Source organism: Mesitornis unicolor, unplaced genomic scaffold, assembly GCF_000695765.1.
Source record: "Mesitornis unicolor isolate BGI_N332 unplaced genomic scaffold, ASM69576v1 scaffold3916, whole genome shotgun sequence".
NCBI lineage: Eukaryota > Metazoa > Chordata > Aves > Mesitornithiformes > Mesitornithidae > Mesitornis > Mesitornis unicolor.
Window position 1 is genome coordinate 26,416 of NW_010190099.1, and position 71,676 is coordinate 98,091.

The following is a 71,676-nucleotide window of genomic DNA, read 5'->3' on the forward strand; positions in this document are numbered from 1 at the left end:
ATAGCTGATTTACAGTGAGTCACTGAGCTGCTCGGATGGCAGCCTCCCAAAACAGCCATCTGAAGTAACTTCGCTTTTCTGCACCACATAAAGTGCCAGGCAGTTTTCTTCAAGTCGAGCCATGTAACTCTTCCCTCCTGTTTGGGAGCAGGGGCTGCAGCCCCTGCTCAGGCTTTCCTGCCAAGAGCATAAGCCAGCCCTGTCCAGCAGAGGGAATTGACTTTTCCACTTCTTGGCTATCATCCCTCTGAATGGTGACTCCAGACACAGTTAACTTCATTTATTTTTTTCTCATCAGCTCTTGAAAGTTCCAGTTGCGTCTGCCGATTTCTTCCATGACCTTATGAAAACAGAGCTTTTATAGCTGGGCTTTCTCAGAAGCTCTGTACCAGGGATCCAGCACGCTGACTGCAGCTGTCATTAGCAGCTACTTAGGGTCTGTGTGTGTATGTACGTATTGCATGTCTCATATCCCTCATATCATACACAGCAGTGCCTACAGCAAGACTGCAAGGCACTCGGGTACTCTTGGCTCCACTTCAGTACTTTAAATGAAGAGCTAGGAACCCATAGCTGGATTGCAGAGTTGGAAGAGGAGTGAGAAATGAAGGGAAGAGGTGGAAAAAGGACCTGATGTAGCACCGCAATGGAAAGAAACACTCATTGAGCCTGAGCTTCCTCCACATCTAGCAGGGAGCAGGGAAAGGCAGTGGGTTTGCACCGCTGAGCGACCTTCAGAAAATCAGCCTGGGGACCTGCAAGTGATTTAGAAAACAAATTACTAAAAAAAATGCTAACATAGAGCTGGAGAAAGAAGGGATTTTTTACCTCAATAGACAAAAGAGGAAAGTCAAGAAGTGCCAGATGCTGTAATGGACACAGGCTTTCATAAAGTGGAAGGTTACCCATGGCTTGAGACTGGTCTCCTTCTCCAGACCAGTACTGCACACAAGGATAAGCATTTCTGAGTTAACAGGGTCTGCTATTTTCACTTTGCCAAGATTTGAGCCTAATATGTGTGAGTGTTGAGACACAAGCAATAACTACCGGTACCAGAATTTTAACAACAATTATGAACAAAATAAAGGCAGTGTTATCACCAAGGTGGCCAGTATTGTTGGATTAAAGAGTAAGGCTTGTTCCCAAGTGAGTAATACTGCTTCTTCAGCCCATGGGGGTCTATTTCTGCACCCTAGTGCCCCAGACCAGCTATGTCAGGAGACACCACAGCTCCCTTCCAGTCCACATTGCTGGGGGCTTGCCATGGAAACTGGGACGCGGGCGATTACAGCTGCACTGCGTGGATTGGGGATGGGGCTGGGGTGAGCAATGAACCCAGAAATGGGGCTGGAGCCCAGAGCAAGGTAGAGAGCTGCACTGCTGTGTGGTGAAGGGCCAAACACAGGCTTTCAGGGCCCACACAGACAAATGTAAAGGTCTTGGTATTAATAATCAGTCTTTCTGTAATTAGCATTAAGTATGATCATTTCCAGGACCAGTCCTGTGGAAACCTGGCGGTGCATAAAAGAAAGGTGCAAAGAAGTGAGCTAAAATTTCCATACGCAGCAAGCCATATGCTTTCCATAGGCTTACAGAAAGGGGTGAGAGCTGGACTGAAAAGGTGGACACCGTGCTCTGCAGCAGGCATGATGGAAGAGCTAATGCTGGCATAGCCATCAGTTTAGCTGTTAACAGCATAACCACCACGAAAGGTTAATTCCTGTATAGACTCAACCCTGTCTCACAGGTTTGTGAGGGAGAAAAATCTAGGAGCAAGAGTGGTGAAACACCAAAGATGGAGAAAGGAGGGAGAGGAGACTGAGTGAAGTAGGGAGGGGAAGAGGAGCTGGGGAGCCAAGGGGAAACCCAATACCACAGTCAACCTGGCATTTTGGTAGGTTTGATTGAAACAGCATGGAGAGGTAAAGCAATTAGATGAGGGCCTGTGGAATTGTGGAGACGGACAGACAGAGACCTTCAACTGAAGGAGGAGACCTGCAAGAGAAGGAATTAATTTAGAGGAAGTAGCTGAGAGGCTTAGATACAGAGTAGGCAACAAAAAACCTTGATTTATTTAAACTATTATTCTCTGCTTTTTCTTGTAGGCAAACTTTGTTCAAAATATATCACCTTCCTTAAAATACTTGGTTTGACTCATGCTCCTGCTGCCCATCACCTTCTTGGGCCAGGCTGCACCTTCCCAGTCCCAGTGGCCTAGGAGGCGTTTCCCAATACAGCCTTAGACCCTAATTAGCCTCTTTTGTAGGCACCCAGGTACTTTCTGCGCTTTGCACAAAGCCCAGCGTTTTCCCAGTGGCATGTGGAAATGCATTTCTCTGAGGAAAACTGAGCTGGGAGCTTCCACCGAAAGGTTTAACTTATCTGGCTTTTTTTTTCCCCCATCTGAATCCCTTTGAAGATTACTGCCCTGCACTCCCCCAGTTTGAATGTGCAGCTGCTCACAGCAGATTGCAAGGAGCACTTTATTTCTTGAGTGCTGTGGGAAAACTAGGTTTTAGAGATGCTGGGGGTCATGGTGGGTGCCACTGCGTGAGCCCAGTGACTTGAGGACTGGTGAAGCAAAGCCTGGAAACCCCATCCCGTGGCTGTCAATAGGTGATGTTGATTGATGGGGATGCTTCAGAGGAAGGGCAGATTTTGGGAGGCTATTGCAAAATGATGTGGCCACCTTGAGATGTGTCTGATGGGGGCAGATCCTCAGAGGGGCTGCACAGGCTGGCAGGAAAAGTGAGCAAAGGCAGCAGCGGTGCTATCCATACCTTGTCCTCGATGGCTCACTGCCTCGGTCTTTTCTGCATAGTCACAGCCAGGCAGGGGAACAGAGGAGTTGGGGACGGTGCCACGCCACCCCACACCAGTGGCTTGGGCAGCCCTTTCCATCCATAAAGCTTTTCACTCGTCCTTTAAGCAGGGTTTGCAGCAGGGGGGGATCTTGGCCCATGTAAAGACAGTGTGGATGGTTTGTGCCTCGTCAGCAGTGAGTCCAAGTGCAAGCCATGCGTGATCTGAATATCGTCCAGTGACACCTTGGAAACCCTTATAAAGCTGCCTCTCAACACGTACGTGAAGCAGACACCGGGACCAGGAGACAGAGGCACCTTTTTTACTCCTTGGGAGCACCAGCTGGGGTAAGTGACATCTGGCTGGGGCACCGCCAGGTTGTCGGGCCAAGGGCTCGAGCCCCACAGCTCTCCAAAAGGCACATCTAACTTTTAAGGCTTGCGTGTACAAAGTGGTGTGTGTTGGCTGCAATAAACAACTTAGCAGAGAAGGCAAAGCAAAGCTGTGCAACACTTGATGTGGTGTGGGGGATAACAGCCTAGTGCTGCCTGTAGCTGGTCAAAACACTCCTTTAAAGCAAATGATGGAGAAACGTCATCTAGTGTGGTATTGCCAGGATATGGCCCACCTGATGAACTGTTGAAGGGTTCTATAGGGCAGGATAATTCTTCCAAGTCATTTTTGCCCCACGTTGCATAGCATACAATTAAATAAGGAGATTCGGAAGGGTTAAACCGGCTAAAGGAAGGCAGCAGTCTCACGGAGCTGCACATCCTCTTTGATAAGTAACATCTTTTTTCACCTTTCAGGCATGGGCCTGAGCTGTGCCTTAGGTTGCATCAGGGCTTTACCATTATTTCTGAGAGCTCAGCTTTTGTAGGTTCACTTCTACATGAAAAGTTCTTGAAAAGTGAAGTAGGTAGCAATTTTACAGCAAAGCAATTTTTCCAACAAGTATTAAATGGAATTAAGTGGCAGGGTGGGATGCATGTTGGAGCTTGAGAAACAATTTAAATACAGAGGTACTCACTGGTGTAAGATTCTGATCATTAAATGTCTCGACAATGTGCAATCAAATCCTGCAACACACCAGTGACCTCGTCTGACCGCTCTTGGAGCAGGTCATCATGGGGGGAGATCTCAGCCTCCTCATCTACAACATGAAATGCCCCATGTGCAGCTCCCAGTGTGAATGATTTTGCCACCTTTCTGAACAGCTGCACTTTTGTCATCACGGCCATCTTCCTCCCTCAGGTACCTGCTGCTTGGCAAGATCAGTTGAGTCACTCAGGAGTGAATGATGGAGAAACAGGGTTAAGGCAACGCTTAGCAGTACAAGGTGTGAAATTATCAGTCACAGAAGTCCCAAACAGAAGCGGTGGGGTTGATGTGGAAGGGCTGTTGCAGTGGGAGAGGCGGTGCCCACCTCAGAATAGCCAAGGGGGTAGTCTATGGGATAAACTGCAATATAACCAAGGGGGTCACCTCCAGGACAGCTTATGGGATAGACTGTGACATAGCCTAGGGGACAGCTTACAGGGTAGCCCACAGGATAGCCCTGAAGTGGCAACAGCTCTCTCCTGTGAGACTTCAAGTGCCTGCTCCAAGCTGGCACAGAAAGGATGTGAAGCAAAGGCTTGCACATACCAGAAGAGTCACCTTACTGCTGGCCCTGAGGGCATTAGGAGCACCACCAGCTTTGATCTGAAAGGCCAGCCTGGCTCTAGCTCCCATACTGTCTGCAGGACCTGCTCTTTCAAATCCCCTTGGCACAGTGAACGAGCCCTGCCTGTGTGTTGCAGGGGGCAGCCAAGGTCACACATCACGCCATAGCCCGCAGGACTACATTGGCCTACTCTGCGGGTCAGCTGTGCCTCGCTCAATTTGCAGCAGGGGCCGTGGGGGGGGGGGCAGGGAAGGCAGCACCGACCCCATTACCACCAGCCCAACTCTCCCAGACCACAGCGCAAAAGAGACCAGAAGATGTTTTTGCAGCTCCTCCATCAGAAGCCTCAGAAAACACCGGTAAGTAACGCTGCAGGACGAGCTGTCTCCAGCCTCTGTGCATGCTTGCAGCCCATCAGACGGCCCCTCTCCTGCGAGGGTGGAGGAGCCGCTGCCTCCAAAACTCTCTCCCCTCTGTGAGCGAGCGTCACCCATCACTGCCGCCGCTGCTTCAGCTCCCCACAGGCACAGGCACTGCAGCACAGCACAGACACGCAGCAGATGGCATTTAGCGTTCGCTCAAAAAACCAACCGTTGGGTGCTCTGCTCCCTGCTGGTTTTCGGCTGCGCCTTCCCGTGGAAGGCGACTTTGCCAGGATACTTCACGCTCCCTTAAATAACAAACTCCTTCGCTCTGGGGGTGACAGGGATGGCATTGGGTGAGAGAATGGGTTTTACGCTTTCTTCGTGTTTCTGGAGCTTACAGGGAAAATAAAGCTGCTGCTTTTTTCTTTCTGTCCTGGTAATGATAACAGGAGGGATGTGGAAATTAAGCTGCGGAGTTTGGGCTGAGACGGTCCGAGCTCCGGTACAGGGCACAGCTGGGAGCCTGTCACACCACTTGCAGGGTGCAACCCAGAAGGGTTGGCACTAATGAATAATTCTGTCCTGTTTCAGCATAAAAACAAATGACATCTCCCCACTGTGATGAAGGAGCCTTTCCCCTCTCCCCAGACCCCTGGGGGATAAGTGCCACTTGCTCTTGTGTGTAACAGGAGCTGGTCAGCCCCGGGGCCAGAGCCACAATGCGGATGCCCAGCGGCTTCCAGCCTTATGGCCAAGAGGGGTTGTTGCTATGGGAATCGGGAGGGCACTCACAGGCAGCATCTGGAGCTGTGTCTGTCCCTGTCCCAGGCAGCTGGATCCGGAGGGATGCAAAACTAAAAGGAGGTGGCAGAGAGAGAGAGAGAGAGAGGCACAGCAAAATGCATGCATGTTAGAGGAGGGACCTTCCCAGAATGAGAGTACAGTGGGATACAGAAGAGCGGGGACACCAAACTGTCAGGCAGCGGTGGCTCGGCTTGGTAGAATAAACCTTATTTTCTGCTCTGTTTGACACTGGAAGAAAGTCCAGTGAAAGCCCAGCTATAGCAAGATGGGATCTGCCTCCTCAACTTACCGGCCCAAGTGTATTTACTTGGATATTGATGGAAGAATTCAAAAGGTACTTTTGCTGTTTTTCACAAAGTAGCGTCTCCGGACGCAGCAGCAGCAGCAGCAGCGGGCAGTGTTTGCTGCACGACCTATTTCTGTAGCGCGAGTTAGATGCGGGTTTGCATTCAGCACTGTTGCGGGCTTCAAATCTCGTTTTAAGGGGAAGAGAGGAGGGGGGATCTTGAGCGTCTTCTGCTTTGTACACGGATGCTTATTTAAAGGGGAAGGGGAGGCTGGCAGCAGGGGAGGGCTGGGCGCTGCCAGCTCCCGGTGCCGGATGGGGATCCTTGGCTTAGCTGCCGGGGAGGCTTCCTCTCCCGCAGGAGCATCACGATGTGTTTACAAAGTTTTGCCTGCGGAGAGGTTTTCACCCAAGCAGTGGGAGCCAGGAAGCACGGCGTGCCGAGTTATTTGGGGATTGCCTGCCAGGGGGGGTTTCTATCCACGGGCATTTTCCTGCCGCCACGCCGAACGGCAGGCAAGTGCCCGGCGGCTGTGCGGTGGGGTGTGCTGCTGCATTGCCGGGGGGCTGCAGGGTCCCCACCACCTTTGCCAAGTTGTTCGTAAATGGCGATAAACGTTAATTAAAAATTTCACTTCCATTAGCCTGCCTTGTTTGCTTAACCACGGTTCACAGCACAGGGAAAACTGTGGGAGAAATGTATTCTGGCTAAGAGGGAGAGCTCGCACGCTGTCGAGCTGGCAGTCCCCTGCTTTTAAACAGAAACAATGCCGCTGCCTTTTTGTAAGTCTTTTTTTTCTTCTTTTTTTGTCAGGAATTCTTTGGCCACAAACCAAGTGCCTTTTTTTTTTTTTGTAATACAGAGCTACTGCAAGGCTCAAGAACAAGTAAACTCTGGCTTGCAAAATTGAAATATCTCTCTCTCTCTTGTTTTCCTGCTCTAAATTTTCCTTTCACCCAGCCTCGCCTTTTGTTTCTCCTTTAAAAAGAAAGAGCAAAGATACCCTTCCCCTTCCCTCCCCTTTGCTCTATGAGTGACTGCAGAAACTAGGTAAAGGGAGAGCTGATACTCACAGTCCCATCCCACCACGCACGCCTCCGTCGCCTATGATCCCTCTGCCACTGCCCTGGAGACCCACAGCGACCACCAAAGTCCTCTCCTCAGGAACAAGACCTTGGAGAATCCAAATCTGTGCCAGGTTCCCCAAAGCTCCCCTTCATCCATCTCGCAGTTTGGATGTGATGGTGCTCCCCTGTACCAGCTGAGTACTCTGCTGAGCCGAGGCTTAGTGCGTTGGTTGCCTGGCGGCCCCAGAAGCAAGGCTTGCACGGAGCTCCCCGGCACCTTCACAGTTCAGCACGAAAACGTTTCGGTACTTTGAAAGGGTGGCGAGTGTTTCCGTAGACGTTGGTAAAGCACATTGTTTGTCATCTGTGCTAGTTTAGAAAAATAAAATGGCGTTTCTCAGAACTAGTCTCTGGAGAGCACATTTGATGCTAAAAATGCAGAAAAGGCACAATTGCTTAAGCAAGCAAATGCAAACTCAGGCAGTATTAAGGGGTTGGGGTTTTTTTACTCGATAAATGTTATCTTTCTTTTGTCAGATGTGAAATTCCATCTGTGCATTGTTTGGATGGATTCCTGCAGAAAAAATGCTGTGTAAATGGGGTTCACCCAGGGGTAATCAGGGCATATCTCAGATTCTCGTGCCTCCTCAGTAACAACATCACTAAGAAGAAAAAAAAAAGCCAAAACAATCCGTAATCTTCCAAGGAATGCAGTACTGGAGGCTTCTAAAGGGAACTCGTTAAATCAATGCTAAGGTACTCATCGACCCAGTAATGAGGTATGAGCTTCATTGTAACAGCACTTGTTGAGTTTGAAAGGGCTCAGCTCCAACTTGCAACTGGCTTGCTGGACATGGCAGAGTCATGCAATAGAACTGGGCATCCTACAATAGTGCTAGTTGTGATGGAAATTATTCAGAGGTAATTTGGTGTTTCCATGGCCTCATCTTGAATTTTTACCAGTGCAGCCACAGGGCATACTGCCGACTTTGAGAGAAGCTGTTTTGCCTCAGCACTGGGGTAAATGAAGGGACAAACCAGGCTCAGAGAGCCACATGCTGCACTCCCTGAGGAACCCATGTGTTGCAGATGAGCGCTTGAAAGTGCTCTGTGAGAGGAGCATTGAATTAAGCTAAGTAGGTTTGTGTGTCGGCAGGTCCCGAAGGGCACAGTGAGGAGGGCAAAGGGACGTGGCAATTGCTGGAGGAGGGTTTGCTGGTTTAGAAACTCTCCTCAGGAGTCATTGAAGTAAAGGAGGTACCATCAGCAGGGGTTGAACACAGAACTTGTGCCCAAGGCCAGCACGTCCCAGAGGAAACACTGAGGTCCATACCTGCAAGGCCAGTGCCATGAACACCCAGGAGTCCGGTAGCCTCCTGTGGGAGGGTGGTGGGAGACTGGGAGCAGAGGGGAGCCCAGTCCAGTGCTGCTGTGCATCACTCCTAAATCCCACTGGGTAAACCGAGCCCTCGCCTCCATAACTTCCTCAACTCCTGCCCTTTCCCTTCACTCCCATCCTGCCTGCACCCACAGAGGCTCCCAGTCATTTGTCACAGTTAGATAAATTCGTCTTTCAGAGGTGTGGGCAGGCATGAGATGTTCTTCACCAAAGCTGATCACAGGGACGGGTTTTCTTCCAGTGGGCAGAGTTGACCGAGCATCTCCCCATGCTGGGGCAGCAAGGGCTCTGCTTTGGAACGGATGTGAGATGACCCCCCTGCCCCAGCCCAGCAGATAACAGCCATGGAACCCCACAGGCACTTGAGCTCAAGGTCCCCAAAAGGGGTGGCTTTTGTCTCCACCATGGGAAGGCTTTGGGCTGCTGGTAGCTGTGTCCCAGCCAAGAGGCAAGAGATGGGGGTCTCCCCTGAGGCAGCCACCTGCCCGAGCTGCTGGAGGTAGAGCTGAATGCGAAGCAAGAGGTGGAGGGGACAGCCATGCTGATGGAGAGGGAAGATCAAAGGCTCCACAGTGTCACAGCCGTGCGTTGAACCGGGGCTTTGTGCAAATTGGCTTCAAAGAGGTCACTTGTTCTCAGAGCTGACTGAAAAATGAAGTTACAGCGTAATGCGCTTCCTACCCAGTGCCTACGTAAAGGGGACGCATGCCTGGGGGAAACTCAGTTTATTTATTTTTAAAGGATCCTCTCGCCCAGAGACATGCAGCAGTTCATTACCCGCTTCCCAAACACAAACTCCCTCTGCGCTTCCCACACGTGCCCGGGGCTCAGCGCACCCGTGAAACATGTCCCTGTCCTGACTCTGCCACAGCCTGGTCTGCTGCCAGGCAAAGGAGAAGACAGCGGGACAGGGGAAAGCCATGGCCCTGTTTCATTTAGGATATGGGGATCTTGCAGCACCCCTGTGGTGGTGGCTGGAGTGCTCGTTGTTTCTGGAGTGCCAGTAGATAGCCTCGAGCACCCAAACCCCCAACCAGCCAGTGGAGAAGTGACTTCTGCTGCACCAAACTTAAGCTAGATCTGGAGTCTTATTTTCCTTCATAACGCTATTAACCCTTTGGCTGCGTTTTTAAGAAAAATTCCGATTGAATCTGTTTCAAATTAAAAATCCACCAGCAAGAAAATATTCCCCAGCTCATGCCCAAATATTTTTCCATGAAGAAACTACTGGGGAACATTTTCTTTTGAGCTTTGAGACTTAAATGGTAGCAGAGCAGAACCAGCCAGTGGCCTTATTCCCAGGTGGGTGGCTTCACGGCTCTCATTTTCAAATGTCACAGGGTAGTGGCTTTGCTCACAGAGCTGTAAGGAATTCCTCTGAGAAAAATGCTTAATTCGAGAGGATTTCTGTTTCCAGTGTCTTAATCAACACCATATTTGTAACAAGGATGGAACATCAGCGGGGTACAGAGCCTGAACTAGCTGGATAAAAGAAAAGGACTGCCGCCTTTGTCAAGGATCCCATGAAATCACTCGGGATGGTATTTTCAAGTAAAGAATTTCAGAGTCATTTTGCTGGTTTAGTGAGTCATTCTGTATGCCAAATAGAGAAATGAGCTTCTCTTTTTTTTTTTTAATCCTCAAATAAATGTATTGAGTTCAGCCTTTCAGGGTGTCTCCTGTACTGACCTGTGGAGCAGGACACCGATCCATCTACAGCCATTGCTCCTTTTGGCCCGAGGTCCACAATGAACAGAGCAAGGCTAAGACTGCATTTTGGTGCTGTGGTTATTGCATGGAAACCTCAGCGCATAGGAATAATTTCTGTCATGTGAGCTTTTCTTTTTAATTAGAACAACAGCAACTGTGGTGTAAATGCCTAGACTCTAGCAAACCCAACAGATTTTTCCAAAGCTTACTATGCTATTTTTAACACGCCAAACTGGATTCAGATTAAAACCGAAACACAACAGAAAAATAATGGCGTGATGTTCAAGGCAATTAAATATTTTTGCGTCCCCGTGACTCTTGGCATGGCAGGGCAAGTGTGCTCTGCGGTGCCCTGGACCCCATACCCTGTCTGTTTGGACCAGGGATTTAGGGCAGCACCCTTTCAACTGCCAGCTGCCACAGAGATGTGCAGAGGGAGGGCTGAGAGGACAACTGGGACATGGGCACCTCTGGAGACTGCTCTGCCTGTTCGGTGTTTACAGGCTCTTCCCATCCATGGACAAGCCAATCCCAAAACCTGCTTTAGCACGATGAGGCATAAGTGTGTTTTTGTGGGATCAAGGCCATTTCCTTAGTGCTGGCAGACCTCTGTGGGTGAGGGAGGGTGCAAGGTAGCACAGCCTGAGACTGATCAGTGGTCTTGGCTAACCTTGGCTCTGGGATTTTAGCTGGCCCCAGTGAATTCAAGGTGGCTGCTAGATGTTCTTCTTGTAAAGCAGCAGGGTCCTAAAAGCTCCATCATACTACAGCACATAAACATTTTAAAGAGTAAAAATGGCTTAAAAACAGGCTTTTTAAAAAGTGAGAGAAAATGTCCTACTCGAGGCCTCTCTCTCCCCCCCTACCCTCCTCTTTCCTCCCAAGTAAGGGCTCCTCAGAACATTTTAGGGGGTCAAACAATAATCCCAGCACAGCTTCGCAATCCCGGCATAGCTCCATAACTCTTCTGTACCCATCACCCAGAAAGGCTCATTCACTGCTGTTTATCTTTCTGAAGCCACATGCAGTCTATCATGGTTATCACTGTTTATGCTCTCGTTAGCCAAGGCACAGTGCAAGTTCAATGCTCTCCTGCTAGCATCACCTATGGATTCAGGCAAGCCGACCATAGCAACTTATGCTACTCATATACAACTCCTCTGGTATAAACGAGACAAAACCATTTTGTTTCCAGACCCCTTCTAGTGAACTTACTCCCATAGCTGCCAATAAATCGGCCTTTCACTGGCCTCTCACCATACGTGCTTTTCCTTACTACTGTTAACTAACATTAGCCTCCTAAGAGTCCTATATTATCAAGCGTGTTGTCATGTCATTACATTAAAAACATTAATTGTGGGAGCAGTTTTGAAACAAGCAGCCTAGCTTCACTCACACTGAGTGAGGACATTTAGTGCTAAAGCATCCTTATTATCCAGTTTACGAAACATTTCAAGCCTAATGCATTAATGTGCTACAGGGTTAATTGCACTTAGTACTCCATTAGCAGCAAATGCATGCCCTTTTTATGTTAAGAAAAGCCAGAGTATAGACATTTCTGTTATTTGTCAAAGATTGAAATACTTCTATGTCTGCTGCAGAAAATAAGGAACTTTCAGCTCAGCCTCCCATAGTCAGCCTTGCTGGCTCCTGGTTATATTCTGCCATTAATCATTAGTACTGAAAGACTGAATATTAGCAGTATGTCCCTTACTATAGTCAGTAGGTTGCACAAAGCTCTCTTTAATGTAAACTCACTTCTTCTATGAGCCCAGATAACTCTAAAAAGTAATGAGATCCTTCCTGGCTCGTAATGAAAGAGCCAACCTCTGCCACGCTGTCCTTCTCAGTGGTCGTCCCAGATTGCCCTAGGAGTCACACGTGTGAGTGTATCGTAGACGATTTCTCTTTCCCGAAAAGAGGAAGAAGCTCTTTTCCCATAGGTCTCTGTTCAGGGATGCTATAGGGATGGGAATTGTGACTTACCATATAGCCACGTGCCTTGGGATCCTGATACGTCAGCTCTGTCTGGCAGCTCCTGTTGAAGCATTGCATTTTAGAGTAACGTATATAATTAGGAAAATAGCAGGATTCACCCCACTTAACCGTTAACCGTAGCCATCTAAAAGTTAGTGATGACTGCTCTAAGCGAGTCACGCAGGTTCCCCTGCAGTCATTGGGGAGGTGGGTGGTGTCTCCAGAGGATGATTCATCCCATCTTAAACTGGGTTTCGGAGATGTGTGGGCTGATTTACCCTTCGGAAGCTGTCCTCTTTCTCTGCTGGCAAGAGAGGGAGTCAAGCAGAGCAACATGCATGAGATGCCAAACCGGTAGATGGTTAAAGGTACGTCGGACAAAGCCCACCCATACTTTTCACTTTTGTGTCGTGTTGAAATGAACGTTGTCAAGCCACATCATTGCATGAAGGTAGATTTGAATCAGCAGGACCGCAGAGATCTGGCTGCTGGAAATTAAACATCCACTGCACTCCTCATCCTCTGGCAGAAGGGGTTTTTGAAGAGCTCAGGGGAGCTTTTGTTTTTGCTTGAACTCTCAGCTGCAGGCTCTCATCTTTGCTTCCCCACACATGCCCATGCACTCACACACTTATTTTCTGTCCTTCTCTTACAGGAGCTCCTACTGTATCAAACAGATGGCAATCTGGAATACTGTTTTTAATACTGCCTAGCTTTTGAAGCTTAAATAAATGAAACGTTTTTCCAAATATCAACTGTTAATTAGTACAAAGAATAAAGAATAGACAGATAGTTTGGTTATAGTTGAGCTCGTGCATGGTTCTATCTGAATTCAAAGAGTAAGAAACCTGGAAGATGTTTAGATATGGGATTTTAGTGAAGGCTTTTGTTGGATGTTGGAAACTATGACTGCTGGGTCATTTATCGCTATTTTTTGAGGAAGACATATTTGCTTCCACGTTTAGAAATATGAAGTGTTTCCAGCGATTTCTACAGAGTGGTATCTAAAAGTTCCGGATCCTGCTTCATTTTGATACGGACAACAAAGACCACTGGAGAGACAGGGAAAATCACAATCAAAAATTTCACGTCAGCTTTCTGCCTTAGCAATTCAGAAATCCTCCGTGAAAGCTGCTTTTACAGAAGCAGCAACAATTTTCACAGTCCATGCAAGATACATAACTGAGTTTTACCAGACTCTTCTGACACACTCTCCTCCAATCTCATTAGTGAAAGATTATCATTTTAGATTGTTTCAACTCTGCACCTTCAGCCCTGACTCTGAACATTGCTCACTGAGCTGAACGGAAGACATCACCAAGTGCTAAAAGTCTTGAACACAGCAGGTTGAGACCAGCAAAAGGAAGTAGGACTGGAGACTGAGGGTGCATTGGCTTTAAAAAGATTTCTGCATTATTTATGTAGGAATTTTACTAAGGTAAAAAAAAATATAAAAGACAAATGCAAGTTAAATTCTTCAGAGAAAACCCAATTACCAACAGCAGATCAGAGCAGGATAACATTCCAGACAGGGTTTGCAGTTTACAGAGGGGATTAGCTGTTCTGAGGATCAAATATAGAACAGAAATTGGATTTGTAAGCTGTGTTTTCACCCACCCTATCTGAAAGCAAAATATAATGTGATTAGTTGTAAAATGGTAGGTTGCAGAGTATGCGCACAATGGTCCCTTAGTAATATCACCATCATAGTCCTTAATATTGAACTGCTCCTCTGAGTGGGAAGGCCAGCCAGAGTACTAGGGCTCTTAATCCCTACTCTGTCTGAGATGAGTTTTTAAATCCTTGTCCTTGACCAGAGATGGATGCTGTGGATTAAGAGACAATGTCCCCTCATTTCAGAGGAATAAGTTTCAAAAAATGCAGAACTGTCTCCAGGAAAGAAACCAGTCCCACAGAAGTGAACTCTGGGCCAGGAACCAGGCATCCCCACCAAGTCACGCTGTCCTACTTCACAGTCACTGCATGCTTCATCAAAATATTATTTCCACTCCAAAAAGCCTCAGTTATTATTCATTCTGCTTTTCCCCCTTTTGCTTCGTGTTATTTTCAAGGCAGTCAGACAGCATTCCCCACTTAAATGGCTGCTTCTTGGTCTTGATGGAGACTCACTGAAACAGCCAAGCTAAGCATTCAGAGAAGACTAGTTTTCCTGTCATTTTTTTCTACGCATGGTGGAAGTTTTGCTAACAGTAACAAGGGGAGAAATATGAAATAATGTTGACTCTCAAACAGGAGAAACGAGTTGTTTGCAGGTGCTGCATCACTTTCGAGGAATACGTTCTTTTCCTCCTGGCACATATCCAAGTGCAATGCAATTAACAGGGTTTCTATGTGGGTGACTCTTCATGGCATTTAGTCATCAATCTGCAAGCTGAAGCGGAGGCCTGTGTTTTCCTTTCCCATGCCCACAGTGTATCACCACTGTGAATCTACTTACACATGATTTTGGCTCTGCCTTTGCTTTCAGAAATGGACCTGTCAACTGAGTGTCTTGTGTTGACCGGTCTTGCAGGAGACTCTCATGCCACCAGGCAATATTGGAGCCCGTGTGTCCACTCTTTCTTGTAGGACATGCATCAGGAGCTGCATCCCTGGCTTTCTTGGGCTGTGCTGACCAGCGTGACTATGCACTCTTTTGACCTGTATTATGGGGAAACCTGTCTGTGCCCTATACATGCATGATCTTAGCCCTCTACCACAGCTGTAGAAACTGTTGTGGTCTCCTGTTTGGCCTCTGTTATGCTCCATAGCAAGGTCCTGCTCCTGTCTGAAGCAGTGATTTCTTACGGAGCCAGGCATTAATGCAGGGAGTGAGGTGCTGTGAGAAACGTCACAGCAGTGGCTTGCCATCCAGCCATGGGAACAGGGACCTAAGCAAGACAATGACTGTGGGTCAGAGATTGCTGGGATAGATTTGAAAGGAGATGAAGCCCCTCAGTGCTGACTGTGGGTGTGGATCAGACCCACAAATAGTGCCAGAAAAGTACCATCACAGAGACCCAGGCTGAATAGCAATGGCTTCGGGTCATTTGCCCAAGCAAGGGAATGGGTAAGATGTCCCAAGCAATGGGACTTCATGGGACTGGGTAAGATGCTCACTTCTGCAGCTCGTGCCAGCAGGGCTGCCTATCCTGAGAGCTGCAGGACAATCATCTTCCATGGTCACAGGAGAAACCAAGTGTCCCAGCTGGCTGAAGTATGGTTGCAAGCCCAGTGTCACTGGGTTGCCTTCGTGTTGCTAATGTCCCTGCAATGATAATGGACTTTAGGCAAATAGGATTCCTATACTGTGCCGTAGCCATCAATAGTGCACAGCACTGTCCTCCCATCTCTCCAAAATACACTCCTGTCGTATTGCATCAGCACAGCTGACATGGACTTCATTGGGAGCACAAACCTGCAGGCAATAACAGGAACAATCTCATATTGCTGGAAAATGTCTGAGACTGGCTGCTTTGGTTTAGAACAGAAGGAAGTTGGTCAGAAAAGCTCAGCAGGTTGCAACAGAAGAAACTTTAGTAACATATGCTCTTTAAAAAAAAAAACCCAACAAAAACACAAACACAAACACAGAAAACCAAAAACAAACAGCTAAGGACAACCATCCTGAGATTAGCATCAAAGTGTGGTGGGTGATTCACAAATCCACTTTTAGCAAGCTAAAGTAAAAATGCCAAGTATGGAAAACTAAAAAGCATGTATGGAGATAGCTCATGATGCAGTATCTACAAGTTTTGTTTTGTTTCCCACTCTTTCACTATTACATGGAGTAAAAGGAAGCATTAAAATTCATCCTCAAAGCATTGAAATCTCCTGCTGCTTTCTATGAGTCAGGCTGGCTTTCTTAACTTTAATGTTTTTTAATATTTTTTTTTATTTTTTATTTTTTCATCTCTTACCTGTCCTGGTCAATAATAATTGATTTCCAGAATAAGAAATCTCAGTACGTGAAACAGCACTCCTGGCACATCACAAGCCTTTACCCTCTGTTCAGCTGCAATTAACATCATCTGCTTAGTTACTTCATGTACCAGTGGTTTTACCCTCCAATACTGCCAGCCAATTTTAGCAGCTATCTCTCCAGTAGGGTGCTGTGTTCTGCTAGGAGCAGGGTTTCAGCCCTATCTGAACTTGCTTGGCTATGTTTTATTGCTTCAATTGCTGCTGTATTTTAATAACCAAGGGTCAATCACTGGGCAAAGCAGGCTTTTAAAAGCACACCTGGGCACTGATCCCACCCATTTCCCCAGCAACAGTTCCTAACTGCCTCAGCAATCAAGTGCCTTGTTATTTTATTAAGTAAAGATATTGCCTGATGTGATCTCATCTGGGTCAGAAAAGAGGGAAGGTGGGTGCAGGCACACATATCGGTCACAGCCACCTCTTGAGGTGACCAATACTGCCCTCTTTTCTACCACAAAACCCCTGGCACTTCACTCAAGAGTAAGAGGGCTCCTCTCCACCAGTGGAAACTGAGATCTGAAGCCTTGCTTCAGCATCAGCTCAAGTGTTGGGTGCATTTCACAGCAGGACTCCACCAGGCTGGCCAAATCTTGCAGTTTTTGTCCTGACTCTCCCAATACAGCAGGCTCACAATGTCCAGAGCTGTGAGAAGGCTTTAGCAGCTCCCCATTAGCAGAGAATCCCTACGGCTCTCTCACGGCCTCACCATTGTCAGTGGCAGAGGTCAGGGTCAGCATCACACAACACCTGCAGGTAAGGGATTTCCCCTGGTGTCTGGAAGGCACCTTAGAAAAGGCACATGGGAACCATGTTACCACAGCACTATTAAGATTGAGGAATTAAAGCATTCCAAGTCCAAGATCTCTGCAATGAGGCTGCAGGCTTAATTAGCTCCTGGCACCTATGCCTTTCGGAAGAGTCTTTAATTAGATGATGACATGCTATTTTTTCCAGTGTGGTCTCACCTTGCAGACTACATGGGGCCTGTACGACCAACCAGATCCAGGGAGGTGATGGCAGCCCCCACTGCCTGCAGCTCCTGCTGCCCACAACTCCTGCCTCCTCCTGGCAGCACAAGGCAAGGCAGCAAAACCGAATCGTTGGAAGGCCATCCCAGGTGACATGTTCCTCATTTTTTGGGTCACCAGCCTTAAGGCTGATCCGTGGGTCTGCACATCCCCTGTGCCCACAATAGACAGCAATGGAAATTAGGCCTGAGAATATGGGATGCTACAAGTATCCATGAGGGGTGGAAAATAGCATTTCCAGCAAGGCATCTGCAAGAAGAGACTTTTCACCTTGATCTCCCTGTGCCTCAGACCTTAGCTGCAAAATGTCCCTTTCTTGCTTCTCCTGAGTTTTGCCATTAGATCTCTACAAGGCCCTTTGAGCTTCTGCATCCTGAACCCAGAGGCTCCGTGCCTATTTCTTCTCCAGGAGTGTGAAGGAGCTGAGCTCTAGTGCTGGCCAGGGAAGCTGCTCTGCTCCACACCACCGCTGGCCCCCACAGCCTGCAGCCACCCGTTAACACTAGCAGCCGCCAGAGAAATCAGCCCTACCACTCGCTGTTGTTCCTGGCTTTCAGAAGATGAGCTGGGCCTGACTGCCATGAGGCATTTTATTTCCATGGTGGTTTCAAAGCCTCCGCCACAGTCAATCAAAGGCACACAGAGAGACTCTCTGCCCCTCACCCTGGCTGCAGGAGAGCTTCTCAACTGGGGAGCACCATCGCTCACGTGTCCGGATGGACATGGCAGTCTTGGGGAAATCATGACATGGGATCGTGTCACTGAAGTCTGCATCACAACAGGATCAAGGGGATGATGTGTTCCCAGACCCAGCAGTCAAACAGTCTTATCTGCGTAGGGGCCGCCTGGTGTGTGGAAGGATTGGGTGATGAAGAGGTGTCTGGGAAGGTAACAGTGGCAAATTTTGTAATTCAGGGTCCAGGGTTTGACCTAACAGCAGGAACAATACAGACTGATAGTCGGCAGGAAATTTGACACAGCATGGGAGGGGAAAATCCTTTGTTCTGTTTAAAGCTAGCTTAAGCTGGTGTAGTCCAAAGAGCAGTGCCCTTTTATACCATCCAAGGACCTCCTCAAATATGGGCTGCTTTTTTCCTAAATCTGGGCTCTTACATCCTGAAATGTGCAGTTGTTAACATCCTGCAGCAATACTGCATTAGGAGATATATTTCTCTCCCAGTTTCCATATGTTATTGCTCTACTTCTGAACAGTGCAATTAGGTCTCCAGGGCTTGCTTGCTTTATCAAAAAAAGCACAGGTATTAAGCAGGAATATTCAGAAATATTTCAGCTCACAAGTCAAATCAGATAATTACAGTGGTAGGATGAGCTTTAAAATTAGCCCAGTTCACGCCTGAATAGAGTTCATATCTCACTGGGAACTAACCATCCTTTCTCTTAATTGTCTTCTTTCCCCCCACCCCGCTGCTGTTCGGTTTGGAAGGTGATCTTTAGTAAATATTGCAACTCCAGAGATATCATGGACCTCTTCTGCATCGCAACAGGATTACCAAGGTTGGTCTCTCTTTTCATTTGTGACTTTCATTTCGCTTCTGTTCTCTTACTTCTGGGAACAAATTAAAGACAGGCCCAAAATGATTCATTTACCTGCTATTCAGGCTCCTCTCTTGTTCCAGTCTACTGGAAGGAGAAATCCAGGCAACCCAGAGAGCACCAGCTGGAAAAGTGCACAAAGCTGTGGTAGGCATTGAGCCACCTCAGTGTCAGCTGCGCCTGAGAAACAGAGTGGAATAGAATAGAACAGAAGATACATAGTCTAAAAACATAAAAGCAAATGCAGAAGCCCAGCCCTGAGTGCACATGGGTTGTGTGCACCTATCAGTTATACCTCAGCACTACGTTTTTGCCCGTATCGAGTGAAATGTAACCTTATGTTTAGAACCTGTTTTTAGGGAAATATTTGGGGCCAGTAAGAAGCATTGTCACTAAGTGATACGTTTTCTATTTAGATACAGCACAATCTAATCCCAGGTATGGGATAGTCAAACACAAAGTACCGCAGCGTAACCATTTTATAGACCATAAATATCCTCAAAGCCATTTCCCAGGCCAAGTATTTCCTAATTTATGTTGTCCTGCAAAGTCCATGCATGTCTCCTGCTGTAATTTCCTGTAGGGTTTGTTTCTCTTACCTTCAGCCTAGAGAGCAGCATCCAAGATAAATCTCTGTGTTGAGAGGGATCCAGGGTCAGGCATCGGTGTGAGTCAGGGTGGGAGAGGTTGGTGAGTGTTGGAGGGTGGCGTGGTGCAGCACCTGGCCACTTCTGCATCACCGACACAGGGTGGTGGTGCAGGGGGAGAGAAGCCCCTCACTCACATCTAGAAGCGGGCATCTGCTGTCTGCATACGGACCTGGAGCAGCACAGGCCAGATGCACAGCAGCGTGCAATAAGCCATAGTCTATACCTTTGTACGTACAGGTTTACAGTACAGAAAAAGCACAGGGAAAAAGAAGCCAATCCTCTAATCATGGGTTTGTTGCATGACTCCAGCTCTGGGGATTGAAAGATAAAATTGTCTATATTGACTCAGAATTTGCATAAGCTGCCAGACAGAATTAATGCCCTTTGCTGTTTATCCTGGCTATTTCCTCCCATTTGACATTAGAGAGGTTAATAGCTCTCATTTGCCTATGATGTCAAATATTTCCACTCTACCACCCAGGAAACTTTGCTTAGCAGTTTTAGTGATTCACGATCAGGGTGTTCACTGCATATTTGGCATTTTGTTTTCTTCAGAAGACTTCCAAATACCTCTACATTTCAACCAGGCTCCAGGAACCAAAGTAAACCTCCAAGGTTTACATCTGAGCCTCTGAGATCACATCTAGTTCTGTATAAAAAAAAAGCAAGTAATTTGTTTTGTTTGTTTTGGTAAAAGAGTAACTAAATAATTTCAAGGCATTCATAGCACTGTTAGTCATTTGTATAGTGTGAGTCAATACATAGCTGCTGAGTCAATGTATCACAAAACATACCTTTTTAATAGAAATTATTAGTTGATAAGTCAACAGAATACATGAGTTAGCAGGGAGCAAAGTCTGCTCTGAGATCAATGATGATCACACTTAACATTTTGCCAGAAACATCTCTGGTAACTGAAATGGATGAAGCATCAAGCCTACTCTGTCCTGTGCTTTGAGCCTTTCTGCACCAAGGTAAAATGGGTCTGAGCCAGTGCCAGGCCAGGCCAGGAGTGCTACAGGAGAGAAGATGGTTATGCACTGTATGTGGCAGCACAGAGTTTCAGCCAGCATTTCTAGGTCGAATAAACCTCTTTGAAACATGCTTTTCAGGAACACAACAATCTCCCTTTTAACGGCAGACAATTGTATGGTATCCATCGATCCGACAATGCCTGCAAACTCAGAGAGGTAAGCCTTGCTGCAACCTGCTCTTCAGAAGTAGGGTCAAGCCCAAGGGAAGGGGTGGTGGTTGCCTGCAGATGCCTTTTGTGTGCAGTGGGAGGTGAGCAGCTCCCTGGTGGGAGGCAGATGACAGCAAGATTATAAGACTAATTCCTGCCATTTTTGAAGTTTTTTTACTTGTTATTAAAGTAGGAGTAATTGTCTGAGGGAAAAAAATACTGCTTTTAAGTATTTAATGTATAACATCTGTTCTCATCCCGCCCTGTTTGCTGTCAGGGCTCCCACCTCCTTTGTTCCCCTACTCCTTTACTGGTCTGGTAGGACATGACCATGACATTACTTGCAAAGTGAAGTCGAAGTCTTTGATGAGTTTAGGTCTCTTCCATGCTGGCTTTGGCCCTTCTCACCTCCAAATCCCTTTCTCCTTTTCTCCTTGGCTTCCTGTTGTTTGTTCAGCCTTGCACTTTTAGTTTCACCCTGACTGCTTGCAGTTACTCCTTCTGCTGTTAGTTACATCATCGCATATTTCATCATTGCTTCTCATCAGCGTTACTCTCACTGGCACCATGTGGCAGAACCCCAGCAGCTGGGAGAGATCTACTGCACAGGGCAGTGCACAAACACAGACCGAAATGATGATCCCCAGCACTGGAGCTCCCTTCTGACCTACAAAATTTCCTCACCATCTCAGTCCACAAGCTACCAAGACTTGCCAAAGAGGCGGCATTTTTACCATGTTTGTTGTGTGACCATACAGCACAAGAAAGATCTCTGTGTCTCTAGTTCAGTGGTAAATTGGGGACCATGTGTTCACAAAAAATGTCTATTGCATAGTTAAACTCACAGGTTTAAAGAGAGATTAGAATATATTTGGATGTTGCTTCCTACTTCTCGGGGAGTACAGATGTGAAATACAAACTGCTTTCTGAGTGTGATTAACATCAGACTTCTCTGTCCCTTCCAGGTCTCCATACAAAGTGATTCCTGTTGCCACTGGGCAGCTTTCAGGTAAAATGACCCTTTTGAACAGAATTTACTAAAGCTGAATTTGTGAACATTTGCATGTGGAAATTACATGGCTCTGATGCAACAAAGAAAGTTGACGGTGTCATGGTTGTAGCTATGGCAGAACAAGAAGTGTTCAGGAGGAAAGTAAAAAAAGAGTCCCCAGTTTTCAAAGTACTTGAGAATGAGGTGGAATGGCTGGGCTCCAGGGACTTCCACAGTGCTTAGCTCTGGTCTGACTCAGCATCGCTGATGTCCTGGGGAAAGTCTCACATGGAGCAGTGGTTTTTTTCAGGCAACACAGACGATGTTTGAAAGCCTGTCCTGCAGTGTTTTGTTAAACTCATTCATCTCTCAGCAAAGCTCTGCTGGAAAGCTGAGCACAACATTTGAACTCCATGTCATTTCCAAATGGCTGAGGAAAGAACGTAATTTCTGTTGGGGGCATGGTAGCTCTAAGAGTACTAAATATTTAAATACACCTGACAAGGTTAAAGAAGGCCTGGATGAGAGAACACATCTGGAACACATTCCCCAGCGCACAGCACTGCTGTGCTTCACAGGCAGGACTGAAGTGGCACTTCTACCACTTCTCCTGGCCTGCCAGTGTCAGCTCAGGCCAGCAGCTCTCAGACACTGGAGCACAGCATTTGCTTGGGGCAATTTCTGTAGAGCATCTGGCTCACAGTCTTTTTCATCTGCGCAACCGCGGTACCTCCTGCCACTCGCTCGGAGGCAGCCTGAGCAAGAGCCCTAGCCTCTGCACTGTGGAGCTCCAGGAGGGGCTGGCCGCTGAGGAGGACAGGAGACATCAGCTGGGGACACAGTTTGAAGCAGTAGAGTGGGAAGCTAGGAGAGACAAGGGACAAGAGGTTAAGGTTATCTTGGAAATGTAGAGTGCACAGAAAGCACAAGAGGGAGCCAGAATTTCTGGCACTGGAAAAAAGTAGTTCACAGGAATGGATGAGGCTCTTAGGATAGGAGCAAGGCAGTTTTGATCTTCCTACCTCATCTTTTTGCTAATGCTAATTGCAGGTCCCACCTCTTATTCTCTCTTAGGCGCCTGTATTATGCAAGAAAACATAGTGTCTCACAGCATTGTCTTTTTTTAGATGCGGAGGCGCAGGGAACCGAAGCCTCTCTCTGAGGTACCCATATCTACTGAGGCAGAAACATCTATAGGAAAAGGGCACAGTGAGGCAGTTGTAGGAGTATGGGGGAGGAGGTAGCTAGGAACCAGGGAAGAACTTTATCACAGTAAGATCTGCTACAAGCCATAAACAGTGACTGTTTGTGGTTGTCACTGTGGTGAATTGCATGAGGTTTAACAAGGCCAAGTGCCGGGTCCTGCACTTGGGTCACAATAACCCCATGCAGCACTACAGGCTTGGGGACGAGTGGCTGGAAAGCTGCCAGGCAGAAAGGGATCTGGGGGTACTGGTCAACAGCCAATTGAACATGAGCCAGCAGTGTGCCCAGGTGGCCAAAAAGGCTAAGAGCATCCTGGCCTGCATCAGGAATAGTGTGGCCAGCAGGAGTAGGGAAATGATCTTTCACCTAAACCCAGCACTGATGAGGCTGCACCTTGAATACTGTGTTCAGTTTTGGGTCCCTCACTACAAGAAGGATATTTTGGTGCTGGAGAGTGTCCACAGAAGCTGCTGAGGGGTCTGGAGCACAAGTCTTATGAGAAGCAGCTGAGGGAACTGGAGTGGTTTAGTCTGGAGAAGAGGGACTGAGGAGAGACCTTACCACTTTCTACAACTACCCTCCGTGTAGTGAGGTGGGTGTTGGTCTCTTCTCCCATGTAACTGGTGATAGGACAAGAGTAAATGGCCTCACATTGCACCAGAGGAAGTTTAGATAGGATACTGGGAAAAATTTATTTTACTGAAGGAGTGGTCAAGCTTTGGAACAGGTTGCCCAGAGTGGTGGTGGAGTCACCATTCCTGGAGTTCAAGAAGCATGTGGATGTGGCACTTCAGGACATGGTTCAGTGGGCATGGTGGTGCTGGGTTGACAGTTGAACCTGATGATCTTAGGGGTCTCTTCCAGCCTTAAAGATTTTGTGGTTCTATGTCGCCAGGAGGAGGTTGTCAAAGCTGAGGGGTGCACATGACTGCTAAGGGAAAAGAAGATGTCTCCTAAACAATTTCCTTATTGTAACAAACTCTAGGAACAGCATCACTCTTCAGGTCCACAAATATGCTATTTGCACTATCAGATCAGAAAAGGAGGTGTCTTAACTGAAGAATGTGTCTCTGTGTGCCAGCTGGCATGGGTAACCCATAGCCATTTGCCCAAAGACAAAGAAAGAGCAGCAAATGGGGCCAGCGGGGCTCTCCCAGGGAATGCCACTGTGTTGTATCAGCTGGGAAGCTGGTTGAAGAGCTTTTGAGAAAACTTGTCTCTTTTTTTTCCCTAACATGAAGCTAACCATATATTTTTATAAGACCATGTATTACTTTCCATGCTCTCCCAGGGCCCTCATTTTTCACCCCAGCTGACAGCACATGGCTCTGCTTTGCACAGAGTGCAGCTCACTGTGTCAGCAAGGTCTCTCTCCCCTTCCTGCATTTTATAAAACAAGGATTTCCAAAGATCTAAGCTGAAAAGGGCAAGAAAAATTCTGGCAGTACTTTGCCAAAGCATAAGACAGTGTTTGCTATGGAAAGAGGAGGAAAGTTGAACTGAGTGTGATGGAACTAATGTTCCTTGGTATCTGTTTCTCTTTCACATTGGTTGTCATTAATCTTAAGCATTCCTGACATTTTGCTGAGAGTAGAAAGAATAAACAGAGTGGGAAATTGTTCTTCTTCATTAAAAGAAAAAAAAACCAGCTCTGTTCTAGTCTTCACTTCTTAGACAACTCTGCCTGCATGATTCTGCTTCCCAAAGCAACTCGTCCAAATACATTCCAAAAAAGGGGTCACCCCAATTTTCACAGCAGTGGGAGGTAATGCACCTCTTTTCAGCAGTATCCCGGGCAGCTGGAAAAGAGTGACGCACGCTTCAGAGGAACAAAGGCTGTAAAAGGTGGGACTGGAAAAGACGATCCTTTGGGAGGAAAATATAAGCCGTGGCTTTTATCCAGCAGAGGAGATATCCACTGGAGTCCTGCTAAGAAACCGTTCTTCATTTCCTGGACACAGTCATGGGAGAGGGTTGGAATTAAAAATATGATTACTCCAGTGAGTGTCCATTGGATGCAGCATCCATCGCCGTATCACCGTGGGGTCAGCCGTCTACAAGGCAGAGATGGGGGCCCCGCTGGCTGGCTCCGAGCCTGTGGGGTCATCATCATGTTTTGACCCTCCTCCTGTGGCCCTGGACCAGAAGACGTATGGCTATCCAAGTGGAGCACCAAACCCCCATTGCCAAATCCTTCCTTCTCTCTGGGGTGTTTAAACTCCCAAGCCCTTTGAACAGGCATCTTCTCCTTCCCAACAGCAGAAAAGCTCTGGTCTATGCCCTTGTGGTGGAATGGGCTCAAAACTCACAAACCGGTGGCTGTGTTGCAGCTGTAATTAGTAGGATTCAGGCACTTTGCAATACTGCTGGAGATGCCAATTAAAGGAACAAATCCTACTAGCAGCACACTCTTGAGATATAAACCTGAAGTATGCTATGTTTCTGATAGTGCAGAGAAAGGAGCATTGGATGTGCAAGGGCTCTCTTACCACTCCAAAGTTAGGGCAGCAGAGCACCCAGGTGGCTGAATGAGCCCTTAAAGACCTCACAAGAGATGTGACCTGAAAGAGCATCAGATGTGCTGAGCTTAGCCCCAGCCCTCTCTGCACCTCTGTCTTCAGCTCGTTATGGTGGGTTCTTCAGCACAGGCATCCCCTCATCCCTGGGGAAACAAGCAAGGAAATGCAAAAAGAGAGCAGAGCCTGACCAGGACAGAATCCAACATGCAGGGAGACCTCACTGCCTGCCACTCCTTGCTCAGCAGCCTCAGCACTGAGGAACCCTGCCAAAACATCTCAGAGCCGCTCAGCCAAGCCACGGCTGTAGGCAGCATCTTTGCCTCCCACTTCGCTTGCTCTTCGGTTATTTGCCTTTTCAACTAATGAGCTACCTAGCACTGGCAGGCAGGAAAACCCATGGTTTCTCCCCAGAGAGGAGATCTTGTGCAGATTACTATTGGTAAAGTGACAGAAGCTCATCCCTGTGTCTAAATTTTCTTCTTCTGAGCTCTCTGTCTTCTCCTTTTGGAGGCATATTCACACTCACAGCTCAGGCAAGAAGGAAAAAGCATAGACGGAGAGACAAACCTCCTCCTGCCTGCTGCTCCTTACACATGTCCCACGTGGATGCGTGCATCAGGAGGGGGACAACTGCTCAACTGCTTCAGGATTACTCACATAAGCAGGGACTTGCATGCGGCAGCCCAAATTAACCTGAGCTGTCAAGCAAATTTGGCGCTCGATAGGATATGATTCACAGACGTGGGCTTGGGCTTTAAGCGCACCCCTCACGGAGGCTTTTGTCCACCTGGCTGTTTGTTTTTTTAAATTCCTCTGCCTGCCCAGATCCAAACAAACAGCATAGAGGGAAATACAGATGGGAGCCTGAGCCAGAGGCACAGGCACATGTGAGAAAGAGACCTCATGGCAGGAATTCACCACCCTGACATTGGCAGGGAAAGGCTGCTGCCCACGTCCGCCCAGGAAAGGCGGCTGCCCACGTCCGCCCAGCCTTGCCTGGCCACAGCAGAAAACACGGGGGAAACAACCCACCCCAACAACCCACACACTCCTTGCTTGCTCCCCGTTGAGGCTGGCAGGATGGCAAGGAGAGCTGGGAAGGGCAGGAGGGTGGAGGTGGATCCCCGGCCATGATCCTGCCAGGTGACACGGGAGAGGAAGAGCCTCTGCCAAGCAGGGCGTTGTGACGCCGAGGGGGCCTGCCAGTGGGTTATGAGCCATCTGTGCCAGTGCATGGGCAACCTGAGCTGTCCCAGCGTGTACCCAGTCTCCGTCTGGCAAGGAAGGTGCGCGCTCGCTGCCAGCCCTGTGATCCGGCCACGGCGGGAGCTGCAGGAGGGAGGGCTGCTGCCATATTCCCTGGCACCTGCTTTCTGCCCAGACCTGCTGGAAACGGGGCTGCCAGGGGGGAGGGAGGGTGAAATGGCTCCTTGCTCTGTGATGCCTCAGCCAAAATCCCTGCTGAGCTTGGCAGGGGCCAGCAGGTGAGGAGCCGAAGTCCCCACGCCCACAGTGAGCACAGGAATGAGCCATGGGAAGCCCAGGGAGGCCTGAGTTGGCCCATCCCCTGCCCAGCATTGCGCTATTGCAGCATCTTCAGAAGGGGGGGGGGGTGTTCTATTTTTCATCTGTCAGCTCTAAAACGCCCTGTGCATTGTGCAAAAATCTGACTTGCTGAACACCTGCCCTTGCAAACATTGCACATTTGTGGTGCTGGCAGTCTGTCAGCTGAGGGTTGCCATTGGGTTACTGCAGGCAGGAACTGGCAGCCCTCGGGCAAGGTGCACGGATTACATCTACCCATGCTATGTGCAGTAGGATTTCCTTTTCCCAGAGGGAATGGCAGCAAAACAAATAAAGCAACTGAGGGAAAAGGTGGCTGCACGTACCTGAGGTACCAGCCCTGCCCAGAGGTATTAAAAAAAAATACGCCAGAGGGCAATGAAAGGAGTAAAAGGACACCTAGCCTCCCCGTTTTACAAAGAAGAAGACAAGCAAGAGTAAATGATGTTGTTGTGATGTTTCATTTTCTTCAGAATCAGAGTTAGCAGAGGTCTTCCCCTCAGAAAGGAGCAGGGCAAAGAAATGCATCTTTGTCTCTTTAAGATGAGACGAACTGCCACTCTTAGTCATATATCTTTACTGCACCCTAGGGTTATAAAAACATACATCTTCGTTTTGAAAGTCTTTTATTACATCCATAAACATCAGATTGCAGCTGACTGTTCCCTGGATGAGAATGTCCTAGTACTCCAAGTGAGTTTTGACAGGGGGAGGGAGTGAAAGTAAGATTGGTTGTTGGTTTTTTTTTTACTGGAACGGGAACTTGTCAGTCTCTGGCATGCTACAGCCACTGTCAGAGAGCTGAGCGGCACCGAAGTGAGAGGACACAGCTTTCTCTGCTTATTCTCACTGCTGGACTCGGTTACCATCCCAGGTGCTGCAGACGGTAAGCTTTCCTCCTGCCTTAAATAGGACACAGCATTTGCTTTGTTTCAGCACTTGGGTTTTCAGATGGGTTTGTGAGAAAACTGAAAAATGGGTCTCTGTGAAAAGACCTAATCTCTTCATTTCCTCTGCTAGCCACTCCACTGGGAGTCAGATCACAGGGGGAAAAAAAGGGGGAATTAGATCTGAGACTTTCAGAGCACAGAGTGCTTGCTCCAGTTGAGAGACACAAGGGTAACAGCCAAATTGTTTTGACCAGAAAAGTGAATGCTCTTGACAAGTATTTCTGACATCTCTAATACCTGAGGAATTGCAAACCTTTCAACAGGTACAAAAGGTGTTATTTAGAAATATGTTGTAAATGCTGGGCTGTATTTCCGTCTGATGTGTTTTACCTGGGTGACTGCAGTCATGAGGAATCATGCTCCCTCAGGCAAGTGCAGGAAGTAGCTTCAGAAATGCCATTGGGGTATTTCAATGTAGGGTATAAATGGGTGTTCTGTAATATGAGGCATGTATATGAGAGCATGCAACATTTCCGCTCCTTGAGCATGAGAAACCAAGAGTACATCCACATTGCAGGCATGAGAATGACCGCAGCACAGTGCAGTTTAAATTACCCGGTGGGGGGAAGTGGAAGCAATCTCGAAACAGCAGCCTACAGCTCAGAAAAGGTGATTTATGCTTCCCCTGTCTGTGTGAATACAGTGTGGACAGATTGAAAGATGGGAAAACATTGGTATCGTACTTCTTCCTCCCTAAAGTGTACTGTCCCTCAAAATCTTGGGTCTTGTTTTAAGGACTCATTTGCTTTTGCTTGCAGTAGTGATTTTAATCCTGTGATGGTCTGGGGCTTCACCAGGCTGACTTTCCCAAGCTGAGACAGGAGCTACCAGTGTGAGTGCTCCCAGTGTGGCAGCTGCCGCAGCAGCTCAGGCAGTGATCCCCATTGCAGCTCTGTCCAAGTTATGGTCTCAGGGGAAAAGGGGTTAGGAAACTTGTGCCCTGCTGTGTCCATCCCATGAACCAGGAAAGACGGACCTCATTCTGCAAGGACAGTCATGCTGGCATCTCACGTTTGCCTGAAGTTTATGTGTAGCAGTACAATACTTACAAATTTGCACCAAAAAGCTGGTCTCCAGGATAATGTCCCAGTGTAAATCTGAAAAGCATGGTAGGTTTTCTTGAGTTCATAAGCTGTTGCGTTGTTTGTGGGCACTCTGGCACAGTGTGCTGATGGTGTAGAGGTGGTCCTTGTGAGCCAAGACCTTTCGAAAGTCAACAGTGATTCTGTCCCAGAAAGCAGTCTTCTTTCCAGAGCATGCTGCCTTAAAACAAGCCACCTCTCAGAGACCCAGCACCCCTCAAAAAGCCCTTCTGATAAGCCTTGACTATAATCTGCAGGCAGAGGAAGGCAGATGAGACAAGAAGTCATTCTCAAACGCTGTCACTGTTCAAAGGCCCCGAACAACTTTTTGGCTAAATGCTTCACTGTCGAAGCTAGAAGTCTGGGGATGCCAATTTGCAGAGAGGTTGAGGGTGTCTTCTTTCCTCTGATGTTTTCTGTTCTGTCTCCCTCCTATTTCTTTCAGAGAAAGAAGAACTGTTCCAGAATTTATTGGGACAGATTGCTGAGCAGTTCTCGAGGTAAGAAGCTGAAGTTCATTATTAATTTAAAAGACTATTTCTTTTATCAGCCTGAAGTGAAATTTTCACAGGAGGTAGAGGGGCATTTAAGATCTCTTTCAAATCCCACTCTTCCTGCCAAATTTAGGCCTGGTACACACATTATTTCCTGCTGTCAGCAATACAGTAGCTTAAACCAAGAGTGATTTTGACAAATATCTTTTCTCTAAAAAGGAGATCAAGTATTGAAAGTATAAATGATCTTATTGTGCTCCTGCTCTCTTGGGAAGCAAAAGAAATGCTTCTTCATCGAACAGTCAAATAATCTGATTTGTTTTGTTTTCCCCTTTATCACCCAAACATGTCTTTCCTCCAAGAGGATTTCTGAACATCTGTACAGATGCTGATTTTAATCCAGCTGGTTTCAGTAAGACACATCAATCCCACCACAGCTCAGCAAATCACCAGCATAACTCAAAAGGAAGAGGGCTTCAGAGTGTGCAGACATCAAGATGCTGCTGTTAGGCAAAGCAGCATCAATTTAACTTTGCTTCCCTGGGGGGTACAATAACAAGTCACTGCCGAGAGAGGGGGTGATGAAGTGTTGCAGAGCCACAGGATGTTCCCAGGGCCATAACAAAATCATTTGTTGTTAGTTTTAATGTAAATTAAACCCAGCTGTATTTTGTGCCCAAATTTTAGCATTTTCATGGAAAATTTTATTTTCCTTATGGCAACCGTGGTTCCACAGATCAATCCTCTGAAAAAAAATTACATTTCTAGCAAATACCTAGGGTAGGTACAGCACTAAATGTATAACATTAATACATGAGGGTTTTCTTTTCAGGGTTTTTAAAATCAATGAGCTGAAAACGGAAGTAGCTAATCACTTGGCAATGCTGGAGAAAAAGGTTGAATGTGAGTGTCCCTTTCTTCCTATCGCAGTGGGAACCGGTGTCTCAGAAACCCTTCACCTCCTTGCTGTCATTGTACCCCACTCTGTCCCTCTCCTTGCAGCCCCTCTGCTTTCTCCAATCACTCATAATTTGGCCAGCCTTGAGCCTGAAAGGCCACAGGCGAGCCCGGGGTTAGGTGTGGGGAAGGCGGGAGCCCGTGGTAGCCCCTGCTGGTGGGGCAAAGATGAAGACGGACGTCTGGTGTTGCAGGCCTCCACTTTGAGGGGCAGTTGAGCCCTCCACCAAGCTTTGGGCCCAAGGCCACATCCTTCTGCTACCAAGTCCCCACAACAGAGGGTCTCCACTGCCCACTTCCCCGTCCCCCACGTCCTGCCCCAGCCCTGTCCCCCCTCACCTCCCCTGCACCCAGCAGTGACCCTCATGGCTCTGCACAGGCACTCCCTGCCAAACACGGCCCTTCTCAAACACACCTGGGGCCTAGCACTCTCCCCTGCCTTTTATAATAAATAAAAGGAGGGAAAGGCAGCTGCTTGCCATCTACTTCAAGTCAGATATTTGCACAGGTCAAACCTGTTGTCTTGCAGAGAGACTTTCTCCCCTCAGAAATACATTTACTGTGTACGAAGCAGCACCAGCTCTGAGACTTGACTGTATTTCTGCTCGGTGTCATGTCACACGCCTCCGTCTGCTGGGAAAGGGCCTGAAACGGGGCGAGGCCGTTCCCCACAGCACACATGCACGCCACACACACGGGCATGCTACACGTGCACGCTACATGGGCAAGCACAAATACAGCGCGGATGTTGAAGTGTCCATAAACAGGCAGCGTACCGTGTGCTGAAATACAGCTGGAGGGTTGTCACGCGAGGCAGTGACTTCTGGGCTGTAAACACGGGGCTTCAACCCTTGCTGGCCATGTTGCCTGGCGGACTATGATCCATTAAGAGTATCACAATCGTATTCAGTTACTGTGCAACAGCCAAGTTAAGTTCATCTGGTCAAAGAGCTCCTTTTCTGATTTGTTTTGTCTTTTTTCCCATCCCCCCCCACCCCAGCAGCATCTGACTTCTTGTTTTTCTGTATATTATGCAGAGCACAGGTCCCAGAAAGGCAGGGAAGGGGGATGAATAAGGCACTGTCACCCAACACCGTTTTGACACCAAAAGCCACATCCTCACTGATACTCAGCATTTAAGTCAGAGTCTTCCCTGGCACTACATCTGCAGCAAGGATCAGAGTCTTCCCTGGCACTACATCTGCAGCAAGGACTTTCTCACTGGAGCTAGCTGGGGAAAAAAATAAATAGTTTCTGGTTCATGGAAGAAGTTGTTTTCTTGAAATTTCCCCTGACCAGAAGCTACCTTGACCCTGCAGCTGCTCAGTGAGACTGATGCCTTTGTCAGCAGGGAGAGGAAAAAAATGTCCTTATTCAAAGAGCAGCTGCAGGAGAACCTCCTCCAGGGGCCACCCCAGCCGCAGGCTCCCAGTCTAGTGGGAGTCCTCCAGCAATGTCCGCAGAGGGGTCACCCTGCAGCGTCCCTACCCCCAGCACAGACCTCCACAAGGAGCCTGGGTAGCAATCCCTCCCAGTCTGCTTGGCTGCAGTTTACCCAAGGCTCCACTGATTTTTTCTTTTCCCCAAAAGAAAATAAAATAGAACGAAAAGGAAAGAAAAGAAATAAAAAGGAAATAAAAGAAAAATTAGTTCAGTCACTGCATTTTCTGTGAAACTTCTGACCAACTCCAGTCCTCAGGGCTAAATGCCACAGACTGGAGCAAACAAGGCAAGCATTCCTATGGGTCTTCCTATGTCCTTAGCAGCCCAGGCCAAGGCTTCTTTCAGCCACTGGCTCTCCCTGGTGACCCCCAGAGCCCCTAGCTGCACTCTGCACACACGCTGCCTTTCAGCACTGTCAGCCTGTGGTGGTGGAGGGAGATAAGGAAGATTCACACACTACAGCCAGTGGGAAGAGTTGTGCACTTGCACTCTCCAGCACTGTATTGCTGGTTTAGAGAAAGCAGCCTACCCAGAGCTGCTGTGCCGTGTGTGTGAACTGGATTCACTGGTCCCCAGATGAGGCTCCTTTTTGGAAGTAGGTCTCACTGCTGATGGCAACAGCAGGAGATGTAGCAATCTGCTGCCATTCTGCCTGCGCGCCTGCAATCCCATCTCCAGCAGCCTCTGCCTGTGGGAAGAAGCTCCCTGGGTTGCCTGTCTACAAGTGCATCCATCTGCTCGAAATCGGACTTCCAAAATTTGCAACAGAGCCAAGTCTGAAACATTTTGAAACAATCTCAGGCTCTCATGTTTAAAAAGTAAAAGTATGAGAGAAAGGGAGTGTTCAGCCTCCGTACTTGAGCTGGGATCCCAGAGGTTCCTTTAAGAGCTGTGTTTCAGTGCTGGATTCAGCCCAAGGATTTCTTTAGACAGCACAGGGTCTTTTCAGAAGGTATTTCTTGCTGCAGATTAATATAATGGGCCCTTAATCAGTGCACATGACAAGGCCATTTATCATTTGCGAGCCAAATGTGAAAAGAATTGTGCTTTTGTTTTGCCTTTTCTCCTACCTCCTTCAGAGATCCCTTTTCCACCAGATTCACATATGATCTCCAGGATTTCTTCCCCAAGGGGGACGTGTGTGTGGGGATAACTGCTCATGACAGCGCTACATCTGCACCTCACACAAAATGTTCTCAGCTTCCTTCCCATTACTGTCTAGAGACCACATCACAGAGATGTGTTTTCAAGGAGCCAAATCTTTTAACTGATTTTTAAATCCCATATAAAGCTTGTGACTTCCCCTTGGAAAATGCATCCATGCAGGGCAAGCACTGGGAATGCTTTGTCCCACAGCTTGACTTTACTCTGCTCCAGTGTTCACAGAGCAGCACACACATGATTAACGAAGCACCAAAAACCCTTTACAAGGGTTTACAAACATCTCACATCTACCTCAAGAAAATAATTATGTAAATTCTCTGCTCCCCTGGAGAGGTTTTGGAAGAAAACTAAAGAGATGCAATATGAAAAAATGCTCAGGGCTGCCATTTTGTACCATAACTCCTCGCTGCAGTTGCCTGCCCCACTACCCGGTCAGTCTGATAATTCTGCTCTGCTCCTACTGCTTTGAATAGGCACCAGCCACCATTTAGACAGCTTGGCAAATGGGCTTACCCATGAACTTCTCCAGGATTAATGCACCGGAGTGGTACACAGCAGCATAGGGCCTGCAGGCCAGCTGCAGATGATCAACAACACTTGAACTGAGTACCCTAAAAAGTGCAGCCAGATATTCAGAATGAGGATATTGAATAAGCAGGATGGCATCTTGCCTGTATTATCACATTGTGATCACCCAAAGAACTTGCTTGTAACAGTGCTAGACAACAAAAACCATTAATCTGGAAATGGGATTTTTAAGTGGAGGGTATCTCTGTAATCAAGCATAAATGAAAACCCTCTCCCTTTCCTCTCCCAATATGAGGCATTTTGGACTGGGTTCATATACCTCTCCGGTTTTCACATTTCCCATTTCCAGCCCCAATCTTTGTTGTTACTAGCATAAAGAAAACAAAATTCAGGTCTCTGCTTATCTAGAGTTGTGCCCTTCCAAGGCAGTTTTTTAAATCACTTACATGCTACCCACAGATAAGTGTGATTTTGACTATTATTTTCTGAGAAAGTGACTGAATACTGATTGTACTATCCCTGAACCACAGCTTGTCTGTGCAAACAATGAGTTCAGTAAACAAATGGGCTGTGAATTGATTGCATGTGAATGACATGTACTTAATAAATGGCGCTGTGTTATGTCCTTGAGCATGCTGATAGTTACACGAGAGGGAAAGAAAAGGGAGAATATTCCCATGTTTCGCTGCGCTCGGTTCTCACGGCTACATGGAATGAAGTGCATTGCTGCCTGAACAGGCAATCAAACTTTTTGCCTTGTGGCTCTCATAATTACATACAGAAGGGGAATATAGGATTTTTTGTGCCGTGTGCAGAAATAACCTTTGATTACAAAATTGATTGGCAGAAAGAAGTGACAGATCTTCAATACCTTAAAAAAATTGAAATCGATCATTAGAGCAAAACTTTTCAACGTTTCTCTCTCTCTCTTGCATTCTCGCTTTGGTTTCTCTGTATCTAGCAATGCCTTTCAGAGCTCTTTAATGCTCTGCATGAACTTTCAAATTAAAACCTTTTATCTTAATGGGAATTCTAGTCCTACTGGGATGTGTTTACCTAGTTGTGCTTATCATCCCATCACGAGAGGGGTTTTTTTTTGCTCAGGATTTCCTTTGATTCGTGTTGTACAGCAGAGAAGTGAAGGCACCAGAACAGCTGCCTGCTGCTAACAATCGCGGAAAAGCTGAGACCTTACAGCCATTCTGTGAATTAAAATACTGTAGCTATTACCTAAAATTGGCAGCAGAGAATTCCTATGGGTTTTCAAGATATATCGCTTTGGCAGCATCTGCATATGTGAGAACCGGGGCAGACTGTAAGAGCTTGCTGGCTCACTGGATAACCCCACTGTTAAAGCCCTTTGAAATTGCGCACAATTGTGAAATGTGGTCCTTCGACTTTCGCCATGGTAACACCCCTGTTGTTTTCCTTTGTTGACAGTGGAAGGCCTGAAGGTAGTGGAGATTGAGAAATGCAAAAGCGACATTAAAAAGATGAGGGAGGAAATGGCAGCAAGAAACAGCAGGTAAGTTCTGCTTTGGACCTAACCAAAGAAATACGCATCTGGTTTCAAACCCTAATGCAACCTTTCCGCAGGATTGAGTTACTTTCTGGGCTTAGATGTAAAGGAGCGAGGAAACCAATAACCATTAAGGACGGTGGCTTTAATTTAACTTTTGAAGGACTATAGCCATTCATCAGTTAAAATAGCTCGGGCCATGGGAATAGAGAAAAAGGTCTTCCAACAGAGAGTTATTTTTCACCGTACAGAATGGGATTTCTTCTTCCAGATTTACTGGGAGAGAGGGAATGGGAAAAGAACTTCTGCATAGTGTAGTGTTTGGTCGGGAACCAGCTAACACTCAAATCAGCTCCAATATATTCTGGGAAAATATCAAATAAATATGTAGCAGCTCTTCTAATTATGATCTCATGCTATTATGAAACATTCAGTTCAAATTCAACAAGAAACCAGGAATTTACTTTCTAATTCAAGGGCTCACTGTGATTCTGAAGCTTGGTTTCGCTGTAATTAAAACAACAACAGAAAAAATTGCATTTTGTATGGTATATGGTCTCAGCTGGAAAGGCTGCCCCCCGTGTCACTGAAATACCCCATCAAGACAAACAAATCATCACTGTGAGATTATGACTACTTCTGGAAAGGTTGCTGAAGAGGGATATACTGCATTGCTCAAAGTGTGGGTGAAAGGTTTTTTTCTCAGCAAATGTAACTATGTTCACTTGACAGCCTCTCTTTTTATTCATTTGGGGTCAAATTCTCTGACCTTTAATCAAAGCTGTTTCACATTGAGGGCAATGGGAGATTTGCTGAAAGAATTTGGCTTTATAATCACTCATTTTTATACATTTTGCTATCCAGATATGTCAGGAGGCACAGCGTTAACACGTTCCTATTAAGTCTAAGGCCAAATTCAGCTGTCATACTAGCATAAATGCAGAGTAACATTATTAACCTCAGAACTGCTCCAGATTTATGCCAGTAGGATGGATTGCAGCTTGCCCTGTGACTTGCATCTTTTCTTATTGAGGTGCACGAGGAAACCTCATTAGAAAAAGCAGCACTCAGATCGGCAGCAAATGCAAAAACACAGGTACACTGATTTGTGCTGGGTGTGATGTGAATAACCTGTGTGCCTGTGCCTGTGTGTGTGTCTTCACTTTTCCTCAACTGTTGTAGGGAGCTGGGAGAGCTGCATTTACGAGAGTAGTGACGCACAGGCAGATAGGGAATTAAAACCAAAAAAAGAAGTTCTGGCAACTTCACACTCACCCCGTTGCCACCACACACATCAGGAAGTACGAGACTGTCCCAGCAGCAGCCGTGACTCATTCCTGTCCCAGATCTTGTCACCTTCCAATCTGTATTTTGTACAGTATAAACAGCAATCTGTTAACGAGAAAAAAACAGAATGGGGCATGCTACGTCTGCCCAATGCAGCTGGCTCCAGCTGAGGTGTGGTCTTCACTGAGGGCTTGTAGCGAGATATGACAGCCACCAAAAGCCAGAGACCAGCATGGAGTGTGATACTGGGAAGCTGTGGTAAAAAACCGATGCGGTGCTCAGCTGCAGATAGTGTTGGGCACAGCTGCTTTTGCTGAAGTAGGAGACTAACTTGCTCTGCTCAGCACCACGTTGAGCCGTATCGATGCAGCAGCTATCTGTCACAGCTCTTCTTGGTTGCCTTGAGCTGGCTCTTCCTCCTCCAAGCTCCACAAAAGCTCCTCCTCCTTGCATAAAACTCTGCCCATGATTATTTATACCGTAGGGGCTCGGGTCTCAAAGCAGCAGCAAGATGTGGCCAGGTTCAGCATAGCAACCAGGGGTGGCTATGAGTCACCTCTTTTTGCTGTAAGAGTGAGGAGAGGATGCTCCTTGGTGGCTGGCCATTAAGAGGGACCCCATCGGGAGCTGCTGAGGAATAAGCTGTGGTCCCCTCTTCCTGAGCAACCACGGCTCTGCAGGAGCCATGCCACTAGGCACTGGTGACCCCAGCCTAGGGGTGCTTCACCCCAGCACAGCTGAGCAAGCTCTCTCCCATTGCCGTGAGATTCGTGCATGCTGGGTGGGGGGCAGAGGCATCCCAGGAAATGGCTTTGCTCCTATTTAGGCTTCTCATCCCTCGTGCAATGTCATTTGCTAGACAATGCATTACAGTTGTAATTAGAGATCACATCTAAATTTTATTAAAGTATACAGGTACGTGTGAGTGCATATATTCTTTCAATAATATCACAGTGTACACAGTTGTATTCTTGTATGTTTACATATTCTTGCATTTGTTGTTACATTGCCAAACGACAGAGTAAGAATGAACAGCTAGATTTATAAAAGTCACAGTGAACTGCACATCTGACCTCTTCAGAAGAGCAAAGCAACCCCCCTTACATCCCCTCATGTTGTTTTTTTTGCTAGTCTGCTTTTTACGCTCATTACTGGTAGATGCTAACAAAATTGTAGTGTAATTTAAAATCATGATAATTTGCAGATAGTTTTACATTTGTAAAGGTCTGATGCATCCTGGCTCTCTTGTGTTCCCCAGTGTGGCAGGATGAGGGCTTCGATATTTCACTACAGCCGGGAATTACAGATAGTTGGCTGACCCTCAGCTAACCCTGGCAGCCAGCTCCAATTAGGGCAAGGAATGCCCCAATCTCACTATTTTTGCCCTACTAATACCCCTCACGGTGGAGTTTTGAGGAAACAGCTTTAGAAACGATTAAGACAGCTTTTCACCAACTGAGAATCTCCTTAAACAGGACAGGAAAAGGCAGCTGGTTGAAGCCAACTGACCCCCCATGAACTATATGATGACATAACTTTCACAGGATTCAGACAGCACCATCAGAAATTATGGCAGACATCGATGTTAAGAGGAGGAAAGAAAATAGACCTGGACAATTCCCAACATAGAAGAGAAGAGCTAAAATGAGATGCAATACAGAATATGCAAAGTAATTTTAAAAGGGACAAATAAAGTTAATGGAATACTTTGGTTGGCTTCTTTTGGGTTTTTAATTTTTTTAGCTTCATTTGGCAGGAGGCTTGAAAAATGAGAAAGAAGAATCCAGATATTAGGACTACAGGGTTAAATACCAAAGGCAAGTAGATTAACCTCACATGACAGTTATTAAAGTCCCTGTGACCAAACTACACATGTTGAATTAAAGTATCACGATTGCCATGGGTGGTACCACAGACTTCTTAGTTTTATTGTGCCTTCCGTGGCTGTAAGGCAAGAAACTGCTCTCGCACTACAGTGCAGCAACCGAGGTCTTCTGCAAAGGCTGTAAGGGTGGTGTGCACCTCCCACCATCAGGGTCCTCTGCCCAGAGGGAGGAAGAGTAGATAACTGGAAGTGGGTGCTGGTGTTAATAACGAGGCAAGTGTTAATTACCTGTAATTGCTGGCAGCAGCTCCCTTCCTCCAGGACTGGGGAGCCAAGCAGACTGTGTCTGCTGAGCCTGTGTTCGCTGCTGTTGTCCCACCTCAAGGGTAGCAGGTGAGATGCTAAAAATGTATGGTCTTACCCGAGGTTTTACGAGGCCTATAGCTGGACTGCAATAAACCACAGGCTCAGTGGATGCCTACGCCAGTAAATAAGCACAGGCATGCCAGTGTCCATACTCAGCATGGCCTCTGGAAGGGCTCTGCCATCCCAGGACAACTGTGCCTGCCACAGACAGCAAGCTGCTCACTGGAAGGAAGGTTAATTGGTTTAAACAGAAGCAATTGGGTATTCACATCTCTACATGCCTGAAGACAGATGCTTCTCACTTGTATTCAAATAGACGGAGAATGGGCAACAGCAGCATTGCGTGAGGGGAGAAAATCCTAAAGAGGGTCGCACTTTTAAAACATTTGAGCAACATCACATTAGAAAGGGAGAGGTTGGGAAGTGGGGTAGTTCTCTGAGCAGTGCATACCGAGACCACAGGACTTCTGGCATTTTTCAAGGCACTAGTTCAGTTCTGTTCAGTTCAGTTCAATGTTAAGAGCTGAACGTTTCATTTCAGGACTACCTGTCCCTGCAAGTACACCTTTTTGGATGAAAACAGAAGGCTGACTCCTCGGAGAGATGTACCATCCTACCCAAAGGTACCAATGCTTGTTTTTCCCAGGATCCTAACGCGTGCTTGCCACCCTGACACGTGCTGGTTTACAATGCATGATTCCCTAGCCATCTACCCCCTAGTCATTCTAAACCCAGGGCCTCATCTGAAATCTCTGAAAGCTGATGGAAAAAGCTGTCATTGCCTGTGGTAGCTTAAAGTTGGATCCTCAGTAGTCTTTAATACTTGAAAGCTCATTAGTGTTTGAAGTGTTAATGAACATTTTGTATTCATCAACGCTTAACACTCTTTTGTCTAATTATATTTGTTTATTCTCCATGCTTGTAGCAAACTATCAAAAATAGCCTATAATGTTGTACTCTAATTGAAAATAGTGCTGCTGCCTGCTTTCTCCTAATGGATTATTTTTTAATTTGAAAAGTAATTTATGAAGATGCTTCACCTAGGGAAACAAAGAGGAAACGCGACACTGGATTCTCTCCAGAATGATTCATTGTCTCTGTGAAAATTAGTTAGTCTATTTGCTAAAGAAAACAGTAATGCTTGAAGAAAAATGTCTACTGGGCAACTACAAGTACAGATTCACAGTGATGAATGAGGCTGAAACCATGAGACACACAGGATCTTTGGTCCTAGCACCAGCAGTCTTTGCCCACAGGAATTATTCAAAGCTATCTTAAATTAACAACAAATGCAATGAAGAGTTGTACTGATTGACTGCAGACTAAACTGGTAGTCTGTATTGTCCCTAGAGCAAAGCTCATAGAAGTTTTGGTTTCAGAAGTTTGGGTTCTGTTAGACAGATTTGCAAAATTTGTTATCAGTTGTCGAATGCTGGATTTGTCCAATGTCAGTGAGGCTAGGAAGTGATGAATACACTGAAAGAAGATGTTGTTCCAACACTGTTATCAAATAACGAATCTGTACTGCTAATTCACAGATTTTTGGAAGAACGTTATCTTAAATATACATTATATAGGCAAATGCAAAAATCATTGCCCTCTCAGGAGGGAAAAATCAATCCTCAGTGTTATTTTTCTTTGGATTAATTATCAACAATTTGATGGCTCAGAAAATGTCATTCATCTGCTCAGTACAGTAAGCCCAAACTAATTAGAGACAGCCATAGTAAATGGGCCAATTAAAGCCATAAGGTTTTTGTGTACCAGAAAGACTCTGATCAATAGAGTCTTGAAAATATGATTTGGTAGAGTCCATATCTCCCCTGGTCTTTTAACCCTCCGAATTCCTTTTTTAAAAAAATTTTGTATACCAGTCATAACTGGCCAATGAGCTTGATTTTGTTTGAAGCCTCTGAGCATAATGATAAAAAATCACTTGAATCTTGCAGGCTGACAACCAATTTGAAAATGTGAGCATTCTCAAAAAAATACTCAAAACGAGAGCATAAATCATCTGAAAGTAAAAATATCATACCCTCCACCTAATTTAACACTATAAGCACAGAAACGCCATCCAGCCGTGGCTGCCTGCGCTGGATGTCGTTGATGCTCTGCAGGCAGCAGAGCCAGTGCAGCCAGGGATGGATCTGTGCCCTGTGCCCCTTACATCTCCTTGCTGGATCTACCCACAACCCTGTCCATAACAGCTCCACTCCCCTCCCTTTTCTCCCAAACTCTCCACCTCCCTGCTCCACAAGGATCTCCACTGATCAGCAGCCTGGGGGCTTGCTGCCCACCAGGCATGGCCATCCAGGCATGACCACGAGCAGCCAGCAGGGAGGGAAAGAAGAGGTGGACAGGCAGAGGGAGAGATCAGTTGCTCTGACTTAGGGAAATTTGGCTAAACTCAGCGTGAATGGGACCAGAGAAGAGGACCGTCACTTACACCAACTGCCTTTTTGCCTACAGTACATGCTGTCCCAGGAGACCATAGAAGCGCTTCGGAAACCAACCTTTGATGTCTGGCTGTGGGAGCCCAACGAGGTAAGGATGCTGTGTTAGCTGGGTTATCACTCTTTCAGGAGCCAACAAGGCCAGAAGAGCCCTTTGAGATGGTCTGAAGGGTTTCCTCCCCTTTCTGCTCCTTAATCTCTATATTTTTCTTATTTTCATATCACACCAGAATACGGTGCTTTTTCCCTACAGATGCTGGATAGATTATGCTGATTATCGTAACCTGATTCCTCTTTATTTTTCCTTTAATCTCTTCCTGGTAATGTCCCACAACAACCAATGCACTCATTACTGCCACATGAGTTTTCTCGTGCCGTTTTATCTGAACAATTCGATCCCTGGCAAAGTACATGGTCGAGCACATCATCAATAACTCTGCCCAAATCGATGGAGCTGTGTGCTGCTGTGTGAAGCCAAGCAGGGGTGCATGCATTGACTCACAGCCTTTTAGGCAAGGGGTTTTCTACGCTGCATTCTGAAGAGGTTGCAAAGCTGCATGCATGGCCTGTTAGTAATTTCTTATTGCTTAATTTTCTTATTTTTCTTATTGGTATTAGTATTATTCTTTGTTTGTCACTTGTATTGCAGAAGGTTCTGGAAGGCCCATGTGTAGATCTATGCAGAAACACGAAAGAGAAGGATGTTTCTGTAATAGCCAGTTTTGATATAATGAAAAACCAGATTAAGCAAATATGAGCAAATCTCACCTAGGAGATGTAAAGGAGGGCAGGACTAAACTAGGGGTTTAGAGTTTGTTAGGTTTTCCCAAGATAGGATAATTCTAGCAGCACCCCCAGCAGCCATCACCTTAACTACCTTCTCAATCAGATGTTATGCGTACAAGAGTCATTTTGGCTCAGCACCTGTAGATCAATATGACAAGAAAAAATACTCCATACTGCACCCACAGGAACAGCATATTCCCTTCAGGATATTTCATCTGGCTGCTAGGATAACAGAAGGGCTCTCTGGTGGCTTTCGGTTCATCTTCCATTGGCAGAGCTTCCCTTGTGCGATCTGTACCAAGCTGAAGCTGGTGCTCTGCAGTCACTGCTTCCTCTCCAACCCCTTTTCCCTGAACCATGGCCATACAACTGCTGAGGCAAAATGGCTCGTTCCCAGCTTTTGAATGCCTGTCAGGTCTTTACAGCAAGAGAGAATTACGACCTGCCAGGTGGACCATAGCACTGTTGGCTCATTGTTGTTCTGACTATTAAGAAAGAATAAGGAGAGACAAAAACCATTTTCCACGGATGCTTGTGTGCTGAGGCATAGTATTTTAGCACAGTAACTCATTCAGAGTACTAGGAAACACTATATGGTGGCTAACAAGAAGGTGCGGAGATTAGACATGCCCTGCAAGGAGGAGTGCTGCTCAGAAATAAGACACCACATGAGCTCTAGTGAGCAGAGCACCAGAGTGAGGGTTTATCTCACCATTTTAGCTCTACTTTATGTTTACAGAGAGGATTTAGATTCTGTCAATGCTTGTTTAGCAATGAGCGTTTGCCCACGTGCTCAATGTGGGGCAGGCAGGCTACAAACCACAGTCATCTGTAAGCAAATGAATAATGTGCTCTGCAGCACCTCAGCAAACAGAGCTATGCAGCAAGCTTCTGTTCTCTTTCTCAAATGCCCACTCCCTTTAAAGCCTTAGAAGAGTCCAATATTCAAGCTTTTGCAGTTGACCAAGAAAGTTAAAAAATGAAAACTGAGATTCTCATGCATTCAGAAGCAGGAGCTTTGGGACTCAGAGTCACCCTGCCACTCACCCAAAGCTCTCTTGGCAACAGCTGGTGGGAGATAGGCATTTCTGAGGGTCATTCAGCCCTTCTGGATCAAGTTTATTGTCTCAGAAAGTCTTTTCTGAAACTATTGCAAAACATATATTTTGCCTCAGGAACTAGGAACAAGACAAGTCTACAGCAAAATGCTGTCCATGTGATCTGAGCACAATTCAGCCCGTGACAATTTCCCTCAAGTCTTGCAGGGAAGTCTCTTTCTTCCTGTTCAGATTACTCAAAACCATTTCCCTTGTTACTGCATGAACTCTGTATATTCCCTGGATAAATATAAAGTTTCATTAGATGAAATCATTTTTCTGGAGAGCTTTTAAAAGCCTATGTAACAGAAACCTATCTAAAGATGTCTCCAAGGCCATATTTGTGACATTACACTCATCATGTTAAAATCCCTGGATCAGTCTACAGTCTAAAAACTGCATCTGCTAATATGGTGGCTACTTTTCATCCCCTGCAGATTTTACCTTCAGAAATGGGAATGCAGAGGCATAAACTCTTGATCTCCTGGAAGTCTGTACATTTCTGACTGGTGGCAGCTGTTAAGTGCCCAGACACATCAGATTATCTATACCTTTCTTTTGCAATATTTCCAAACCCAGAAGATTAACCAGGAGTGGCAGTGCTAAACTATCTGCATCCCCCTTCCTTCCTCAGAGCAGATGTTGTCTCCAAAGAGCAGCCTGCCTTTGCATTTCAGCTGTTGGGATTCATAGTTAACAGTTTACAGGAGTGGATGGTCGCAAAGCTGCTGCAATTTTGTAGGGTTATAATGGGAGATCTTTTGCTAAACAAGGCATCCGAGTTAAGGTAGGGGAGTTAGAAACCCACAAACAGTCATAAAGAAAAAAGATATTGACACACATCTAAAACAAATGTTTCTTTAAGGATCTCTTATTTTCTGCTATCATTTTCTATACAGCTGGGGCCTGATCCATTTCTGTACAGCGAGGGCCTTGGGAGTCAGTGGGAAAACTCCCAGTGATTTCACTGAGCGTTTGAACATATCCCGGCTGAATTAGAAAAATGGCAATAATTTTTTGTGAGAAGGATTTGCTATGATACGCATGAATCAGAATTACTGAAGAGAGCTGGTGGGATTCAAAGCCCCGGACAAAGCCTATGAAGTCAACAGCAATCTGTCTACTTCAAAAAGCTTTCAGAACCTTTCTATCTGCCCTCTTGCACTGTCTTTAATCATACAATCTTTGAACATCTTTCTTTCATCTTAACAAGAGGGCTCTGCAATTATTTGGTGCTTGCAAGGAGGAAATTCACTCTGCAACATATCGTAAAGTGATGTTTACCAAGCCAATAACCTATCTGTTTCTGGCTGCAGATGCTGAGTTGTTTGGAACATATGTACCATGATCTCGGCTTGGTAAAAGACTTCAACATCAATCCTATCACGTTAAAGAGGTGGTTGGTAAGTATTTCAAATTCATTATATTTGCATTTTTTCAAATTCAAAAATCAACAAATAAAACATTTAGTCATGAAATTAACTTGACTCACATGAGTAATCCCACTGAAAGCAGTCGATCTATACAAATTTTTAAAATTTAAGCACTCCAGCAAATGTTTGCATCCTTGTGGCAACAGATGACATTTTAAACTGGTTTACATTTGTTTACTGATCTTTCTGTTGCTGAAAGCAGTTAATTTCTGGTGAATTCTCTTGGTACCTACTGTAAATTGAGACAAATGTTTTCAGGTATGGCCAAAAAAAGCCAGTATGTGCAATAATCATTAGATGTCCTAGATCACAGGGACTAAAAGAACAAGGCAGGAAAGAAAAAAAGGATTTGCTGAGAAATTAAATAACTTTCTTTGCCTTGGTCTTTAACGTTGAGACAGTTGCAGAGATGCAAGACATGATAAAGATGAGATCAAACCAAAACTAATATAAGATGTCTAACGAAGAAACACTGGAGTATTTAAAAATCAGTAAGTTATCAGGTCCAAGGGAGAGCGTATGAAAGAATTTGTTAAAAAAAGCTGAAGAATACATTTGCTTTGTCAGAAATGCCTATCATGTTCCTACAGGACCATAGAACAGTAAATATTTTACCCACTTATTAAAAAGAATCTAGGCATACTGTGAAGAATAATGGTTTGTAAACTGTACATCTCTACCTGACAAATTGATCAAAATATTATGATTAGAGACATCATTATGTGAAGTTCATTATACAGATGTTTCATATGATTCCTGTTGAGAAGAATGGTATCTGTTTTTCCCGAATTACCTAAAAGGTATGGACAGACTAGAAGGAACTGTTTTGCATGATTGATGTAGACACCCAGAAAGGCCTGAACAAATCCCACAAATTCAGAAGGTGGCTAGAACATACAAAGCAAACCACTGGATTCATCACAGCACGAGTACAGCAAGGGTTAAAAGCATCTGGGCACCACTGTATGCAGGGCAGTCACTGCCACTGCTTGGTGTGCTGCTGCTGGCTGAAGCTGACAGGGCATTGGGCTGATCAGAGCCTGGAATAAGGAATAAAGTGGATTGACGTTACCCTGTATCTCATAAGACTTACCTGGAATTTATGTCTAGGATTGCTTAAGTCTTTTATAGAGAAATTATATGACTAGATTAAAGGAGAGATAGAAAGTGATCGAGACCTAGGATATCTCTCCCCAAAGAAGGCAGATGCAAAGCTCAGTATTGTTGATCTTAGGAGGCAGCTGAGCAGAAGGGGTAGGATGAAGCCAAATACAATTAAGGCTAGCACAGAGTAGATAAAACAAAATTTCCTCCTCTTGTCTCACAGCCTGAAAACATGGGAAGCAAGGTGATATGTCAACACACATCAACTTGCCACCCACACGCACTGCTGCAGGCAGCCTCCTGTTAGCTGCTATCTCCAAGTAATTTGCTACCACTAGCATTTAAGATAGCCTCGTTCTGAGCAATGAGGGGAGCTTATTCCATATTTTCTACAAAGGTAAGACAGGGAGAGAGCTCCTTTCTTAAACACAAGCTTCGCAAGAAAGAAAGATGATTTTAAAAAGCCCCAGGGACTCTGCTTCCAACTCTGATACTTCCCCAGGCACAGTATGGGCGCCAGTCTGAACTTAACTGGGTGAGAAAAAGCCACCTCGTGTATATGCTTGCTCTCTTGCTCCCACATCCACTGGCTATGGAAATGTTCCAGAAAGGGGAGGAAAGGATGACTAATACAACCCAGTCATTCCAGCCCTTCAGTGCTCTGACTCAGGAGTCCCCTGGGATGCTCTGAGCTCCTTTGCTGGGTGTATACATTACTTCTGTGCAGTGCTGTATGGTGCCTGGGTGTGACCACAGTGTCCATGTGGAGACTGGGAGATGCTGCCCACCATCTGTGAGCCTGTCAACCATATCGTGCCATTAGTTATTAATTTTAAAATAATTTAATATATATCTCACATCCTTGCTGCAGAATACTCTGAACAGCTTTTGCAATTAAACCCTCAAATATTGAATAGGAACTGAAAACTCACAGTTCTCTTGACCTCATCCAGAGATTCCTAGAAGTCAGGTTCCAGGATGAAGTATACCATTTAGCTGGAAGAAGGGGGCCACAAATTCCATCCAATCCATTAATTAAGGCTCAGTAATCAAAGCATGTGCATGAAGGCTCTCTAGGGTCCAGGCTTTGGAGAATTTGGCAGGAGGAGTCCAGCAGTGCTGCTGCTGCTTGGCTGTTTTGTGCTGGACAGGATACCAAAGGCTCCCCGGTGCACTGGAGGAATGACTGTGGCATGTGTTAACCCAGCTGTGCCAGCTTCACTCAGCCAGCCCGGCTGATAGAAGCAAGGACACATGGAAAGAGAAGCTTCAGCTTGCACTTGTAGTGAGGGCACATAGTCAGGATCTATAGAAAGTTAAAACACACAAAAATCAGTCCCCTGTGCCTATACCTCTCCCATGCTGCCTAGCATAGGAAACCCACACAGGTATGCTAGTGTGTATGCATTCACATCTTCCCTTTGCCAAACAACACATCCCAAAGTGCTACCTCTGAACATTTGCAAATGAAATAACAACTACCTTTCGGTCCTGAAGATTTCAAAGCTGCAATTTGCATTCAGTAACAGAGGGGAACAGTGATGTACTCTGAGTTCTTTAAGCATCCCAAAGTCACCATTTAACAACTGCGCGGTTTGAAATACAAATTCAGGATGAGAGCACAGAGTCCTGTCTCAAGACTGAGATGCACTTGCAGCTGTGCTAGGATGTTTACCCATTGCTAGCTGGTATGAGAGAGAAATTGCTATGAACTTTACCTGCTGACAAATTCTTGAAATGGAACAATCTCTCACCCTCCCCCAGGAAGGCAGAGAGTGTCAGAAGGCCTTGTGCTGTCACTCTGTCCTAGCAGAAAATAATACAGGGCTCCACAGGACTCCTGTAGGGATATACAGTGCTTCCAGGGAGGCTGGGAAGCATATGTAATCATGTTTTTATAAAGAAAGAGCTCTGTGGTCTCTGACTGCTTCATTCCCTCTCTCTGCAGCTGTGCATTCATGACAATTACAGAAACAACCCCTTTCATAATTTCCGGCACTGCTTCTGTGTGACCCAGATGATGTACAGCATGATCTCACTCTGCAGCCTCCAGGTATGTCCCCCCAGTAGCATCACTCACTTCCATCACGGGGCACAGGTTTGTCCACCGAGCACCATGACATCTATGTCACTTTTCTTGCAAAACCAGCTTGCTAGCAAGCGATGAAGCTGTCCTTGTTCAGTCCCTGGGGAGAGGAGGAGAGGTGTTGCATTTCCACCTCTGGCTCCCTGCTCAGCCATCCCATTCCAGACCCCAAGCACCTACACAGCTTTCTGAGCCTGCTGTGAAGCATGAAACATCTATGAAACAGATCCAAAACTGAATTATGGCCTGTGGATATGGTCTTCATCTGTGACACAAAACATTCCCACAAAATATTTTCTCCAAATATGTGCTTGCACCTGTGTGAGCTACTGCAAATAATGCCTTGTGTGTACTGTATGCAAGATTCACATTTGACCTGTACTTTGTCCAAAACTATAGACATCATTTACCTTGATTGACTGGATAACCTGTGTTAATAAATTTGTTTCATTTCTGTATAAAAAGCAGGTTTTATCCAGTTAAAAACCCCTTTTTTCTCCATAGTTAAACATCTTGGTTACTGGCCTAAGTCTATTTTCTTGCCAATAGGAGTAGAAAGAAAAGCTTGCTTTAATGTAAGTTCATCCTATTCAGAAGCTGTGGGAACGTAACACTTAATTTTTCTCATTCTTTTCATAATTTTAGTTATTGCAGAGTGCAATGGCAACTAAGCTGTCTTCCAGGCCTCCCTTAACTAATCAGGATACTCAAATGACTTGTAAGAGACTGTACTAATATCTCAGTGCTTTCATATGATCTCTGCAGTAATAGCAAGTTTCAAGCAAATTACCTCCTCTGAGCCGCTGTTATTTAATGCAACAAAGGCAAATCTGAGTCACTTTTACTGGAAGGGAAGGCATAATTCTCTTTCTTAACTGAAGTAAAATGATCTATGGAAAAATGCTTCATTTTGCTCAGATTTGCATTTCTCTGAAAAGTAAACGTGGGTGTTTTTTCACTTCTTTTCATTTATGGGGATAGGGGAAGTAGACATTGTAATACTACATTAATGGTTTGTATTTTACAGGAGAAATTTTCCCAAATTGACATCTTGATTCTCATGACTGCAGCAGTATGTCATGACTTGGACCATCCGGGCTATAACAATACGTAAGTCTGGCTCCTGCTTTCTCTTCCCTTAGAATTTATCGGGAAGGTAATACGAGCTGGCATTTTTGGTAGATCAAGTTTTCCTCCTCACAGCTTGAGCTGGCCATGACCTTCCCCCAAGGCCCTGCTGTTCACTCACACGTGGGCGAAGGCAGAGCTTCATGCAGAAAACTCAGGTCTGGGTTGGGGTCGCCAGCTGTCCTTGGTTCTGTAAGGAAAATGCTTTTTCAGGTTTCTATTCCAACGCTTTCCCCAAGTCCTGAGAAAACAAGGTAAAGTATCTCACAGCTGAGACAGAGTGCATAATTATAGCTCCATTGACTGAAATGGACTAATTACACTAAAATGCAAAGGGTGATTTAACTTACACATTATTTCATAATTAGAAATCATAAAGTGCATATTATTCTATTTATTATCATGTGAGGAAATTAGAATTGTTGACCCATGGACACTTTTGTATGCAGGTGTGTGTGTGTGAAAAAGAGAGAGAGAACCTAATTTATTTGCAGCCATTCATTAAATAAGAGCAGGATCCAGTTCTGACTGAGATCAGTGAGAATGTGTCCATTGACATTAGTGGGAGTTGAATGAAGCCCAGACAGCTCCTTCTGTGTTTGTTGTATGTCATTTTAAAGTACAAAGACTTGGTAAATTTAAAATAAAAAACCCAACCCTGCAGGGGAAGAGCGCCTGAGATTATATTAAAGTAATATCTGTCTTCTCTAAAACCCGATTTAGTATTAACAATCAAAAAAACCAAGCTGCAGCTAATTGAATAAGTATTGAAAAGAATGTAAATAAAATTAAGCAGCATGGCTTACAGCAGCTGGCATGTGTCTGCAGGAGTTCTCATTGTTTTTCTTTTCATCAGCTACCAGATAAATGCGCGAACGGAGCTTGCGGTGCGCTACAATGACATCTCCCCACTGGAGAATCACCACTGTGCCGTGGCTTTCCAGATCATTTCCCAGCCAGAATACAACATCTTCTCCAATGTCAACCAGGACCAATTCAAACAGATACGACAGGTACGAGTGCTGCTCCCATCTGTGCCGTACCAACTGTTCTTGGAGATGCAAGCACACACGGACTTCCCTGTGGTACAACACGAGTGAATCATTTTCCCTAGAGGGTAGGACTGAAAAAGCCCCTCATGCTGGAAGGATTCAAGAGGGATTCTTGGAAAAGTTTTGTGGCAGCACTCCCTGGAATGCCTTGCTGAGAAATAATGACCACATCCTGACTATTAAAGCCTAAAGACATTCTGGGGGTAGATATTTATATTATTGAAGGAGCCAATTAGCTCTGACTGGGAGAGGATTAAGCTCTCACAGCAGAAGCTTATGATTTAAGAGACCTTTGTATTAATTTTTAAGAGGGGCTTCAAAATGGGAAAATATTTACAGCAGCAGAGCACTTGTAGTGTTGGAAGAGGCTCTGGTGGACTGGGAGTCATCAAGGGTATCCCTGAGACAGTGAACAATGCCACAATTCCTATTAGAGCACCAATGGCCAAAATTCGGGCTTAGTTTCCACGTTACACCTTCCTGACACACCAAATGGAAAAGCAGGTCAATGATAAGGGCTTAGATACCGGTCTGGTTGGAGTTACAGATCCCACCAGTGCATGGGAAGCAGGCATGAGTCCAAAATGGATAGATTTGTATGAAAACCCACAAATTTAAATTGACCACATGTTTTCCCATCATAAATCCTGCCTAGTGGGAGAATACAGAGCTCCTAACACATTGGCTGCATCTGAGTATTTCAAAGCCCTTAATTCAAGGAGGATGAGTGCAAAGGACATCCACATGTGCTGATCTTTGTCTCTTCCTAGGGCCACTAAGACTCAGCAGCAAAACTTGTAGTGTTTTCCAAGGAGCCAAGAGTGGATCCTGGCAAACAGAGCAGGGTTTTTAACATCCTGTTGTATATGACAACCTGTCTTTCCACAATTAGTCAACCAGAAAGGAAAAACCTCAATGACCCTGGAATATCACACCAGTGTTACAGATCAATCCAAACATGATCTTCATATAGCATGAACCCTCTATAACCCTTTTCCAATTTGCTTGGCAGTTTCAAGTCAGAAACTTCCCCTTTCAGTGCTAACAATGTAGTGCATCTGAGGCTTTTTGTGTGCAAGAAAGACCCTGCTTTGGTCTGAAATAGTAGACTTTGTGAAGAATGTCAAGTTAATATGTGAACATGTTTTCTTTGCTAGGGTATAATTACATTAATCCTGGCTACAGACATGGCGAGACATGCAGAAATACTGGACTCTTTCAAGGAAAAAATGGAAAATTTTGATTACTCAAATGAAGAACATATGACCTGTGTAAGGAAGTTTTGTAGATTATTATTTTTCTGTGCATAGTGTGAAAGCTTGCAGATTAAGATTTGTTTGTTCAAAACCAAAGATTCAATATACATTATCAAAAACTAATCCTTCCTACACCCTTTGCGTTGCCAAAAACAATTAAAATTTGGAAGTTGTCATGGTCTAGGGATGGGCTGGCCACTAGATCCTGGACAGATGCTATTAACTCCTCTCCCCTTCCCAGAAGGGACAAGAAAAGAAAATAAGGGAAAGATACTTCAGAGGTTAGAAAATAAAACTAACAGATTTAATAAAACAATAATATTAATACTACAGGATAATAATGTAAATAGGGAAATAATGAAATATATACAAATATGTACAAATATATACAAAACAAATACGTCACCAGAGGCTCTGCAGAGCAGGGCACTGGAAAAGTCCCAGTCTGGACCCAGCAGCAGGTGAGAGCAGGATGCAGGAACACACGAATCAGGATCAGAGGCAGACGAACTAGCAGGGTTCTGCTTGGAGTTTGGCCATTGCAGGATCGAGACAGATGGAAGGGTCCGAGACAGAAGAGGGGTCGAGACCCTTGTGATCCCTCGGCTTTATACTGAGTATGACGTATGTGGGATGGAATACCTCATTGGTCAGTTTTGGGTCTGCTCCCCCCTGTAGATGTAGATACGGCACCCATGGTGAGACAGTGGCCTTGAGATTGTCACTTGTAGCAGCACACACTGTCTGGAAAAACATGCTGCTAGCTCCAGCAAGTTCAGCCACTTAGAAGAGACTGAGCTGAAAAGTAAAATCACTAAATAGAAAATTAGTTCTATTTAGCTCAAAGCAGGACAGAAGTGCTCTATTTAAAATAGATTATTCAAGCTTTAGAACTCCTGGAGTCACATCAAGAAAAAAAATACATTTACTCTGTCAGGATACAAATTCTTATTGCCCATTACTGTGGGGTAAGAAGTGTCCACAAGAGTACAAACTCTAGTCTCCTCTACTTCCTGATCCAGTCATCTTTGATGTCCAGGGAAGCCTCTGCCCATCTGCTCCACAAACAACTTCATGGTCATTTGTGACTGAATTTCTTCATGCAGGAGATGATAAGCGCACGTCCCACTATAACACATCTCGGTGCTACAGAGAGGGAAACTGAAGCAGAGAGGGGATAAGTGATCTACACAGGGTAACTGAGAGAGTAGAAAGGAATCTAGGTAATTTAAGACCTCTGATTTAATCCTAAAACTGTCCTTTCTGTTTGAAAGCATTGCCTCCCATTGCATTGAAAAGACACAGGTTCTGGATAGGGAAAAAGAACCAGCAATAAGACTGCAGTATTAAAGTACTATCCTCTTTCAGCTGAAGATGGTACTGATAAAATGCTGTGATATCTCCAACGAAGTTCGTCCGACGGAAGTAGCGGAGCCCTGGGTCGATTGCTTACTAGAGGAATATTTTATGCAGGTAAGACTGACGGGGAGATGCAGTTGCACAAATTGCTGCTCTTCTCGAATCCCACCTCAACTACATGTGCTTTACTCTCTGACAACCCAGTCTAGCTCTCGGGTGGAAAAGCTTCTTTTACAGAAAGCAAGAGGAGGATGTCAGCAAGAAAAGCTGTTCAGGAAGCAAGAGAATGCAATTGACTGTAATTTGCAGATGGAAGACAATAGCAACGTGGAAATCCTAATGCTAGCAGACCAAAGCTTGTTCTCCTTAAAGTGGCTGCCCTGCAAGGTTGCTTGACATAGAAATGATTTTTGAGCCAAAAAGGCATGAGCAGTGGCAAGAGAAAGCTGTCAAGTAAATGATATCAAATATCACCCAGGAACTAGTTAGATAATTTTCACTCTGTGTGAATATATGCTTAAAGAGAAAGCAGACAACTTGCTGAAGTGGTCAAAGTCAGACTTAAAGCTCCCCACATCATCACTCCTCATTGAATCCCCATCTGGACACAGTTCCTGATTACTTAAAAAAGACTCCCTGGAAGAGCAGCCCTCAGCTGCCTCTGGCACACAGGCTGAGCAGTGTGTATGTGCTGCAGCAGTGGATCTCCAGAGACACACAGCTGCAGTGCTCTGAGGAGGAGATGCCAGAGCTTTCTTGTGTGTTTTGTCTATACTTGAGGAGGACTTCAAGTGAGGTGGTCAGGTAGGTGACTTGGTAAACTCACTGCAGTCAATATAACATTTATCCATTGATCCAGCTAGCCAGAACTAGTTTTAATCATAAGTAAAGACGAATATGTTATTTCTGGTAAAATATCAAAAAATGATAACTCTCTGGAGAATTATGAGGAAATCAAAGACCAGTTCCTTCCCTTCCAGAGTGGCAAAAGCCATTACCACCTTTCTGAGCGCTCAGAAATATTTTACCTCAGAAGTCACATGGGTTTGCAAAGGAACCAGGTGGCCTCATTGTCCTGTAAGCCCAGACATGAACACTTCCACGCCAGTACTGTGCAGATGTAGTTGAACAGGGTACTCTTTGTTCAGATGCTTGCTCACAGCAAAGCAGGATACACTGGCCCAAGGGAAGCATATTGCTATTCTGCACTATCTTCAGACACTGCTGAGATCTGTATCTGAAGGCTCCTGTGCTTTAGCTAGTAATCTGCTCAGTACATTAATCTCCTCACAGGCTTCTGGCTGAGATTAATATTTGTTAACTCTGGGTCTGTTCCAGAGCGACCGAGAGAAATCTGAGGGGCTTCCAGTGGCACCGTTCATGGACCGTGATAAAGTGACCAAGCCGACAGCACAGATCGGCTTCCTGAAGTTTGTCCTCATCCCCATGTTTGAAACAGTAACAAAGGTAGGTCACACAAGGACAGAGACAGAAATAGGGGTGTTCAGGGCTTCAATGTTTGCTCTGACAGCTGTTTAGTTAGCCAGGGAAACAGGGATGTACAGTTCACACCCTCCTTTTCAGCGCATTTCTAGCATGTACAGGTTAATGAATACAAAAGGAAATGTTGATATTCTCTCTCCTGTTTTCACCTAGCTATTCCCAGAAGTGGAGGAGGTGATGCTTCAGCCCCTATGGGAATCCAGGGACCGCTATGAGGAATTAAAACAGATAGATGATGCTATGAAAGAGGTAAGTTCTAAATATCTCTTTGACAAAGCAAACACTATGATTGAATAAGTCAAACACTATAATTTAATAGCAGCTTAATTCCAAAACAGTAGGAATGCTTATGGCATAATCATAATCATTAGAAATACATTCATTACCTGACTAGAGAAAGGTGTGTACCACAAGCAGTAAGTATGCACAAGACCATGCCCTTGCGGAGCCCACCAGGCATCACACAAACATGGCCATAGGAAGGGAGCTGCAAGAGAGGGACCTTGAGACAAAACTCAGAAATAACCTCTTGAGTGCATTAGCAAATACCTCTTCCTGGAGGGAGCTGCCTTTCCTGGAAAGGATTTAGCCTGGGCTAGATTGCAGCAAAATGTCCTGGGCTTGAGCAGTTCAAGGAACTGCACCACCAATGCCTAAGTTTATTTTCTGGGAAGAAACTTCCACTCATGTGTCTATCATCAACGGTGTGCTTGAAATTTTACGAGGCATTATTTTTTCAGACACAGCACCTGGGAGGACTGAACACACAGCAATGAAGCCATTTTATGGCCCAGGCTGAGCGGGGACCTCCATTTACAATGTCTCTCATTCTGACATGTGAGGCTTAGGGGAGGTAGGACATACATGTAAACCACATTTCCTCTCTCTGGTCAGTATGCTTGACCTGACAGGGCAGAGGTGGAGGCCAGGCCCTGGGAGCAGGTGCCCCACACCTGCAGTGCAGCAGTTGGCTGCTGGCCTGGCTCCCACAGCGCCCTGCATCGACACTGGGCCTGCACGTACTCCTTGCACGCCTCTTCGAGTGCTGCTTTTCCCTGCTGAGGCAGACAAGAAACCTGCCCAAACGGCATCGCAGTGTAGGAGTTTTCTGATGTGAACTAATTTATCATGTAGACAGGGTACTATCAGTCACTCTGTCATTAAAATAAATTGGGAAGTGCCCTGGAGCACTGGTTGTGCTGATATTGTTTGATATGTGGGAAATGAAGGTTCATTCACTTGATCATCCCTGGCTGGATGAAGGGAATAGTCGTTTTCTGGTGTAGCTCCCACCTCCTCCCAAGTGCTCTGGGGGAAAAGCCCCTTAGCATCACAAATACTAAGGCTGGTTAATCAAAGAGCACGTGCTTTGAGGGCACTCAGTTATAAAAGAGAATGAAGTCTTTTAGGCATTCTTCAGGTTAGAGTAGAGCATTTCTCAAAGGAGGGAAGAAGAACTCAAATATGACTGCCAGGCCTTCTGAGTCCCATTCATCTTTCAAGTTGCGCTGAATTTTACTTCTGGCTTACAGAAGCTGTCAAAACAGAAATTTTATAGAAACTGATGGAGCTTTAATTATGGTGTATTGGCACAAGAGGTCTTAGGAAAACAGGAGCTGCCAGAATTCAGAAATATTCTGAAACAAGAGTAGTTAATAATCCTGGAGCATAGCATGGCAGATAATGAGAAACACCGAGTGCTGTTTACTCAGAACATACATCCAGAGCTGTTTGGACTAAACAGCACCTGTGATACACCATGCTGCTGCATAGTATTTTCTAAGAAATATTGCACATGCCTTGTGGAGAGATGAGCATTCAACTCATGGCAGCAGTGGGAAGTGGCACTGTGTGGGTCAGGGGTATTAATCCTGCTTTTGCTCTTCATTTCAGTTGCAGAAACAGAAAAGTGAAAGTTTGACCACCGGCAGTACCGAAAAGTGAGATGAAAAAGCCTTTCAGCAAAACCTAAGCCCTAAGGTTATTCCGTTTTCGAGAAATGCTGTATTTGCCAAACAAACGTGGTGGCTACGTCAAAATCCAACTGGGACCATGTATGTGGAGAAGAGGCAGGCACGAATGCTCTGCCTGCCCATCTGCCTGCCCAGGCACATTGTCTGCAGCCTGCAGCCTGCTCATACAGGTGCTGCTGCCATTGGGCACCAAGGGCTTCCCTGGCTCCAGCATGTCCCCCCGGCAGGACTTTCCCCACAGACATTGTACAGGTTGCAGCACGGCTCAAGTCTTCAGCAGATTTGTTTGATGACTGCCCTGATTGCAGCCTGTAGGGACAAAGCAGAGTTTTTCTAAGGAGCCTTTTCTGGAAAATGATCCACTGGCATCCAAAAACATAAGAAAAAGTTGTTTTAGTCAAGATACTATATATATACGTGTACAGCAGTATGCTAATTACAGCATAGCTTAACAGATGCTTATACTCTGACATGGGTCCTGGCATACATTTTTGTTTGCCTAGGAGGCCCTAATGACACATTTTTCTGTATTATTCCCTGAATTTTATAGTGTTCATGGTACATTCAGAAGCCCAGCATAGTGGAAGCAATTTTTGTATTTGCACTAAAAGAAATCAGAAGAAACCTTAGTGAGTTTGCAGGTTCACTTTGTGGCCTGGTACAGCTAGACATGATGGGATCCTTCAGCATGAATGAAGAAGGGAGCACAAAGCTGAAACCACTGTGCAAGCATATTTTTATCCTCGTGGATGCAAAAAAGCAACAACAAAAAAACCCTTCAAAGATGTATAGATTTTTTTTTTTACTTTTAAACTGATCTGCTAAATAATATATTCTTCTACAGAAATGGGTGTTGTACTTTTTATTTGGGTTTGCGTTCATGTGAGAACTGTGTCTGTTGCTGAAGGCAAATGCTTTCATAATGAATACAAGGTAAGGGGCTGTAAAGGAGAGGGGAGGGTCAGTTCTCCATAAGAGGAGAAGCTTCAGAAACATTTTTTGTGCTATACTTGCATCATAAGCACCACACAGAAAGAGCTTCTGTGCCCTTGATGACTTTGTAAAGGCTGGGAGCCAAGCTCTGCCCAAAGTTGCAGTTGTGCAAATGGACAGCAGGAAATACTGTGATCAGGCCCTGTGTGCTGCCTTACCAAAGTAGAGGCCAGAAAAAATCTCTTTCCTCATGCCCATGTAGGGTGAGCCACAGCCACACTCCTCAGTTGCTCCTGGTTTCTCTCACTGGGGAAAGGTTTCCCTCCTTGGGGGATTCAGTGGACAGAATCAGTTCCTATCAGGGCATGGCTGCTGAGACCAGTGATTTACACACACCCTGGCTTGCTGGCATCCTCCCCCGCCAGCCGTAGGCATGCAGCCAGCAAAGCATCGCACGTGTTGCTCCGGTCCTCCTTGGGTCTGTTCCCAAGGCTGCCCCACCAACTTTGCTAGGTGTGTTAGCAATTGCAAAGTCCAAAGCCACATGCGTTGTCTCAGCTTGTTTTTCAGGAAGAGATGAGCAAATGGGGGCCAATCTTTTCCCCCATGGCCCACAAAATACTTTAGGAAGCTCAGACTCTCTGGCAGGTGCCTAGTACCAAGCTCACCTCCGAATAATAAATCCCTAAATTCAGATTTATTCTTCTGTTGTTTCTGCACATTAATTCCAAGCTTACCTCTTGTTTCTCCCCCAGTGCCATTTCCCATGTTTAGTGTCTTTCTTTTGCACAAAACATTAGCTACTGTCCACTCTCTCAGGGAGATCACTGTTGCCTTGAAACATCCATCCCTCTACCCTATTCCTGCTTGCGCATTTCCAGAGGCCCAGGACAGACTCACAACCAGTTCTCTCTGCTGGTGCCTCTTTCTGCCCAAGCTGCCTTCTCCTTTAAACAGCTTTGTGTGTGTGTGTAGTTTTGGGGTTTCTGCTGCAAACTGGAAAAGGGTCTGACCCCTGGATTTGAACTGTCCTAGGGGACGCCAAGGGACATGGGAAGATCCAAGTACGGGGTCAGCTCCAAGCAACACAGACACCTTCACGAAAGGATGAACTAAACCCTAGTTTTGATTAAACTCAAACTTTTGATGCTTGAAAGTTGGATCAGAATCATGTGGTTTGAGCCTTTTTTTCCTGTACTAAATCTTATAATCCAAGGTACATTGTGACCCAAATTGTTCTGCTGTGGAATTCTTCACTTCTTTTTCACAAGTAAATCAAATCTACCATCTCCATTGAAGCAGATTTCTATCACAAATCAGCTGCCAAAGCAGATGAGCTGTGCCGGAGCTTTAGACAATTGCTTAGGGTATGCCAAGTCCTGCATTGAGCTAGTGACATTAGATGAGAAAACCTGCTGTAGCAGCTTGACGGCACCCTCCTCCCACTAAAACTGTTTAAGAGTTAGATCCTGATAGGAAGTTTTGTTTCAGTTGAAAGGATTTTCTCTAACCATAAACCCTAATCCAACAATCATTTATACATATGCTTAACTCCCACAAGCCTAGTCACGGCTTACAGTAGCTAATTGCACAGTGCAGGCTCCTTCGCTTTCTCTAATTGAAGTGCAATGGGAGCTTGAGAAATGATGGCCCTTGGTGCTTGCTTTGGCTCCATCATTTTTAAGAGCAACCTGAAAACTGTTTACTGGAGAGAGATGATCAGAAGACATCGGTAAAGTCCTGCTGGCTTTATTGGAACTGCATCAGAAATGTGGAGAAGGAAATGCAGCCCTTCCTCAGGGCTGCACTAGTGGCTGTCATGATGTTGTAATGTGGTGTGCGGCTTATTGAAAGAACAGGCAACATTCAGGCTGCTGTTTCAAAAAAGACCACATACAATCACCTCCAGCTATTGGTATAAATGGGAATACCACAGCATTTTTTTAATCTCATTTGCCTTTATAATATTAGATTTCTAAAAGACAGTCCTCCAAACATATGTTTAACCGAGGGGAATGCAAGTCATTCTCTCATAATTCTAGTTTCTTATACGTTTTCCATAATATTTGATGCTGTGATTCATATGCAAATCAAAAGATTTGAGAATCCTGGCAATCAGCCCATTAAAATGTGACACATTTTCAGGGTAACATTTTAAAACTACACTTATCATTAAAATGAAGTTTTCTGAGGCAGCCAGACAGATGTCTCAAGTGTGATTTAATCTTTTATCTCTCTAATGCAATGAATAAGAGTGAATATTATATCTCAGTAGTGTTGTTCCACTTCATGGTTGGTGCCTTACAAAGAGCTTTATATGATCCATTGCAAGCATCTTTTCAGCATCGCAGCAGTGACGCATGCATCCCAGCCTTACATTGCCAGTCCTATACTTGTGATCAAAGATGAACATGAGATGGGTTATAGCTATTCCACACCATTTAGCTTGGAAAACTAATGATGAGCCCTGGGAATTTGCTGCTTATTTTTTAAAAACAATGAGATCCCACAGCCCCATTCTCACTCTGTTTTTCAGTATGGCTTAAATAATCAGATCAAACTAAGGCTATAGTATAACTGCATGTCTTGGGAAGGAAGCAGCTTTTTTAAAATGTGAATACCCCCACAGCAGCCAATTTGCAATGAAAATTTAGTGTGTGTTAGATACGTGGGTTACGTAATGCCAAAGAAATATCTGTACATGGAAATTGTTAATCTCAGTGCTGTCTCTGAGCAGCAATAATAACAGCATCTGTTCCATATGGGAGCAAAGCAGAGTGCTGGTATGGAGTATGAGCCCATCAGAAGAAGCACTGTCAGGGAGTATTCAAGTTTCCTGTTTAAACAGTGGGCTTTTAATGCAAACTTCCCCTTCTCTCTGGAAACATCTGAAGAATGAGTCTTACCTTTGTGCCTGGTTTGTGGTATTAAGAGCATACACACTTCTTTTTATTCTGTTGTCATATTGTTCTCTTTTGTTGTGAAGGTTTCTGAGAGCAGACACAGTAGGGCAAATGTCCTACCCTACTAATACAAAATCTCCCCATATTTACCTCTTTACCACACTATCATCTCCTTGATTTCCCTGTAGCAAGGCAGAGTATAAAACACAGCAATATGCCTGTTAGTGGCAAGGAACACTCAAGCCCCAGCCTGCAGGAAAGATGTATGTGAAAGGACAGCCTGATGTAGGGCCATCTAGCTGTTGCGCTGAGTCCCAATGTAAAAAAATTACTTTCCAAGAGGTTGCTGTGGAATCAGGCACGTCCCAGCTCCAGGCTGCTGTCCAGAGGACACCAGGCAGGTCCTGCCCTCCTAAGCCACCCTTGTATGGATGGCGGTTGTATGCACAACCCTCTGCCACGCGGTACCTTTGCGATTAATGTTGTTCAGCACCAGTAAAGTGAAGCAAACTTTTTCTGAAGTGTGTATAAAACAGCTTGGATGCCGCTTTTCCAGGTAACATGGCAGTGCAGTGGACGATTTCTTCTTTCTTTCAGCTCTCCAGGCGAGTGCCTAGGCAGAGGGAAAGTTTGCAGTCTGAAATACTGGCGCATTGGCATCCTAGTCTCTGTGTGGGTGCTATGATAGCACAAGAAAGCAGTAAGTCTTAATAATAAACCTAGAACTGTCACTGGTTTCAAATACGCTCTAGAACGAGTCACTAAGCCAGGGCTACCGTCTCCTCTCAAAGACCCACCCCTGTAAAGCACATTGTGGTATTCAGATCTAAAATGCCCGTCACAGCAAGAACCAAAAGTTACCATTCAGAAAATATTATTCATAAAAACTTCTTCATAAATATTCTTCATAAAAACTTCTGGCAAAAAAACTTACTAGATGTCCTCATAAAAGAAGAAACTGTAACTAACAAGTCAGACATCTCTTTCGTCACAATCATGTTGTAGTAGATCTGGCTCTTTGCTAATATGACTTCTCACTATCTCACACATACAAAAAAAATATATATTTTACTATTTTGGCATGTAATCAGGATTTACAGGTGTACTCAGGCACATGCACACACACAGAATTGGTATCTGTAGAAATTTTTGTAATACTCTTGGCTCCATGGCAAGACAAACTTGGAACCAGGAGGGTTTGGAAAGTGTAAACTAGTCTTGTAACAGCCAGTGTTTGCTATAATGTGTCTAAGGAAAAAGTCTCTGTTTTCCAGACTCTGTGGAAGCACACTTACTGCCTGGCAGATCCTCTGCCCTAAAGGAAGCTCCAAGGTGACAGGGGCTTGGAGCAGCTCTATTTCTTTCTAGATGAAAAGAGCTTGCTCTCAGCCCACTGATGATGCTCTGGGCTCAGGGCAGCTGGAATGTGCTTCAGGCTGAAAAACACAACAAGAAAATCAACACAAAAACACATAAAACCTTCTCATATCTGTGTGCCCAAGCCATCCATATCTCCTAGCATGCTCAGTTAATAGCTCCCCTGGTTAACCCCTGGAAGCCAGTTTGTCCCACAGCGCTCACGCTACCAGAGAGCTGTCAGGCTTTGCAATCACCACATAGTACACTAGGGTGCTTTAAAGCACCCATAACTAATGGGCTTGTGTATGAACAACTAAGTTATAAACCATTTGATATGCACGCATCTCCAAGGAAAGGCAGATCCAGACCTGCCCCTGGCCTGACCTAAAAAAGGAGAACATGTCAAGTCAGAGGGAGAGGCAGCCAGGCCACCACACCGTATGAGGACATAGCATCCTCTTATAATTTTTCAGCCTCAGATATGATGGGCTTTTTTCAGGATTTCCCAAGTAGGTTTAGTGTTTGTGTATGAACCACTTGCTCCTGGCATGGTACCTCCAGCTGCACATCTGCTGCCTGACCGTCCCTGCTCCCCACATCTGAGAGGTGAAAACATCCCCCCACAAAGGACTGTTGCTGATGGATGTTGTGGGCTATGAATGCCGTGGCTCTCGTGCACAGCCATAACCACTCTCAGCAGCCAGCATTGCAAGGGATTCAACATAAATGCAAATGACCTGCAAAGTGAAGGCCACACAAATGGGATGTTGGCTCTGAGGCCATTCTGCTCCTTCCAGTTTCTCCTCAGGAAAGCTGGTTGAAGTTGTTTTTTTGAAGAGGAGCTCCTTTTTTGGGTTGGATGGGGTTTTTTTCAAGCACTTTTCCACCTGGTCCTGCAGCACTGCCTGCCTTTCAAATCAATGTGCTGGAAATGCATTGTAGTGGCCATGTTTGCATACTGATGCAATCGGTGCTTTGGGATCAGCCGGGCCTTCCATCGCACAAAAGCCACCTTGTGAGGCCTTTACATTTGAGGCCACATCAAACAGCACCAGAGGCTGAAATCTCCTCTTGTCATTTAATTATAAACAGAGCCTACAAGCGGGCCTGTGGGTCTGGAGGCAACACCGTTGCCATACAGGACGACTTGCCAGTGGCCTAGAGAGCACAGGGGCAGCACAGCTTACTCCATGGGTACCAAATCCCTTGGGGGAACAGTATGGAACAGGCCACTGGCCCTGAGCCACTGCCAGTGCTAAGGTGCCCAGACTGCCCACATGGCTGTCTGAGGAAACTGTGGGGGAAGAGGGAGCAGAGCACCTCTAGGCCACCATGGGAGATTCTCAGTGGCTGGCCCCAGCCTTCTCCCTCAGTTACATCTGCCCCCACTGCCCTGCTGGTTTGTAAATGAAGGGAAGGAGGGAAACGATGGGGAGAAATCCTTTGCTAGACTTCTCATAGCTTCAGGAATAAAAGTCATGGAAATAACAGGTTTTCAGGTTTGATGAGCAAATCTCCCCCTCCCCAAAAATTATCTTGAAAGCTTGAAATTTCATTTTCTTTACGAAAAAATTCTCAGGTAAGTTAAATGAACATTCAGAGCAATGGTTATGTGTTGCTTCTTTCTTGAGCTATTATTCCCCTTTCAAAAAATGTTATTAATTTCAGACAAAGCTGTCCTTGAAACAACATCCCTATTAGAAATGTTTTCCGTCACATTTCCCCACTTTGACACAACCTGCTCAATTTGATTTCAACCCACAGATGACGTCAAGACTGCAACTGGGGTCCATTCTCTGGCGCCCTTGGGCCCTGTGGAAGTTGGCAGGAGTCGAAGAAAGGGTATCAGGCTGGGGGAGCTGTGCAGGCAGTGGGTAAGCACCTTGCACCCGAGAGGAGGCTGGTGCACCCCAGAAAACAGGGAAGAGCCTCGGACAGGCACTGGTGGTCCCAAACCCCACTTGCACTTCCTTCTTTCCCACTGGCAGCCATCCCCTCACTGTTTGCCAGCACTGTCCAGGCCACCCGGACTTGCAGGGGCCAGTCAGAGGATTTCAGCTGCAGGGAGACAGCTGCTTATCTTGGGGAAGAGCTGAAGAAATATGTTCCTAAAGGTTATAGAATAACAAGTCTGAAACACCATATACTTCAGAAAGTTCACCGGGGCGATGTGCATGTGATAAATGACAATTTAATGCCCTCCAGGCTGTAATTTTAATTTTTCCCCTTCACTCAAGACTTTGATCCTCCTCATCATGCTGGCTACTGTGTGCATTGCCAAGGGCAGATCTCCAGCTGCAGCAACTCATTCTAGCTCCTTTGCTTGCAGAGGACACACCACTTATTTTAGGGAAGGTCAGCCAAGGCTGCATCATCCAGAGCCAGAGGAGGCTGGCCACACTCTGCTAGAGAAGAGCAATGAGTTTCGTCTCCTTCTGGAAGGCAGCCCTCATCCAGGGAGATCCTAGTTTGTAGGACTTCACTGGACAAAAAGTACAGGAATCTCCCCGTTGTTTGAAGTATTTCATTTTATCCTACCAGCTGTTTCATTTATTCGTGCCTTATGGTGATTTATACATTGACCTGTGCGTCACGTTGCCATTTCCACCCATGCAGAAAGGATCAGCTGCTGCCCGATCACTACACAGTGCTAAGCACCTTCATGAGACTCAGCTATGACAGGTCATCCAGCTTCACCCACTGGCAAATACCTTTAAAAAACAGCAAAAATGCCTACATCTTCTTTTACTTAGCTATTTATTTAACTATTTGACTACGGGGAAAATTGTGAATGCTTAGATAGTGACATCCACGGTTTTGAATGGCACTGAATTACAGACATTCATACAGCTTCATTTAGGTGTTCTAGAGAATCAAGGCTCAACATGTGTCTTTTATATGAAAATACATAAAACTGAATAGAAAAAGTTACCAGCTGATTAATAGAAAAAGTTTGCACCAATTAGTACAGTAGAACTCTCTCTTTCAAACACCAGCTATGCAGACTAACTCAGGCGGCTTGCTTTTTTCAAAACTGAGATGAAATCCATTATTTCCAGTGTAATAACCTTGTAACACCTCTGAAATTACCTCTGGGACAAAGGTTCTTTCTCATCTCAGTTATTAAAATTTAACTAGGGAGACAATAATCATCTTGAAAGACACATTACATACAGAGGGGGATTTGGTGGCGTGACTTAGAAGAGGAACTCAAAGTTTGCAGAGTAAGAACAGTGTTTGCAGACTGTAAAAGAGAATAACAACTCGTGGGACATTCTTTCAAAAAAGAGGTGAATCCTGTGCTGCGCTGCACGGGAGGATTTGCTCTTCATACAGTGGGGTCAAAATCAAAGCCTGTTTGCCAGAAAGGGGTTGCCTGGGGTTTTTTTTAAATTTATTTTCTGAGCCCTGCACTAGTTTCATCACTGTAAGTTATATTAGAATTAACCCTTTAAATGCACATTTCCTGAAGCTGCGAGCAGGTGTCTTCAACTAGTTGCCTGGAAAAGCAGCCTCTAAACATGCCAGATAATCAAGAGCATATAAAAGTGCCTGGATTAACCCTGGGTACGTGTGCACTTGCTACCCTTACTGTGCTATTCCAACTGTTGTTGTATTTTTACCACCAGGTGACTGGCAGCATAGCCATGGATACTCTGTGCTGTGGTGCTCCCCGTTCCTTCCTTGCCCAGCAGAGGAGGAGGTATCACAGTAGGCATTAGAGGGTGATCAGCAGTCAAGCCCTTTTACCGTTTCCCTCAGTGCATTTTGGTCTGCAAGAAGGGGAGCTTATCTGCACTCCCAGCAAGGCCAGGCCCCTTAAAGTATCACAGTTGCACAGCTCACCTTTTTTTGGGTGATAGGCATGGCAATGACCAAGGTACGATACTGCTAGGGATGCAGCAGGGAGGCAGCTGTAGGAAAAGGAAGAGCAAACTTGGAAACCTCAAAATTCCCCATCTCACCGCCCCAGCTTCACCTTCAGCCTTCTTAGAGGGCAAAGGGGTCCTAGGTTTGAGGCGGCACAGGTCTGCTCTTCCAGTGCTGCTAAGATCAGGTGGTATCAGGCTTAGGAAGGGTGGTGGAATCCATGATGAGGACCTTCTGTTGCATGGGGTCTATGCAACAGGAGCATCCCTTGACAGTGGAGGTAAGAGCTGGCACTGCAAAACCAGAGGGAGACAGGACATTGGGACCCCTTACCTGGGCTCTGCATTTAAAGAATAAAACTGAGGACTGTGCTGGCCCTAAGCAACCATCAATGTGCTGGACGCTACTGGCAAGTACCCAACACAGAAAATAAGAAGCACTGGTCACCTGAACCCAAGTGTTAAATGCCCTCCTGCTGTTGGTGTGGTTTTTAAGTTGCCGTATAGCATTTAACAATGTAGGTTTGGCAGTTAGATTTGCATGCAAATTTGAACACCAGCCTCATTAGATAAAATTCCAATCAAGCATTCAGTGCATGCAAGAACGGCAGATGCACAGGCCTAACAGGTGTAGCATCTTATGCTACATGATGGCTGTGGTGTTTACATCAGACATGATTATATCCTCTTCCTCCCAAAAATGGATTCATTAGCTTGCGTCAGCTCCAGCCATTTCCCACATTGTCCAAATCTGAAACCTTTTATCTTCTCCAGTTTCTCATTTTTCCAGAATTATACTATTATCTACTCTATTCCATTAAGACTCTCTTTTTAGCCCATCTAAATGTATTCTCATTTACGTAAAAGCACCATAATAACAAGGAAACATACAGGAGCCTGACATTTCTTTTCGTAATGGTACTTACTGTTCAAAATATCCTATAGGAATATTAATGATGTCTTTTCACAGGTAAAGGGGACTAACCATTTGAAAGGACCCTCCACCTTTGGCAGATGCTGCACCAAGCAGGCCGTTTCATTATTCTTTCGCAAAAACACATTGAAGTCCCTTGGATGACACCCACATCAGCCTCCTCTCTCCCAGCTGCGTGACCGTTGTGTTAAAGACCTGCCAAGGGAGGATCAGAGAAGAAAATTAGGCAAGAGTTTTACATTTTCTCATTCTTAAGGAGTTAGCAGGGTGGGGAGGATAACAGCCACTAATCTCAGTGATTACATGGTGCTGGCAATAAACAACTTCTGTAGCTATCTAGCTGTCTGTAAAAGCCTCTGGCCACTTCAAACATCTCTGCCAGGAGCACGACTCCATAAGCAACGTGCATCAGCCACAGGCTCCAGCTTGGAGTGGCCCCACAGGCGCAGCTCCACAGAAGTTCAAAGAAGCTGCACGGCCACTAACGCCACCACAGCTGAAGACAGAGCCAACGCTTACCCTCTCAGCACTGGGACCACCAGTGTTTTCCTCCTCTAGATCAAGTGGAGGTTAACCAGTTGGGAATTTTACAGGGATCACAGATTCTAATGAGAGTCTCCAAGGCAAAGTGTCCCAAACACACTTGGCTCAGTTGTAACCCTGATCTCAACTCTTAGACTACATCTATCAAATATAAACACTGTTTCTTCAGTCTAGCTTTAATAAGGACAATTCTACAGGGGTTATCTACATGGGTATGTAAAACAGTACCATTTCACTGGAAGCCTCTCAGTTTAAGATTAATCCAGCTTTCTCCATGAACAACCATGTTCTACCAGGTAACAGTCATCTGTAAAGATAAAATAGAAATGGGTGTCTCCTCTTCGTAGGAGAGGAAGGAGTAGATGTCATTAGTTCTCTTTTCACTTCTAATCCCACATATTACTTTCCACTGGTGGAAGACTTCATACTGTGGTAGCCCCAAATTGCTGGGCAGTCTACCAATGTAAAGAGAAGCATGGTTTCTACCTAAAGGACAGCATAATCCAAAATGAGACATAAATGAATTCAAATGGTGCAATACATGCGCTAGGATGAGTGAGCAGATGATGGCAGTGCTCAGATGATGCTGAATGTTCTGCAAACAGCAGACTCCTCCTCCCACCCTCATTCCTCATGTAGATCTTACTCATTAACTTCTGTGTGAACACGGCACTGTCCTCTTTGGTCACCAAAAGAGAAATTGAGACAGTCATTGGGATGCAGAACCCAATCAGTAAAACACTAATTACATTTCTCCAAAATGAAGTTGCCAGAACAAACCCATTTGCATTTTTCCAGCTAAAGTTTCTTGCTTGGCTTGTGGCAGTGACAATCCCAGCATGTTTCTTCTGCTGTAGCTCAGGAAAGATTTGCTGATTGCATCGACCCAAGCCATGGTAGCACATGGAGGGGCTGATGCAGGTCCTTTGCAGCGAGACAGAAGCCTGCTAGACAACTCTGTACAAAGGTGATCTGTTCACTTCACAGAGGAGCTTGGCTGAAAGCTCGGATCCAGAAAGACTTTCCCTTCCTCCCCCAGATCTTGTTAGGCCTTGTGTTACTCGCATGTTCAGCTTATCTGTTGATTTTAAATCAGGATAATTTAGATAAGCTCTCCTCCTGAATGACATCATTTTATTGGTAAGTGGATGAACTGAGCTGGGAACACGGTGCTCAGCTCAGCTAAGAACAATGAGCCCATTAAACTCCCAGGGACAAAGCAAAGCACACTGGGGCAAAAACCAGGCTGCCTTTACCCTTCCCAGAAAAGGCTTTTCCTGTAAACTGGGATGCACTTGACTAACCACAAGCATGTGAGCTGCAAATCAAACGTCATCATAGAGTCACGCTTACACACTGTACCCCCTCCTGTGTGAGTAAAGGCTCATTAAAGTACCACCCCCTGCTGCAGTGGTGCAGCTGCATCTCTTCCCAAAGGAGCAGCCTTTCCGCCTGCCAGGGCACAAAGCAAGTGGTCAGTGCTCAACAGGAATAAACTCCCTTTGGTTTGAGGCCCTGAGGGACCTTGTTCAGCCAGAGCAGATCGGGCTGAGTCTACGTGATACACTGCAGGCAGATAGGAGCTTGCTCTGTCCCAACAGGCAGTCCACCCAATGTGAGCTGGGTATGGGCGGTGGCTCTGTGGCTTTAGATAGCACAGTGCTGCGAACTGGGTGGACTGGCTCAGCAGCAGCACTTCCAGTAAATCCTGAGTACAGGTTGACATTTTCTGGCATCTCCTCCTGCAGAAGGGCTCCACAGCTTAAAGGTGACCAGGGTGGGACTCCCAGCCTCAGTGATGCTATCTGCCTCCCTGCCTCCCCTCCCCACAGCACAGGAGCAGGAAAAGATGGCAAAAGCAAGCTAGAAACAGTCACAACACTTCCTTCTCTCTGTGTCCTCATGCCCTGGTGAGACCGCATTTGGAATATTGTGTTCAGTTCTGGGCGCCTCAGTTCAAGCAGGACAGGGAATTGCTTGAAAGAGTCCAGCGCAGAGCCACAAAGATGATTGAGGGAGTGGAGCATCTCCCTTATGAGAAGCGGCTGAGGGAGCTGGGTCTCTTTAGCTTGGAGAAGAGGAGACTGAGGGGTGACCTCATTAATGTTTATAAATTTGTAACGGGCGAGTATCAGGAGGAAGAAGCCAGGCTCTTCTCAGTGACAGCCAATGACAGGACAAGGGGCAATGGTGGAAGCTGGAGCATAGGAGGTTCAACCTGAACATGAGGAAAAACTTTTTTACTGTAAGGGTTACAGAGCACAGGACCAGGCTGCCCAGAGAGGTTGTGGAGTCTCCTTCTCTGGAGACATTCAAAATCCGCCTGGACGTATTCCTGTGCAACCTAGTCTAGGTGATCCTGCTCTGGCAGGGGGGTTGGAGTGGATGATCTTTCGAGGTCCCTTCCAACTCCTAAGATTCTGTGATTCTGTGTGATTCTGTGATGGCCAGCCATAGCCAGCTCCCTCAGCTTGTCAGCACATCTCCGTGTGTTTGGCTTTGCAGGGCCTGCTGTTACGAAGGGAAGCTGATCAGCAATGGCAGTGAGTAGCCCTCTCACCACTATCCTGTGCCCTAGGGCAGCAGAAAGGACTGAACGTCCAAATGGTGAAGAACCTTCACAGCCCTAATGTCTCCTACCCAGAAATAAAGCAGCAGCCACACTTGCAATGCCACTCACTGCTTACCAGGGAGCACTGGTTTCTGACGCTTTCTTGATCTCTTGCAACTTCGATGTGATCTATTTAAAAAAATAGTTTATTTTAATTTTAAAAAAATAATAATTTTTAAATAGGCTGACCAATGGGTTTTGTGCATGTTAATTGTCCTCAGACCAATAATATCAGCTGGATTCTCAGTGGCAATTACAGAAAGAGCTGAGATGCACACAAGGTATGCAGGCCTCACTATGCCTGCAGAAAAAAGACTTCACAACTCTCACCGAGCAATGAAGGATGAGTGTGGGAATGGGAATGCAATGGTACTTCCCAGAGAGCCCTAACAGAAGAGCAAATTCTCAGTTTCTTGTTACTAAACTGTCTGGTGCAGTTGCATACCTTGCTCAGCGAGACGTGTTATGCTGGTGACATCTGTGTGGACAGCCTGATAACCTCTCACTTCTGCTAGCGTGATACGAGATGTGAGAACCCAGACTGGGGCAGGGACAATGGACACTGCATTAAAGCACAAGTGGCATGCAGGAAGGAAATTCAAGCAGAGGAGAAGACACATCAGGCCAGAAGGAGAGCTGACAGTTCATGAAGTCCTGCACTCCTCAGCAGGCCCACGAGCCTTCCTTTTGTGCCCAGCAGGTGAGGAGAAGCAGCTCTCACTGTGCCATGTGTTCCCAAAATGGGAGGTAGAAGGAGGCCCAGACACAGACTGGGTCCCCCAACTTTACCACCTCTGCACCAACACAGGGGAAAGACGGGTGCCAGGGCAGGGTGGCACAAAGCAGGCAAGGAGTGAGACAGGGCATGCCCTACACAGTGCCAGCAAAGCCCCACGTGAGGCCACAGGGCAATAAGTGAACTGGGAACCTCCTAAGAATTACAGTAGTTGTTATTAATTCATCCACGGATTTCCCCTACACTATTTAGATAACGCTGAAGTCTGTTGGGCTTCCCAGCAAGCAGAAAAAACAAAAGCAGATTGGGTGCTGCCATGGTTTATACAGCTGTTCTGTCACCTGATGACTCCTCTCCACTTGGGGAGGAAGTCAGGAAAAGAAAAGGAGATCTGTGGGTTGAAATAGAGATAGATTTAATAAAATAATAATAATAATAATAAAACTTAAGAACAGTATTAATATAAAGTACATGGAGTTATACTCAGCCAGTATCGTGAGGGAGTAGGCCTCAGGGGCAGGATAGTAAGACAAGTCCCTCTTGAGATGTCAGTCATGGTAGAAGGGCCGTCCCCAGCAAACCCCCTAATTTAAAGTGAATGTGACAATTATGGTATGTAATAATACTAATTGACCAGCCTTGGTTCAACTTGGGGTCTGCCTCCCCCAGCCTCTGTACCTGTTAATCTCAAGACCACTGAAGTCCTTGAGCAGCACATACTAGCATCAGTGAAAACTACAACAAAGTTTTGTCACTGTTCCCACGAAATAGTGTTGTAGTCCTTACAGAATTGCTGTTTTCCTAAACAAAAAAAAAAACAACAAACACCTGAGTCTAAAATTCTGTCCAGGACAGGTACCTCTTGCTTTTTGATCTATTCAGCCCATTTTCAGTGCCTTCGTAAATAACTCATTGCTTATTAACAGGAAGCAAAAACGCAGGAGCAGCTTCTCTGTGCTGGTACCCGACACATCCAAACGGAGCTGCTATACCCAACTGTTTGCCAAAGCTGCTGCATCTGACCAGTGAGCACTTTGAGTTTTAAGCCATTAACCTTTTATGCAGAGAACTCTCTCTAGAGCTGCAAAGGTGAAATAGTCAGGAGAACTGGTTTATTTGTATTTCTTTTTACTGTAGATCCTACCTGTGCTGGGTTATGAAATCAAAGCCAAAGCAACGAGCACCTGAAAATTCCTTCTGGCTGTGCCATGCAGTGTAGAGAAGGGACAGAGCCTGATTACATATGCCTATATTTGACAAGCAATTTAAAACTTTATATAGCTGGCTTTACACTGAGCAGAGGGGGATCGCTGGGGTCTTTTGTCCTAATTTGGCTGTAGGTTTTTTGTTTGGTTGGTTTTGATTTTTGAGAGCTTTTTTTGTTCATTAATGAAGGCAGTGGCAAGAGTGGGAAGAGGCTGAAAACTCAGTATTGTGACATAATGACAACAGTTCCTATGTGTTTGTATTAAAACAAGCAGGTAGAAACTACTCACTAAAGAAACTCTCTTGAGAAATTTCAGGAAAACTGAGTTGATTTTTATTGTTCTTAATAGGAGTTGTCTGACACAAAACAGTTCCTCCTTGTTTACAAAACAGACTTACTTGGTAAAGTAATCTGGAAATTCAGTACATGCAAATCTTAAGACAGTGATTAATTATTACAATTATTATTTCCTTGAAGATAAAAAGCCTTCACATGCTACTGACTGGTTTACTTGCTGAATACTGTTTGCCTTAGATATGATGATGAATTATTATTTCGGTAAAATCTAAATGGTACACAGATAATATGAATTCCTGCATAGACCAGGAAATAGGAAAAAAGAAACAGACCAATGTTGTTTTTTATTTAAATAGCTGGTGTGTCTCATCCTACCTTTCTTGAGCTTTGGAATATTAGAGAGCAAAGGAAGCACTGCAATGTGAAATACTGCAATTATAAAGGGGAAAAGTCAATGGAGAAATGCAAAACACCCAGCATTGCAGAAAAATAACAAGAATTTATATCATATGCTGCCATCTTGACAACGTGCTGATGAGAAAATATAGTCACACAGTTCTTATTTAAAAGCACAAAACCCTGATGGGTTGCAACACAGCTGTAAAGGCGGTTAATCAAGCTTCATGCCTAAAAACCTTTACAGATGGAATGCTGAAATGGCTGCTGTAATTGGTGGTTTTCACA

At 45.5% G+C, this 71,676-nt stretch overlaps 1 protein-coding gene across 4 annotated transcripts; it reads left to right on the forward strand.

Annotated features, from left to right (window-relative positions):
* Positions 1 to 5,902: 5,902 nt before the first annotated feature.
* PDE9A (phosphodiesterase 9A) lies at positions 5,903 to 55,571 on the forward strand. 4 transcript variants are annotated; one of them, XM_010186277.1, is made up of 18 exons: positions 5,903 to 5,971; positions 18,534 to 18,604; positions 20,406 to 20,483; positions 21,442 to 21,485; positions 29,233 to 29,287; positions 30,114 to 30,184; positions 34,814 to 34,898; positions 38,912 to 38,993; positions 40,840 to 40,914; positions 44,023 to 44,109; positions 47,192 to 47,296; positions 48,357 to 48,439; positions 49,314 to 49,470; positions 50,667 to 50,780; positions 52,134 to 52,238; positions 53,463 to 53,591; positions 53,781 to 53,876; positions 55,521 to 55,571. In XM_010186277.1, exons 1-18 carry the CDS (start codon positions 5,903 to 5,905, stop codon positions 55,569 to 55,571), a joined length of 1,557 nt encoding a protein of 518 aa, XP_010184579.1. The 4 variants fall into 4 exon arrangements, with proteins under 4 accessions (XP_010184579.1, XP_010184580.1, XP_010184581.1 ...); XM_010186278.1 differs by lacking the exon at positions 20,406 to 20,483; XM_010186279.1 differs by lacking the exons at positions 18,534 to 18,604; positions 29,233 to 29,287.
* Positions 55,572 to 71,676: the final 16,105 nt, after the last annotated feature.

Bases quoted from the DNA above. Each gene is read 5' to 3' on its own strand.
- PDE9A (XM_010186277.1), top strand. From the start codon at position 5,903: ATGGGATCTGCCTCCTCAACTTACCGGCCCAAGTGTATTTACTTGGAT. The intron at 20,484-21,441 runs GTAAGCCTTGCT...TGTCCCTTCCAG, and splicing joins ATGCCTGCAAACTCAGAGAG to GTCTCCATACAAAGTGATTC. The intron at 47,297-48,356 runs GTATGTCCCCCC...TGTATTTTACAG, and splicing joins TCTCACTCTGCAGCCTCCAG to GAGAAATTTTCCCAAATTGA.